Source organism: Hippocampus comes, unplaced genomic scaffold (genome assembly GCF_001891065.2).
Source record: "Hippocampus comes isolate QL1 unplaced genomic scaffold, H_comes_QL1_v1.1 scaffold92, whole genome shotgun sequence".
Classification (NCBI taxonomy): Eukaryota; Metazoa; Chordata; class Actinopteri; order Syngnathiformes; family Syngnathidae; genus Hippocampus; species Hippocampus comes.
In genome coordinates this window covers 2,635,225-2,694,755 of record NW_017805379.1, presented here as the reverse complement: position 1 = coordinate 2,694,755, position 59,531 = coordinate 2,635,225, and the positions used below count along the sequence as shown (strand labels likewise).

The window sequence follows — 59,531 nt, the reverse complement described above, 5'->3', positions numbered from 1 at the left end:
TATATATATATATAAAAAGGCAAAATGTTTTTTACCAGGTTCCATCGTGGACGCCTTAATTCTCGAGGCTCCGTTCACAAATATCGGCGAGGTTGTTGTCGACTTTCCTCTGGCTAAGGTGAGACCAATTTGTGATAGTTTACAGCCTGTTTGCGTGTGCGTTCACACCAACAGTAATCGTGTCAAAATATGTCGTGCAGCTCTACACGTTCCTTCCGGGCTTTGAACTCTTCCTGTGGAACACTTTGGAGAAGAACAAGCTAATTTTTGCTAACGAAGACAAGTGAGTTGATGAATTCATTGACTGAATCGAAGTTTTGTTTATTGACACCCCAGTTGGAGTTTCACGTAAAACAAAACACAGAACAAATTATAAACATTGTACATTTAAATACAAGAAATGGTTTGTTTTATGTCCGTTGCTAGCTTAATGCTAGCACCCACTGAAAAAAAAATGTCTATCTGTTCAGTTTAAAGGTGCTGACCTGTCCGTTGCTCATTCTGCACGCGGAGGACGACGACATGGTTCCGTATAGCATGGGTCAAAAGGTAGAGCGCAGACCATTTTTTCATTCAAGCGGATATGATCAGCCCCCCTCCCTCTAATCCTTTGGATTTCCCTTCCAGCTGTACCAGATTTCATTGCGCACGCACAGGGAGCGCAGCAAAGAAGTTCCGTTGAAAATGATCTCCTACCCGGCGACTCGCGGATTCTCCCACAATGACATCTATTTGGATCCCGACCTGGCCACGTCGGTGGGGTGAGAACGAGACTTTTCGATGCAAGTGTCCCGGTATGAAAGGCGATGAAGGCAATATTCCTTTTGCTTCTCGTCACAGCGATTTTCTGCAGAAGCTACGAGGGTAGCGTGACCGTCCCACATCAGCACATGAAGGCTCATGGAAGGCACAGCTGCACTCTCCTCATTTTTTTCTGTACAGCAGTACAGTTTTGTTTTTTTTACTGTTATGCAATTGTGCTCAAAAGGTTACACACCCTGGCAGGATTTTTTTTAGATTCTGACCAAAACATTTATTTTATTTTTAATGAGATTTAAATTGCGCTTGAGAATGACACAATCAGATGATTATTATTATTACTTTTTTTTTTTTTAATAACTTGAATAAGTCTGCCCCAAATACTGTTCGACAGTATCTCTTGCCTTGAAGATATGCAGGTGCTACGTTCTTGGCCTGGAATGTTGAAATGTCATTTTTCAAAAGTCAAGGCAGGGCTGCGCAAATGTGCAATCGTAGCAAACAAACTGCTTTACTACAACAGATGAATGTGAGGTGAAGAAAAAAAAAAAAAGCCGGTAGTCGTTTTCAAACACCTGAGATTTTAATGTGAACACTGGTAGGAAAACACTGAAGGTAAAGAAGGAAATTGTGTGGTGAAGTTAGTAACTCAGGTTCTGTTTTTAGCCTAGCACCTCCCCCCTTGCGTGAGTGAATACATTTTGTAAATGCCTTGTGAAAAATGCTGTAACAGACACAAGAACAAGTAAATAAAGTTTGTTTTTTCGAAGGTAAAGCGACGTGAAGTTGTGACTGATTTTTTTGGGGGGGAGCGCGGTTGGAGCTGTTAGATAAGCGAACTAAACCGAGGCCGCCATTACATTTTCTTAAGCTCACGGGCAGTCTTCTCGAAGGCCTCTCGGGGCTCGCTGGGCGGGGGGATCTTGAGGTCGGTGGGCTCCACGCCCCACACCTCCGTGGCGTACTCGGCGATGGTTCGGTCGCTGGAGAACTTTCCCGTCGCAGCGATGTTCTTCACCACCATCTTGGTCCACTCTTTTGGATTCTGGAAATAAAACAGCAGTCAGGTATACAAAGCTTGCAACCCAAGCCCATTTGAGAGATCCAATGACTATGTAGACGACTGCATAGCCTTCTCCAGAGCCAGCATTTGTGTGCGTTAGTTTTGAGTGCTTAGCCTTTGAAAGCTGACAAAATTAATTTGAACAGTTCCAAATGATTCAATCATGCGGTCCACATTACCTGATAGAGTTTGCTGACTCTCTCTTGACATTTCAAGTACGCTTCAAAGTCGGCAAATACTTTGAATCTGGAAAGCAACGCGAGGATATTTGAATTGCAAAAAGATAAGGCGGGGTTTTTTTTTTTTTTTTTTTTTCTCTTCAAGGTGTCAATTTTTGTTTGCAACCTACCGGTCGTATTTGAAGAGCATTTCGGTCAAATCCTTGAATAAATCTGGATTTTTGGGGCTGAAGAAGCCACTCGTGATCTGGTCCATGACTTGTTTCAGCTCCGGGATCTTGTTGTAGTAAGACATGGCGTCATATCTGAAAAAAAAAACGTCAAATATCAAATCAAGTCAGAAATGAAGAATCTTTTTTGTGTGTGTGTGTGTGTGTGGGGGGGGGGGGGTCTACCCGTTTTTGTCCATCTCGGCCACGTCTTGCACTCTCATGCCGAATATGAAGAGGTTGTCCACGCCGGCCTCCTCGGCCATCTCCACGTTGGCGCCGTCCATGGTGCCGATGGTGAGCGCACCGTTCAGCATGAATTTCATGTTGCCTGTGCCCGACGCCTCGGTGCCCGCCGTCGAGATTTGCTCCGACAGGTCTGTGGCCGGGATCACTGACCGACAAAACACACGCAAAAGGGAAGAACTATATCAGGGAGCCATCAAATAACTTTTAGTCAGCGACATGTTGGGGGGAGGCAAAATATTAGGAACAGCTCCTAGTATATGACAAATACGAATTAAAAGAAAAGAAAAGAGAAACCTTTCTCGGCCAGGGAGACTCTGTAGTTCTCCAAGAAGATGACTTTGAGCTTGCTTCCCACCACGGGGTCGTTGTTGACCACAGCGGCCACGGACGTGATCAGCTTGATGATCTTCTTGGCCATGTGGTACCCCGGGGCGGCCTGCAGGGGGCGACAGCGGCTCACATAATTCTGCGTGTGCGCGCGTGCGTGTGCGTGTGCGTGTGCGTGTGATGTTTGCAGTGTGAACCTTTCCCCCGATGATCACGGTTCGAGGTACGAAAGGCGCAGAAGGGTTCTTTTTGATGCCTGCGGGACAACAGACAAATTATTATGAGTGTGACCTTTATGCAGCAAAATGAGTAAAAGTCTAGGTTGGTTGATCGTTTAGTTGATAATCCATCCATCCATTTTCCGAAAGGCTTATCTTCACAAGGGTTGCAGGGGGTGCTGGAGCCCATCCTAAGCCTTATCCAAGGCCAACATTAGTCTAATCTAGCTTCTTTTTTTTTTGAAAGGATTGCTTTGTCTGGCTTAGTTTTTTTTTTCTTTTTTTTGGGGGGGGGAGCGTAGGTTAGGTGATGATTTATGTTCATTTTTGACACGTTCAAATACGTAACTATGAGGATGGCTGTACAGCTTTATCCAAAGCTGTGATTTATCTAGGTTCATTTTTTTTACGTGCTTCAAACGACAGAGAGAGTCATGTTTTTTTTTTTTTTTTAATGACTGATTCAAAAGACTATGAGGACAAACACAAAGTGTTATCCAGAATCCGTTATCCACGGTCAAATTTTTCAGAGATTTCAAAGTCTATGCCGATGATCTTTTTCTAAAGCGGGTATTCATCTTACATCTTCCTTTTGTCTTTTATGGATTATTCAGTGTTGGAAATGACAATGCAGATGAACGTGTAGCTTTAGCCGCAGCCTGAGCATTGGGACAAGTCGTGTTTGCATGTCATCATAAAAAAAATTGCTGACAACAGCAGTACAAGTCAATGCCTGCAAAGAAATTAAGTCAAATATGAATTGAGCCACCGCCACTCATGTTCATTAATTATATGTTACATAATAATGTCAACAAAGCGAAAGTGTGTTTGTGTGTGTGTGTGTGTGTGTGCGTGGGTATGTGTGGGTGTGTGTGTGGTCGTAGTGTCACCCACAAGCCAGTGGAAAAATCTCAGTGCACATCGACAAGCATGTGTTTGTTTGGACTTGCAGCTGCTTGGGGTGGTGTTTTTTTTTTTTTTTTTTTTTGGGGGGGGGGGGGGGGGGGGGCAGCAACAACAACAACAAGGTGTCTGTGAGTCGCATACTCACGGTTGTACATGGTGACGATGTGCAGGCAGTTGAGCAGCTGCCGCTTGTACTCGTGGATCCTCTTCACGTGCACGTCGAACATGGACGCCGCGTTGATCCTCACCCGGTACTCCTTCTCCAGGTACTGCGCAAACTTCACCTTGTTGTCCTGAGTCACGCACGCAAGGACATGGACACGAATACACACACACACACACACACACACACACACACACACACACACACACACACACACACACACACACACACACACTTGATTTAAGTGCACATTGGGCTTGTCGCGACAACGCACATTAATTACTAAAGACTGCAATTCAAAAGCAGCCAACTTTGTGCGGCAGGAGTTGCGCAATTTGCGTCTGAGCTTGCAGAACATACACACACCAAATGGCCATAACATTAGGTACACGACAACGCGAGCCGTTGCGCGTGTGCGGGGAAGACGCGTGCGCCGACTCTGGTCAGCGTGTTGAAGGTGGGGGGATCGGGGGGAGTACATTAAAAAGTTGGCAAGGACCTCACTTACTCAGGCTATTCGATATTGCTCAAACTTTTTAAAGCCATGCGCAGATTACAATTGATGAGAACGAGCGGCGATGCGCTACATTAAATTAGCGAACGACGGTCGCCTTGCCATCGGCGTGTAGTTATAAAAGCACCTGTTTCACTTTGGAGACATCCCGGATGAAAGCGGCATTGTCCACAAAGTCGTTTAGCTGCTGCAGTTGGCTGAGGTCCTTAACGTAGTCCTCACCGATCACCTGAACGGGGAAGATGGATATTATTTATGGAAAATAAATAAATAAACCCCCCCTTTTTTTTTTTAAATAATAAAAACCTCGGCAATGAGTTCGGCCAGGCCAGGGTTGCACAGCAGCAGCCAGCGTCTGGGAGTGATGCCGTTGGTCTTGTTCTGGAACTTCTTTGGCTCCAGTTCGCTGAAGTCGCGGAATCTATAACATTGTGCAGCAGCATAGTCAGAATCTAATCACGATACAGAGTCTGCCTAGCAACGAGTGGCCGTAACAGGAGATGTGCAAATGTTGCGAGAGAGCGTGAGGACACACTCGTGTGGCGTTTGGCCAATTTTGCTGCATTCGCCACGTTTTATGGAAGCGTCAATGGCTGCGTGAATTGCACTCAGACAAATTTTTAAATCTGACATTATCAAAGAAAATTGCAATCAAGCATTCGGGGGGGCCTCACTCACACTTGGGTCTTGATGATGTCGGAGTGTATGCGAGCGACCCCGTTGACGGCGTGCGAGCCCACGATGCACAGGTGCGCCATGTTCACCCGCTTGCCTCCGTCCTCCTCGATCAGCGACATCTTCCTCAGCTTGTCCACGTTGTTGGGGAAGAGCGACGCGATCCTCTGCATGCGGGAGTAAAAAAAAAAAAAAAAACCCAAATAGTTTGGCCTGGTGTCAAAATTTCACTTCCTTTTCACGCAACCCAACGGCCGTGACTTGATGACATTTTTTGGGAAGCTGTTCAAGCAAGTTTTTATTTATTTATTTTTTTTTTAAGTGAGACTAACTGACCGAATCAAACAGCCTGGACACTTCTTGGAACTTTTTTTTTTTTTCTAGCAAGACAAATCTTCATTTTTGGCTTTTATTTTGAAATTTAGAAAACAATTTGTAGTAGAGATGAGCTGAACAGTCAAAAGCTGGCCCAGTTCGAATCAGTCGAAAATACAAAAATAAACAATTCCTCTGAAGAAAGGCTGGAAAGGTTGCGTAGTTTTGCATCGTGTTTTTGTTCACGTTTGTACTCTTCTGTTCTATTTTTTTGTCGGGTGTGTGTGTGGCGCTCACATCCAGGTGGATCTGGTTGATCTGGTAGATGATCTGCAGATGTCGCGGCAGGAGAGTTTCCATCAGCTCCACGGGCCAGCGCTCCAGAGCCTCGGGGAGAACCGTGTGGTTGGTGTAGGCGAAGGTGCGCTTGGTCAGGTCCCAGGCCTATTGGGGACGGAGTTGACGTTTTCTCAGTTGAGGAACACCGAACCACCGCGCGAACGTCCAGCGAGACTCACCACGTCCCAGTCAAGCTTCTCGACATCCACGAAGATCCTCATCAACTCGGGGATAGCCATGGCCGGGTGGGTGTCGTTCAGCTGGATGGCAACCTGCAATCACAACATTCACTTTCCATCCAAAAAGTTTCAAACATACTGGAAGCAACAGTTCAGTCATTTTCCATTATTTGAATTAGTCCAACATTTTTTTTTCCTGATGCGTTATTTAATTATTTTGTATTTTTTCCCTAATATTTTTGTTTGCCTCATATTTGTGTTTGTTTGTAATATCGTATGTTTTCTCATAATTTTGTACTTCTTTTTCCTATTATTTTTAAAAATTTCTTTTTTGTAAATGTTTAGTCATTTCTTAATTTTTATTTTTTCCGATATTTATTTTATTTTACTATTAGCTGTATTTAAGGTGGGCGACAAAGTTGATCAATAATTGTTTGATTTATTTTATATTTATATTTCAGATTTATGTTTTTCTATTTTCCATTTTTTATATATTTGTCAATTTTTTCTGATATTGTTGTATTTGCTGATAATTTAGTATTTTCCCAAATATTATTGTATTTTTTCGAATGTATTTATTTTTCCATATGATAGTTTTGTATTTTTCATACAATATTTTCCCCTCCAATTTTTTTCCGAATATTTTTCAGTCCTGTCTACTATTTTTGGGGGGCATTTTTTTCCTCTTAATTTTATTTATTTTATTTTTTATTTTTTGCATGGCCTAAAAGATTTGGGAAAGACTGTCCTCTCCTTTCATTTCTACTTGAAACTTGGGGACTTGATCCAAACGCTAAACAGTAAAGGTGCTTCCTGTTTGGGGGCTCACTTTATCGGGGAAGCTGTCGAAGGACGTGCGTCCGGGCGTCCCCTTCTTGGTGGTCTTGAAGCGGCGGATGATGTCCTGCAGGGTGGCGGCCACCACAAAGTACTCCTGCTTCAGACGCAGCTCTTTGCCCTCGAAAAACTAACCCCCCCGCCCACACACACACACACACACACACACACACACACACACACACACACACACACACACACACACACACACACACACACGCAGAAAGGACGTTTCATTTCACGCTTCTTAAAGACACAGTGGCACCTTCATGCTTACGTTGTCATTGGGGTAGAGCACTCGGGAAATGTTCTCCGCCAGATTGCGGTCCAAGACGGCCTGGATGTAATCTCCCACATTAACTGTGTAGACACACATGAAAACGGTTTGATGCAACGTGTTCTCTTTCTCCACAAAGAGACAGGAAACGGTCTTGCTGAAGTAACAGGACGCTCACAGTCTCTCAGGTTGAAGTCGTTGGGTGCGCGAGCGGACCACAAACGCATCGTGTTGACCGTGTTGTTCATGTAGCCTGGGATGGGCGTGTCATACGGCATCGCCAGCACCACCTAAAGGGGTCAACCGTGTGCATAAGATGAAGTTGCAGGGCCCCCAAGTTGCCATTAAAAACCAGAGTCATACCAAACAACACCCTCATGCAAGCTGTAGTCATGTGTCATAAAACATACATGCCACAAATCAAAAGACTCCTGAACACATTTTTTGTTTTGTAATTTGGTTCACCTGAATGTTTACACTGTGCAATACCTTCGCAACCTGCAATGCTTTTATCAATGAGTAAATAGGCGACACGGATACCTGCGTGTCGACCCACTTGGTGCCATCCTTGGTCTCTTCCACGCGTCCGTAGAAGTGAACGGGCAGCATGTACTCGGGGCGGGCCTTCTCCCAGGGGTTGCCGTGACGCAGCCAATCGTCTGCCTCCTCCACCTGCATGAGCGATGAAGAGGATGATGTCAGATGCTGATATTATGCCACTAAGAAAATATATTGTGAATTTTTCTCCCGTTTTTTTTTTTGCATTTATTTGTACAAATGTTTTCATTTATTTTCTTCAAACGTGTTTACTGTGTCGTCTAATTTGTTTCACGAAATGTTAATGTATTATTTAATAATTTTTTGGGGTGTAGCAAATGTGCATTATTTTCTTAATATCTGTCTGGTTATCTTTGATTCTTTCTTCTCATATTTCTTTTCAAATAATTTCGGGTATTTCCCCCAGCTTTTGCAAATATGTTTGTATTTTTCTGCAAATATTTAGAGTTAAATCATTTTGCTAATCTGGACAAAAGTGCATGTTTGCACTGGAGGCTTGAAGTGCAAATAAGCAGGAATCCAAAAGGGCAAAAAAAAAAAAAAAAAAAAAAAGATTTTCTGTCTGCGTTGCTTCGAGCAGCCACGTTAGCGGTAATGATTAGCTTGTGCTGCATAGCGACCTACTCCACTTTGGCCCCATGCCTGATTTCGTAATAATAATAAGAAAAATAAAAGAAACTGATTAGAGCTGCACTATGAACCGGTGCTTTTGTTTTACAGACCTGCCAGCCGTCCCTAATTTTCTGGTTAAAGATTCCGTATTCGTAGCGGATGCCGTAACCATACGCCGCCAGTCCCAGAGTGGCCATGGAGTCCAGGAAGCAAGCTGTTGGCAAACAAATGACATTAGTGAAGCCGGTTGCTTCGTTTGGAATAAGTGTTGTTAAAAAAACAAAATACGACAACAACAAAGCCAAAGAAAAGTTCACAAGTACGCCTTTTTTTTTTTTTTTTATGCTTTCACGCCCACTGAACTGAGCTCTTGATTATGTATGATGTATCAAAATTGATATCGCCATGTATCACATCTATCGTGATATTGTATCGACATTGTCACATGATCACGATCATCAACATGAATATCAATGTAACATATCGACGGTGAAATGTATCACATTGCCATTGTAATTTACCGTACCGATCGGAATGTATCGCATCGCTATCAGAATGTATTGAATCAATATCAAGAGAACTCCTATGGACATAGACACGTATCATGTTAACACAGTTTATCATATCAATATTGTGATGTAGCAAATTAATATACAACACATCATATTAACATTACAATCGATCATATTTCCATTGTAACATATCGCACCGATATCACCACATATCATGTCACTCTGACAATGTATTGCATCAATATCAGAATGTGTTGTACCGATATTGCAATGTTTCTACCAAATATCAAAATGTATCACATCAATAGCTGGAAGTAGCACATCGATATTGCATTATTATTGTTTCGCACTGATTGTATTGATATTATCAGGTCATATTGATGTCATCACGTATCATATCGATATCTTGATTTAGCATATTAATATTGCAAGGCATCATTTCAATACAACAACAGTATTCTAAAACCTTTGCAAAGTATATCACAAAGTATCGTATCAATAACGCAATGTAATGTGCCAATACTGTGATGCATTGTACCGATGCTGCAATGCATTGTCATGATACCACCATTTTTGGACCGGCCCTCTTATCTTGGGTTTGCGCTCTTAAGTCAAAGCTGGAAAAAAAATTGAACGGCTCTTATCTTGCGGCGCAGCAATACAAGCGTCTATTGCAACACATCTGGCTTGTGTTCACACGTTCCTTGCACTCGGTAAGCTTCCCGAGACCGGGCATCCAGTCAAATATTTCTTATCGTTTGTCTTTCCGGAAACACCTTCAAGTTTCTTCTACCTGCAAGTCTGCCCAGGCCTCCGTTGCCCAGACCCGCATCCTCCTCGACCTCCTCCAGCTCCTCCATGTCCAGGCCAAGCTATGCGGCACACACAAGCACAACATGCTAACAAACACATGCTGCGCTAGTATGCAAATGAGGCAGTCCGACCTGGTAGATGGCTTCATCGCAGGCGTTTTGCAGACCCAGGTTGATCATGGTGTTCTGCAATGTGCGGCCCATGTAGAACTCCAGGGACAGGTAGTACACTCTCTGCACGCAGTCACACGAAACGGAAAGAATTGAGGTACGGCGAAAGGCACACCACAATGTGCAAGCGTGTACATGTCAATAAAAGCACAACTCAGGATATCAGCTGGGGTGAGGGGAAAAATATTGATAATGTGATGTTTAGCATGCATAGATTAATTTATTTTGTAGGTATTTTATTTATTCATTCATCTTGAAATGATTCAGCTCATTTTAAATGCACAGATTTTTTTTTTCCTCAGGATGTTAGATCCATTTTTTTCACTCTCACCAATACCCATACCTCTAGTACTTTTTAATATATAAAATTTTATTTCACAGCATGACAAAACTTTTGTGAACTACACATAACACATCAAAATATCTCGAAATTAGCAGGTTTTGAGTTAAGAGATAAGTGATTAATTTTCAAAAGAAAAAAAAACCAGCAGCACTAACAATAAAACTTTGATGTCAAGTAGGGGGCCACAAAATATCATCTAGTGGACCACAAACGGCCCCCGGGGCTTTAAATTTGAGACCCTTGATAAATGATAAATAATATAATTTTAAAATGAGAATAATTTTCCATGAACATATGCAGGTGACCCCAACGAAGTGTCCAGAGAGTGAGTGATGTAGTTAATTAGTTAGTTAGTTAGTTAGTCGATCGTGCTTCATTGCTCATACCTTGGGGTCGGCCTCATAGTAGAACTGCTGCGTCCGGATCCAGCGGCCCACCAGGTGGTCGCGGACAGTGTGCGCCAGGGCGAAGTAGTAGTCCCGCGGCGTCGCTATGTTGCGGTCTTTGACCAGCGTGAAGTGCAGGTGGCGGTTAAAGCCCTTCTTTAGCTCGGCGACGTTTTCCACGCCCACGATGCCGCGAATGCTGATCTGCTTGCGCTTTTCCTGGTCGCTCAGCGGGGTGGCCATGATTTTGCCGGGTTGTCTGTCCGCCTGGAGTACGTGTCAAGTCCGGGTTGTTGCTGTCCTGTCGCTCGGCGGGTGCTCCGGCAGCGAGTGGCGTTTCTGGAGTTGAGGAAGTCAACTCTCCCTGGTAGGCGGGGTCAGGGAGGGCGTGTCTCTTTAAGGAAGTACAAAGCATCGCCTCTTCCACCTTGGCTCTTCCTCGACTTTAAGCCAATCAGCTTTCAGAAAATCACGTAAAGACTTTTGCACGATATCACTGAAATATGAATAGGTGGAAATTATGAACGTAATAGAAAGTATTAGTAATGTTTTCAATGTGACGTTTCTAACATCTTTTGCCTTTTTAACTTTTCATCCGATCTGCTGTGCACATTTGACCAATCAACTATTATCAAATATACTTTGAAACAATGAATTGTTGATTTTTTTTCTTTAAAATATGACATTTGTTAAATTATTAGTCACATTATCACGGTCTAATGTGACGTTTCTCTGATTTATTTATTTTTTGTCCCAATCAGATCTCAGTCAGCACACATTTTGGCCAATTTTTTTCACGTTTACTTTCAGCCAATCAGCGTTCAGCAAGTGAACTCTTGGCCAATCAGCTTTCTTGAAAATATCAGCTTAATTCAAGATAACTGTCAGCCAATCAACCTTCAGCCTATCAACCTTTATCAATTTTTGCGGATCAAATTTTAATAAATATAAACAGTTGACCATAATATAAATATGAATAAATATATAAAAATATCCAACAGTTTATTAGATTAGTACTCACAGGATCAATTTTTAAAGTCAGCTTTCAGTATGTCAACTTTCAGCCAAGTGACTCGCTGCAACCCTTTCCTGTCTGTTTTTTTGGTGTGCAAATTAAACAAAGTAAACATAAAAGACACTGAAAGAAATTATGAATGAATTTAATGAAAAATGCAATAGTCAGGACAGCATTATCTACACGATCACATCACAAAGTGTCCTTTCATCTTTAGTCTCGCTTGCCTCGCACCCAATTAAGTCAAAATCCACTTTTTGACTTAATTGGGTGCTTTCAGCAAGTCAACTTTTAGCCAATCAGAATGGAGGACTATACTGCATTACAATAAATCAGATCAGTAACTGTTTTTCACTGTTGAATTGCTATTAAAATATTAATATTTAGTAAGACAGTTCTTAGTTTTCTCACCCATTTATTGAATATTCACATTTACAGGAAAACACAGGTTCATAGGCTCAAATAGTCATAATAATAATGTGGCAGTCATCTAGTATTACAGCAGATATGAACCATCTCATGGCATTAAAATAGACCAGAAATACCTTCACATGATTACATGATTATGTACATTTAAATAGACTGTATGTATATACTGTATATGAGCTAGTGTCGCCCAGCGACTGCGCAATATTAACCCATAAAAAGCTGCGATAGGCAAATTAAGCATCTGCTAGTCTATTGGACTTGCTCACTCACACTTTCACACATCTATTAGTCTTCAAATGTTTCATTAAAAACGCACTTAAAGTCATTGTGGTGGTCTGAGAAGAGAGATGCTGTTGTCATGGCAACAAGCGGTCAACACCTGATGACAAGTAGCAACAGATGACGTAACAGGGTGGCCCAGTGGACTCTGTCCTGCCCTGCAGTGTGTGGCTGGCTAGGTATTGAAAAACACTATACAGCAAGATAGAGCACCTTATGCACGGATGTTGCTAGCGCGGATTACTCTAACCGGACACAACATTAGGTACACCCGTGAATGACAGCCAGTATAAGAGTTGTGTTGAAAGCCCCTTTCATACTGCCAGTAAAAGCCAACATTTTTTTCTGGTCCCCCCCCCCTTCCATCCGCACCCTCTTGTGCTGCTCTGGTGTGGCACCGGAATGAGGTATAAAGGAGACCATCCCCTTCATTAATTTCTGTGTAAAAGGCACAGGCAAAGAAATGCTGGGACAGGGGTGTGAAGTTACAGAATATCGTCATTGTTTTTGTGTGACACCCGAGACTCACTTCTCCCACCCTGTTGCGTCGAAAGCAATTGTCCCTTCCCATCCACCAGGTGCCGGCTGGTGGTTGCGAGATGCCGTGACTTTTACGTTAAGGCTCCGTTGCTACATGAAAGAGGCAGGGGTACCTAATATTGTGACCTGGTGAGCTCATGTAGATTCCTTGAGATGTTTAGTTCGGTTGGTGCTTCCCGGGAAGAAAAAAAAAATCCGATATTGCCCCCTTTTAAACTCCACACATACTAGATTATCAAGCAAATCAAAAGACTCTGATCAATATAGCGAAATGTCCAATATAAAACATGATAATGCCTACACTGTTTTTGCAATAGAGAATACAAAAATGCATTTTCTTTCCTTTTCAAACACAAAAAGCCACGAGAAGCGCACAAACAAAAGCTTCTTTTTTGAGAGTCAGATCCCACTCTTTCTCGCTGTGCTTTTAAAATGAATGCAGGGCCTGGAGGAGTGGGGCTGTAATTTTTTTGGGGGTTGACGTTTTTAGCACATGTGGGCGGCGGGATCAACCTCCCCCGGCGTGTAGAAATCCGGGATGGGCAAGCCGGTGTGCAGCGTCACCTGTTGAAATAAAGACGTCGAGTGAGGATAAACCAAGCCTGCGGAGGGCGCTGTTGCTCTACTTCAATGACACAAGAAGAACTTCAAACACAGCTCCGAGTTTTTTGGGGAGTCTTTTTTTTTTTTAATCCTTTGAAGAGACAGCCCGAAGGAAAGACTTTGAAAGGAGCGGTAAGAAAAACACTAAAGTACGCTGAATCACTGATAAATAATATGGTAAATATTTAAACTGGGAAGCTTTGATCAAAAAAAGACCGTCTGTGTTTGCAGGGATATGAATATTATTAAATTATATGAACTGTGTAGTGTTTTAATGCATTTTTATGTGTGCACATAATTATTGAATAATATAACACGAGATTTCTTTGAATAATTTTATTTCGGAGTAGCTAAGACAAAGGACGGCGCGAGTGATGCGTCGTACCTGTACATTCCGGTTGAGGCTGATGGCGGGGTAGAAGGCGCCCTCCAGGCCCTCGAAGGCCACGGGCCCCTGCTGCTCGTCGTTGATGAGGAAGATGAGGATCCTGCGCGTGAAGTCCAGCAGCACGCCGATGGTGGAGCCTTTGCTGATGCCGCCGTCCGTCCTAAACTCACAACAACAACAAAATCCTACGTCAACTCCATTTTACAATTCCTTACAGCCCCCAATTACGGTAGAATGGTTGGTCGCTGGTTGCTAGGCAGAATAAGTACCGAGGACCCTTTGATGTACAAGATTGTGCAAGTAAGCCCCCCCCCCCAAAAAAATGCAGGAAACATCTACTTGAACAAGTGAACTTTATTTGGGTCCCAGTAATAAGAGGGTGTATATGCTTGTGCAACCGCAATATTCCCATTGATTATTTTGACTTCCCTTCTTGAAACAATTGTTTAAAATCAGTTGAGTTCTCCAGGCCAGAGGCCACATAGATGATGCAAAAAGCTCTGAAATGAATTATCTTGAGCTAATTTTTTTTTAATCACAATCCTTGATTCGCACAAAATTAACAGACAAACGTTTCGATTACCTGTTTGTGTGTGAGTTGTTGTGCATGAACCAGGAGCGGTTGTTGTCCACATACATGGCCCAGGCCTTGTCGTCTTTGCCCAGCATGACATCTTTCAGGACGTCGGCGCGCGCGACCCCGAAGGCGGGGTCCGGGTGGTTGTCGTAACGGTCCAGCGTCATCTCCCAGTAATGGACGCCGCGCGAGAAGGCCGCGCCCCCCAGGGCCACGCGGTCGTCGTAGCTGTTGCACGTCACCGTCAGGTTGTCGTTGGACAAGATGATGTCCGGGTGTGCCGACGCCGCATCAAAAGTGAACCAGGCCACTGCACCAAAACACCATACAGAGAATTAGATTGGCGGAAGGATTTTTAAAGTGTGGGATTAGAATCACTCATGGCACGCGGCTCCCTCTTGTGGTAGGCAAAACAATCACTGTTTAAGCACAGTTCAGTTGTATTTAACTTTGTCACAATGCATGTGTGTGTGTATATATGGATGTGTGTGTGTGTGTGTGTGTGTTCTGAAAATGTGCAGCAAGTCATTGAAGTCAGCAATGAGAGAAAGCGAGAGAGCACGAGAGCGAGCTTACCTGACTGCATATCACCCGGGGGGAGTCCAGCTGTAAGAGGGGAGAAGTGATAGCGAAAAATGGGAGAGGAAGCAGCTTTAGCCAATCCAAAACCAAAAGAAAGCATGAACACTTCATGTTTTTCTTTCTTTTCCTCAAGCCGATGAAAGCAAGCTCGTGAAGCCGGCACAGTATGATCATTACGATGAGAACTATTATCGTCACTGTGGTCATTGTCACATTGGAAGCCAATTTTATAAAAATTTCATAGGATAGAAAAACACCTTTTTATGACTTTCATGTGACCGAGACAAACGATAAGAATTTGTCACAGATTTGAGGACCTGGATAAGTATAAAATAAAAAATGGAATGAAAATATTGGTTGAATAAAATTACTATTTTGTCGGAGTTTCAACATCACTTCTTTTTCAGACTGATACCAGTTACGGGTATTCTCTTGAGAACTCACCGATACCAAGTACCGATACCACTAGTGCTTTTGATATGTGAAATTTCATTTACCACAGTGACAAGATATTGTGACTCAAGATGTGTCAAACAGCCACAGTGTGGTGCCAACTACTGGCAAAAAGACTTATTGCATGTCAAAGTCTCCTTTTTTAAAATCTTTTGCCTTAAGTGCTGATACCAATACCTGGTATCGGTATTTGCCTATCCTAATAATTTGTCATATTGTTAACAACCCCGCAAATATTTTATGACATTCAAACACGATTTCATTACGTTCATTTGTACAAAACCAATCAATTTTCTCAGTGTTAACAAAAAAAAATATAATAATTTTTGGTTGGTGTACCATGAGACGTGTGCATGACCAGCGTCTTGCTGTACTGTCCCACCCCGCTGGCGTTGAAGGCCTTCACCCTGGATTTGTACGTGCTGTTGTAGTGCAGGCCGTCCACCGTGCAGATGGTCTCCGTCCCCACGTACACTTCCTGCGGGAGCGCACACAGCACACCGTTTTTGTTTTTTTTTTTGGGCGACAGCTCTGACAGGTCGGAACAACGGCACGTGGGCGGGTCGGCCCACGCCGGGAATATTAATAAAGACGGGCATCGGTGAGTCAGTGCATGCCACAGATATGTGCGGCACACGATGAGTGTGATATTCAATCAATGTACAAAATGATCCTAAAATATATTTTGGATGATACTGAAATTGTTCTGACATTGGCAAACGAGATTGAGTCCGACAAAAGACGAAGCCCCTGCGTAGGTGCCACTTGTTTGGCTAGCGAAAGGCTTGATGGTGTTTATTTGCTTTCTAATGAAGTGAGCGAACGTACCCTGAAGTGGCCGCCATCACCGTCGTCCAGCTCCAGGATGTACCCGTCCACGGCGATGGTGGAAAGCGGCGGTTGTTTCCATGACAACGTGGCACTGTTGTTCTCCGTGCAGCATTCTTCCAGCTGGAGCATGGGAGCCGACGGCACTGGGGAGGACGAGGCCACACAAGTCAATACGCGGGAGCAACGGATGCTCACATTATTAGGTACAGCAAAAGTATTTGTGAAAAAGAGAAATCTGCAAAACTTTAATATTAAGTCTATAAATGTCAAAATAATGCACCAACATTAAAAAAACAACACTAAATGCAAATAGCAATAATGATGACAAATTTTTGTAGGAACACTAAACGTGAATTTTTATTCTCGAAACCGCTGAACTGTAAACATTTCAACATTAAAGACAGAAAAATATTTTTTTTAAAAATGAAAATATCAGATAAAAAACGTCTTTGAAAATCTAAAACAATTTTACCAAAAAAAAAAAAAAAAAAAAAAATCAATAAAATAAAACACGCACACGAATATATTAATTACAGTAGTACCGATAACCATGTAAAATGTTATGGCTACCGGTGGAAGATGAGCAAAAATAAACAAAGAAAAATAAATAAGGCATCAAGCGCAGTGGAGGGCGTACCTTTCATCTGCACAAAGTCCAACTGATGGATGGTCTGCAGCAGCGGCGCGCTGTCCAGCGTCAGGTCGAAGTCGCTGGTCATCCTGGGTGTCAGCGTCCCTTTGCCCCACTGGCTCTCCGTCATCAGGACCCTCCGGATCAACGCATCCGAGATCTGTCAGACAAAAGGACTCGGTCAGGGAGCGATCGCCGACGAGAAGGATAAAGCCGGTCTCACCTGGAGGAAGCCGCTGGGGTCGTTTTCTTTGATCACCTCCAGGCAGTACTCCATCAGGCCCGTCGTCTGGCGCAGCTTCACCGTGCAGTGCGAGATCTGATCACGCACCACCTGGAAAAGCAGAGAAGTACTCGGTCAAGCTGAACTAATCAGTTGAAGCTTTTTGTATGTTTTTGTACGTGTAAATTCCTCTCTGTTGTAAAGTTAAACAAATACTAAAGAAGTAACCATTGTAAAACAAGAAAATCCTCTGACACTAATGCATATCTTTGTTGTTGTCAATCTTAAGGAACCAAATAAGAAGATTGATAAGATTAATCAGTTATGTGAATTTTTTTCTGCCAAATATCAGAATTGGCATCGGCCTCAAAAAACCTATAATGGTCAGGGCCGAGTTATTACTCAATGTGCTACTCTTCCTTGTTGAATATCACAAGTTTTTTTTCTTTTCGGTGGTGAGGCTGGAACAGATTAATGGCATTCCCATTAATGTCAATGGGAAAAGATGATTTGAGACACGAATGGTTTGAGATAAAATAACATGGTTAAGGAGCGAATCTGTATGGCGAGCATGAATACGTCGACATAACTGTTGAAAAGCTTCACAGGACTGCCGTCAACGTGATGAACCATGACTGGTCCTGTCCTCGACGAAGGACGTGCGACATTTTCACACCAAAGGATGAGTGAACAGTTGTCTAGTTACATCAGAGAAGATGTAGCTACTAGCAACATCCGTTCATGTCAGCATTAACACGCACACGAATATATTAATTACAGTAGTACCGATAACCATGTAAAATGTTATGGCTACCGGTGGAAGATGAGCAAAAATAAACAAAGAAAAATAAATAAGGCATCAAGCGCAGTGGAGGGCGTACCTTTCATCTGCACAAAGTCCAACTGATGGATGGTCTGCAGCAGCGGCGCGCTGTCCAGCGTCAGGTCGAAGTCGCTGGTCATCCTGGGTGTCAGCGTCCCTTTGCCCCACTGGCTCTCCGTCATCAGGACCCTCCGGATCAACGCATCCGAGATCTGTCAGACAAAAGGACTCGGTCAGGGAGCGATCGCCGACGAGAAGGATAAAGCCGGTCTCACCTGGAGGAAGCCGCTGGGGTCGTTTTCTTTGATCACCTCCAGGCAGTACTCCATCAGGCCCGTCGTCTGGCGCAGCTTCACCGTGCAGTGCGAGATCTGATCACGCACCACCTGGAAAAGCAGAGAAGTACTCGGTCAAGCTGAACTAATCAGTTGAAGCTTTTTGTATGTTTTTGTACGTGTAAATTCCTCTCTGTTGTAAAGTTAAACAAATACTAAAGAAGTAACCATTGTAAAACAAGAAAATCCTCTGACACTAATGCATATCTTTGTTGTTGTCAATCTTAAGGAACCAAATAAGAAGATTGATAAGATTAATCAGTTATGTGAATTTTTTTCTGCCAAATATCAGAATTGGCATCGGCCTCAAAAAACCTATAATGGTCAGGGCCGAGTTATTACTCAATGTGCTACTCTTCCTTGTTGAATATCACAAGTTTTTTTTCTTTTCGGTGGTGAGGCTGGAACAGATTAATGGCATTCCCATTAATGTCAATGGGAAAAGATGATTTGAGACACGAATGGTTTGAGATAAAATAACATGGTTAAGGAGCGAATCTGTATGGCGAGCATGAATACGTCGACATAACTGTTGAAAAGCTTCACAGGACTGCCGTCAACGTGATGAACCATGACTGGTCCTGTCCTCGACGAAGGACGTGCGACATTTTCACACCAAAGGATGAGTGAACAGTTGTCTAGTTACATCAGAGAAGATGTAGCTACTAGCAACATCCGTTCATGTCAGCATTTTTTTTTTTTTTTGCCACACTACCATTTCTGAGCACATCAACATTGACGTTGTCCATAGGTCCTCTTTTGGAAAAGAGACTCAAGTAAAACACACATACAGACTGCGAGTGGAGATGGACGAGGGGTTGCTAGGTAACAGTAACCTGGTCGCGGCTATGGGGGAGCAGAGAAAATCCTCCAGAGAAAACATGGAGGATGACAACCACAAGTACTGTAGTATAGTGCGACGCGTAACGTTTGACATTCCTGCGGTCGTCAATTCATTCATCACCTGTTGCTAGGCAGAATATGGGGGGCAGGAAAAGAAGGGCATACTCTGCCGCATCACATCATAGATGCACGACCTCATTTGCTCCTCAACTGCTCATTTCAAAGGTGCCCTCCGTGCCTACTTTGTTTTTGCTACACGGCCGCTCAATTTAGGGAATGAATACGTCAATCTATCCATCTATTTATGTAGCTAGCTAGCTGTCTATCTAGCTATCTAGCTGTCTGTCTGTCTGTCTATCTATCTATCTCTTTCTCTTTCTCTCTCTCTCTATCTATCTTCTATCTCTCTAGCTTGCCGTTCAGCGATGAGGTCACGCGAGGTCACCATGGAGGTGACACAATTTTCCTCCAGGGGGACCAGGCCGTCGCCCTGTCGTGGCCACCGCAGGGTGCGCTGTCGTTGATGAAGAGACACGCTGACCCCTAGACGGCCACATATTTGGAAGTAATCAATCAGCGGAAAGCTGTTTTGCATATCAAATCAAGGAGACCCAATTGGAGCAAAACCTATGTACATATGTACAATATTTTGTATATTGATGAGACGAAAAAAACTGTTATTTCTGAAATAGACTCTTGGTACAGGGGCATCCTAATTATTTCCAAATCAAATTATCTTCCAAACCCGATAAAACATAAAAGATTATCAGGAAAAAAAACATTAAAGGGTACCCATCAAATGTATTTAGAGCATGACAAACTAGCATTAGACGCTACCAAAAGCCGAAACAAGGCAAACATGAGGTTGTGGCCCCAATATAAGAATCCAAATAAAAGCCAAGGAACAAGCAAAACAGACGTCAGAATCCTTTGATGGACTCATTCCCATCTTGACTGCCCCACAAATCCTGCCTAGCAACGAGTGACCATGCAAACAGCAATCACATGGAGAATTTGCCGCTGGTTCGCTTGACAACATTCCTCCTTTGTCTCTTGCTGTGTGAAAAGCACTCCGCGGAGCTACACCAGGCCAAGTAGAGGGACGAGGCGTTGAATCACCGTGACAACTGCGACACGGCCGCAGAGGACGGCAGCTTGTTGTTGCGGTAAAAATCGGAGTCGCCCGCGTCTCGTGAAAACTAAGTGCTCTCTTCTGGCTGAATGATAACATCAATAACACGCTCAATTATTTAGTTTCTCTCTTCATGGGGAAATGATCCCATTCTCACGGTGTCCTTAATCATCCGGGAGCCTCGGAGGAGACGGTGCAGTCAGTTCATTCCAGGCCACTGAGTGTGCTGGTAAATATGCGGCTTTGAAGGAAAGCAAAGTGTGCCTTCTGTTGCCTCTTTCACACAGACAACAATGTGTAAAAAAGAGACTGTCTAATTAATGTAGAGATATTGCAAAATTAAAAAAAAAAAAAGATATACATACATATTAGGGTTGTGTGCGAAAGGGTGATGACCCGAATTGAGATGCGAATTTAAAAATGAGAGTTTTGGATGTGTGGGAGGACGAATCGTAGCGGCGAGGGATCCTGAAGGTTAAAGTAAGTTATTTTCAACTAAAAGGGAAAACCTTTGCGCAGGTTGTGGTGTTAGCATGTATATATACGTCTTCCAATAAGTGTAGGTTAAAATTTAAACGAAACATGCTTTGGAAAGATAGGAAAGAAGGCCTTATGTTGGGTTTCATGCCGTGTCCGAGGTTTAGCGTAATTCCTCAGCAATGTGGCTAATCTGGACACTGGCAGATGGGCCAACCCACTCCCAAACAGACGCGCAGGCACACACACACACACAAAACGCAGAGGGAAATGTGCATCCACACACACACACACACGCACACATACACACACACACAGTGTGGCTGGTATCTAAGTTTGTGGTCGCGGAAGAGGCTTTTGTGTCGCGTTGATTTTATTGCGCTGGCTCACAACACCTCCACGTGCCAAACATTGATTCTCACCAGCGTCCAAGCGTGAAATTGAAAACACTAACTCACACCTCCCTTCACCGCCTCACTCCAAACACGTCCCACATCTTGCTCGGCAGGTTACGAGCGACGCAGAGACAAAATGTTTGTGGGTTTATCGTCATCACAATCTACATGCTACAATCATGCGGGTTTTCGTTTCCACTCATCAGTGGAACCTCCTGAAATGGTGATTTTTAAAAAAAAGTTTTGAGTGCGCGCTTTACCTTGAGCTTGTGTTCGTGCTCCTTATTGACGCAAGCGAGCAGCTGAGCCTTGCGGCGGTTGAGCGCGTCGATGAGGGCGTCGCACTGTGCCACCAGACACGCTTCAAATTCCACACTGTTCTCCTGCGGGGACCAACGCAAACAGTGCGTTAGTGGCATGAAAAGAAACACTTGATAACTCTCGATTGGCATTATGTGTAATTTCACTATCGAACAATAGATGGTGCCACACTTGTTCGGTTAGTTTGAGACATTGGTCAAATAAAATGTTATGTCCCTATCCATGTCGTGTCTGTCGAACTAGCTAGCTAGCACTAAGCTAACCTGGAAGGATTTCTCTCTCAGCGTTGAAATTTGGAAACTCCATGCTCGGACGGCGTCAGAGGTCAACAGCAAAGTAACGACAAAGGCCTTGATTCACTGCCTTAGATTGACTTTATTGAGTGATAGTTTAACAGGTTGATATAATGCTCGTTAGCAGGCGAAACATTCCTCTACACGCGGAAACATTTTCGCTGTGTCGCTCTCGAAGTCAACACGTCGCGCGTTTATTCAAATGTTCCTTTGACAAAATCAAAGACAAACGACAACATCCTATGACAATATACTGGTACAAACAATTTTAGCAACTTTTTAGTGCTTTATAGTATTGTCCAATCAAGAGCTGCTCCATATATTTTGGAAGAGCCTTGTGTTGTTATCCATCAGACAAACGTGCAGAGGGATTATCAAAACGCCGTTAATCCCACTTGTCCGTCACTGCAGTGTGACATTTTGTGTGTACCTGGATGTGCTGCACGGTGTTCCTGAGCTGCACAAGGAACTCTTTGGCCTCGCTGGCTCGGTCCGACAGTCCGTTTAGAGCCTGAGACAGTTGACCCTGGAACATTAGTGGGAAGCAGTCGCGAATTAGCTGCTAATTAGCACCTAAAGACAAACTTTAGTCCAATGATGTTGTGTGTGTGTGTGTGTGTGTGTGTGTGTGTGTGTGTGTGTAGTCTAAGGAATTTGTATTTAAATAAATGAATAGATAAATAAATAACAATGATATTAAATTTGCCAGGTTGTCTTTCAACTAACATTTGAAAAAATAATCCGATTTCCTTTCAGCGAAAAGAACAAAAAAAGTGACAAATTGAAAAATGTCATTTGATTAAACCAGCCTGCCTTTCAGCTAAAAAAAAAAAACAAAAAACTAGACAACCTCCAAGATAAAAAATAAAAAATAAAAATGAAAATAATCACGAGAAATAAAGTCTGAGTAAACCAGGCTACTTTCCAACAAAAATAATACAAATGATCACAAATAATGGCATTGAATGTACCAGGTGGCTTTTTTACTAAAATAATAATAATTAAATTTTTTTTTCCAAAAAATGCTACTTTCAACAAACTACGCTGTCTCTTAACTATATAAAACTATTTTTAAAATAAACTTTGACAAATAAATCACGCTTCCTTTCCACTGAAATCCTAAAAATAATCATAATTATTCTTCTTTACAATGAAGCAAGATGTAACTCAACATTGCTTCTGTTAAGGCAAAGGACATGAACAGATCATGTGACAGGAAATCCCCCACAAAACTTCCTGTTTGGACACCTTTGGACATTGTTGGGGGTCAGGGATGTGCAGCGGAGGTCACGTGACCCTGCGAGAACCACTCGCACTGCAGCCAGCAGCCACATTCTATCGTGGTTTTCTCATATTGTTGGAATGCGGACAAACACTAGCCGATACAGTTCCGAAAAAAAAAAAAAAAAGTTTGACGTTTTGACGTGCCTGCGAGGGGATTGAGGGTAACCTTTAACCCCCACGTTTGGGACCATGAAACAGCTGAATAAACAGCTGAACAAAGACCAGACGTGGAAAAAGCAAGTTATACGACCACCTCGCGTGTTAAACGTCACATTTGGAAGTCTCTTTGTGTTTCGTGGAGGACCACAACTCATTTGAATGGACTTGAGTCCTTGTCAGCATTTAGTTGCTTAGCATCCTTTTAGCAAGGTATGCTAACAATCACAGCTGCATCTGCGCTAATGATGGATTAAAATACAGATGTGCATGGACGTACAAGTGACCGCACGGTGTTTGGTCTTGAATCGCTAGCCAAAATTTAGCAAGCTGGGTGTGCATTTCTCGATTAAAAGTTCATTCGATACCCATGTTGATATGTGTTGAAGTGGAACGATTCAATTCGATGTGCTCCCGTCTTTTTAATCAAAAACGATCAAATCGGTTTTCGCGACACCCCTATTAGCTACGGAGGCGGCAAACATCACAACAAGCAGCAGTTTGGCAGAGAGCGAAAAAATAAAAATTCCTTTCTTGCCGCTGCCATTTTAGTTTACTGTCAAACTAAACAGTAGAGCCCAATTGATGAATCACCGATATTACCGATTGCCCATGCAGGCAAACAGTATGACAATACTCAGGGGCATATATTGTTAGTTTATCCTCTGCAAAATACAATTCATTTTGCTGCAGCTTAATGAGTTGTTTGTCTTTTTTTGTATATGCAGCAATCCCACGATTTGAAGAGTTAGCTTAGCAAAGCACGTTGTCGCCTACTTTCAATGCAAAGTCATTACATCCGCACGTGCGCACACACACACACTCGTACGCGCGCGCACACACACACACGTGATTAATGTCATATTTTTAGTTGACACGGTCCACTTTTCACCATTCAACTTGGCAGCATATGGCGACTTTTTAGGAAAACATTCAAGCAGGCTGTTGAACAAGATGAGACATTCATAATTCATCACTTGCATCATCACGAATGCACAAGCTGTCAGATCCCTTTCAAAAGCATCACCATAATCATGATCTTTTTGTGTTTAAAATGTTTATATCCGTGTGATTTTTTTGAATGTTTTTTTTTTATCCAATACCTGTTTTTTTTGTGGAGTGTTTTGCATTTTTGTGGAATATGTTTGCTATATTTTGTCAAATAGTTCTGTTTAAGTTTTTTGCTGTTGTTTTTTTGGGGGGAGCGTGGTGAGTTTCTGATTATCGATTGATTTTTGTATTTTTCATCCAACCCTTTTGTTGACGATGGTGTCCAATTTGCATATTTTTTGGTGTGCATGCGGAGTGCCGTGTGCTGTTTGGAGAACACAAGCTGCCTCCCTGCCCACCACAAGGCCAAAAATAGCATCTGGCACGCTCCACTCCAAATATGCGTGAGTGTGCGTGCAGTATCCCGGGTCACAACATGAGGTGCACCTTCACTGACAGCACCGACAGCCGGATGCAAAATTCCATCGCGTTTCAAATATTTGGCTGATAACCTGCATGATGCATGAGAGGTTCCAAATATTTGGCTGATAACTTGCATGATGCATGAGAGGTTCCAAATATTTGAACGACAGCCTGACTGGTTGTCATGGTAATGAAATTCATCATTAGCATGTTTTGAGGGTGGGTGGCGTCAGTGGGGGAGGTCCTGCTTCATGCAAACAAGACACTACTAATTTGTGGGGCGAATCCCAAGTATGGTTTTTGCTACCATGACGACCAGTGGGGGACACTTTTCGCTGAGTATTTGTGGATTTTTATCTCTTTTTTTGTGTATTTTCAGTATTTTCATTCAGTATGCCAGCCAATCGCAGGGCACATATAGACAAACAACCATTGACGCTCACAATCACATCTCAGGACAATTTTGAGTGTTCCATTAACCTCCCGTGCATGTTTTCGGAACATCGGGGAAAATCGGAGTACCCGGAGAAAACTCACGGGGCAGGAAGGCCGGAGCCGGAATCGAACCCGGTACCTCTGCACTGTGAAGTCGACGTGCTAACCACTCGACTACCAGGCCGCTTGTTGTTAATTGTATTTGTGTATGTTCCTGTTTTGTTGTTTTCCCGCATTTCTATGTATTTGTTGCATTTTGACTCTGACTGTGTGTGTGTGTGCGTGTGTGTGTGTGTGTGTGTGTGTGTGTGTGTGTGTGTGTGTGTGTGTTAGTCATGTTTGTCAGCGAGGGCGTGCAGTCGCGGCGCACGGCTCCCACCTTGTGCAGCTTCCACATGGCTCCCAGCGCCTTGACCTCGTGCGTGCCGTGCTTGCCCTCCTCCAGGCACTGGTAGCACACGGGCGTCTTGCACTGCACGCAGTACATGCTTAGATTCTCCAGCTCGTGCTCCGTGCACGTAGAGGTCTTGCGGGGCGCTGCGCGTCGCCCGGGCCCTACCCGGCCCTGGGCGGGCGGCACCAGTCGGTGCTTGGCAAGCGGGCCGCGGGGCGGGTGGCAGCGCATCCGGCACGGCTCGCAGTACAGTACGTCGCACTGCTCGCACATGACGGCGGCCTCGCGGGGGCTCCTCTCGCACAGCTGACACTTGAGCGCGGCCGCCCGGCCCTGGCGGTAGCGCTCCACGACGCCCTCCAGCACCCGGTTGCGGGGGAAACCGCGCAGACCCCGCTCGTCCAGCAGCAGGCTGCGGTGGCACTGCGGGCACGTGATGCACGCGTTGCGGGGGATGGGCGCCAGCAGGCAGCCGGCTTGTTGCTGCGCGGGGGGCTGCTGCGGGTGCGGCGAAGGCGCCGGCCCAGGGGGGAACACCCGCACCCCGTTGGGGGACTTTTGGCACGGAGTGGTGGGCAGGCTGACGAAGCCCCCGTACGAGCCGTAGCCGCTGTCCGCCTCGCTGTACAAGCTCATCTTGTCCAGGTCCAGGTAGTCGTAGTCGGAGCCGGAGGCTCGGCTGCTCTGCGGGGACTCGGCTTCGGGCGTCTGGACCAGGATGTTCCGGGCGCACGCCAGGCAAATGTTGTGCGAGCAGGGCAGGATGATGGGCTCGCGGAAGAAGGAGCCGCACACGGGGCACTTGAGCTCTTCCTCCATCTCGTCCATGGCTACGCCAGCGGGGAACGCGACCGAAATAGCAGAGACAACCGGTGACCGCTCGTCACTCCGCGAGTCAAGTGAGATTGTCCGCCAGGCGGCGGCGGGCGAGGATCCGAGTGGGGGAGGGAACCGAAGCCTGTGCGCCAATAGACGAGCGGCACCAGGTGGGCTCGGCTTCCTATTGGACCGCTGATGGATTCAGCGTAAATCATTGGAGGGCTGCAATGTCTCTCTTTCGCGAATGCAACTCGCTGGAAGTACTGTATATGAAATGGCCCCTTTATTGATAAAAACATTGATAAAAAAATTTAAACTTCAACACAAATGTCACAAAGATACTCTCGTACATCTAGATGCTAAATCGTCAATTGGATACCACTTGAAATGATGATCATTTTATTGATCTCATTTTACAATCTAATGATACATACAAATAAAAATACATATTCATAAACAAGTATTAATTTCGAAATTTAAAATAATATTGTTTCCTCTTTTTTTTCTTTATATATTTATTTAAAGTGTTCTTTTTAGTCCACATATGTATTAAATGTTATCTTTATGTTTTATTTACATTAGAGAAAACATTTCAACAAAGCACGCCTCTTTTTAAATTTGCTTTTACCTCAATACATTTAAGCCTATATATATATATATATATATATATATATAAACTATTTACATTCATAACTCTATTGTTTTTTTATTTACTTGTTTTTTAAAACTGGTGTTTTTAACCCAGAAATATATGTTCAATATCTTTAAATAATTTGCTTGTCATAAAAACATTTCTATATTTTTTTATTTTATTTTTACTTCTATCACTAAAATTTTATTGGCAAGCAGGAGAAGATTTGCCATTTTAAGTGCTTGATCAATTTAACGGTAATTTTTTTTTTTTTAACTATGTAGTAATCCGTAAACTAATGCAAGTATCATGAACATTGCTTTCAAAGAAACTTTGAGACTCAAACTTCTGCGCGTCTTTCCACAAACAACAAATGGCACTTTGATCCGTGAAACAATATTTCCCCGGAGCTTCATGTTGATTCGCACCAAATGTTGCTTAAGAAGGACCGCCAGTGATTTTTGGAACATTGCTCTCGCTGACGCCTGCTGCATGATGACATTGTTCTCTGAGTAATCTGAGTTAAAACAGTGCCTTGTGTTGCTTTCCGAAAGACTTTAACCCCGTTTTCGTTCCTTTTTTTTTTTCCCCTCAAAGCCATACTCAACATAGTTCATCAGCAAATGCACAGAATAAGAGCACTTGTACCCTAATTGGTGGGGGGGAAAGCAGGTGCATAGCATCCTAGCTATAAATAAACCCTTGGATGACATCTTTTGTACCCCCTGTCAGCACTGCTCCACTTGGAACACCGCTTGATGGTATCCACCCACCCAATAGTGAGGAAATGAGGGGCGGGCCCGGGAAGTGAGGAAACGCGGAAGTGAGAGATCGACTAGGCGAGTGATCAAACCCGTTGTAGGGCAGGCAAGTGAGGAGACCAAAAAACTGGGGTCAGCCAGTGTTGTGAGAAAACGGGGGAAGTGAGCAGTCGACGCAGGCCGTGAGCCAATGAGTGAGTAAATGTGGTCGGCCTTGGGAAGTGAAAAATTGAGCGAGGAAAGGAGAAAGCAAGTGCTCATCTCGGAAACTGATGAAACGCGCGGTAGGTTGGGAAGCGAGGAAACAAGGAGGCGAGTGATCGACGAGGAAAATGATGAAAAGTGCGTGGGCCGAGCAAGTGAGGAAACAACGATGCAAGCGCTCAACAAGGAAAGTGATGAATCGTGGCGTCGGCCCGGAAGTGAGTCAGTGGGGAAGCAGGTGGCAGGCCAGGAAACTGCGTCACACAAGGAAAAAGAGTATTACGAGGAACTGAGTGAGTCTAAGCGAGGCAAGTGATGAAACGCCAGTCGGCATGGAAAGGGAGGAAATGAGGAAGCAAGTTTGGTAGGCCTGGGAAATGATAAAACGAAGAAGCAAGTCATCAACCAGGCCAGTGAGGAAATGCGGAACAGGCCTGAAAAGCGAGGGAACAAGGAAACCAGACACTCAACCACTATCTCGAAATCGGAGTTGATTCTCAAGTTTTTTTTTGTGTCCGCCTTGAAGCCTCCTTGTGCGAAATGAGGACATTTTTTTTCCCCTTTTTCTGATAATTTGGCTCCTCATTTCCTGTTGATCCAACTGACCGGGGTGGCTGTTGCCATGGTGACCACTCTGCCAGCACAGACGAGTACACACGCAAATGCTGCACTCTTCCCACTCTCTTCAAATCTCCACGCTCCGCGTTTATGCATGCGACAGCCAAAGGATGCCGGTCATTTAGAGGCTTCACCAACGCTATGTGGGCGTCGAGAGGCGCGAAGAAGTGCACCGCGCCAAAGCGTTCCGCATCTCTTGAGATTTTCCGCTTGCTTCACGCGGTGCATACGTGTATTGAATGTAACGCATTTTCTCAAAAAGACAACCGGACGTCATTCCATTAAGATGAATAAATGTCCCTTTAAATTAGATCCCTGTGTTCTGGAGGTGGGGTTAAGTCACATATGTTCAAGTCAAAGTTCGTCCACTAAATTTCAGACAAGTCATTATTTGGGATCAGCAAATCAAAAAGTCAAGTCATACTATCTCGTTCAGTCACGACATATCAATAGTGCAAATTAGTCACTCAATATGGATACATGTGTTCCTTAAGTTAAAAAAATAAATAAATAAATCAGACATCAATAAGTCCTCCTTGCCAGTAGTTGGCGCTACACTGTGGCAATCTGACACATCTGTGAATCATTGTGTGTGTCAGAAAGAAAGAAACATCTTTGTCATAATTGCGTGTGATTGTGACAACTGAAATCTGAAGCCTCAAAAGTACGAGTGGTATCAATACTTAGTATCGGTGAGTACTCTAGAGCAAACATGCAACTACGGTCGAGGGTCCAAATAAGCCCAAAGGTTTGGCACTGTGAGCAAACGACCAGCACACAATAGAGAAGTTCATTGATCATTGAAAAAAACAAATAAAACCCATGCAGGTGTTCTGTTGTTATACTCAGCTATGCAACGTTCAGTTCAAAATCTGTGTGGTGACTAGCTTAACGCTTAGCACTGTTGTTTGTGCATGATCGGTGACCCACAGTTCAAAATTCAGTTGTCATCTCGAATGTAATTCTGCTAAGTTCAACTCCTGCCCGAATCCAACAAAATCATTTTTTGTCTGAAAGCAAGGATGTGAAAGCGTAAATGAAAATGTTTCATCGGTGGCTGCTCAGAGAAACTAGCCACGTGTTTGAGTCATAGGGCAGTACGGTGCTGGCGACTCACTTTGTTTCATCTAAGATCGACGAGTGGTATCAATACTTAGTATCGGTGAGTACTCTAGAGCAAACATGCAACTACGGTCGAGGGTCCAAATAAGCCCAAAGGTTTGGCACTGTGAGCAAACGACCAGCACACAATAGAGAAGTTCATTGATCATTGAAAAAAACAAATAAAACCCATGCAGGTGTTCTGTTGTTATACTCAGCTATGCAACGTTCAGTTCAAAATCTGTGTGGTGACTAGCTTAACGCTTAGCACTGTTGTTTGTGTATGATCGGTGACCCACAGTTCAAAATTCAGTTGTCATCTCGAATGTAATTCTGCTAAGTTCAGCTCCTGCCCGAATCCAACAAAATCATTTTTTGTCTGAAAGCAAGGATGTGAAAGCGTTTCATACATTACGCTTTTCTGTCTGGTTTTTTTTTGGTATGTTTTTGTAGCCACATGGGACTCCATTTTTAGGCCTGTACTACTCATATCAAGCCAAAAACAGAAAACCGTCTTGCGTAAGGCGATTTGTAACAATGGCCGATGTCGAAGAGGGTCCAAATCAGTCATGACGCACACTGAAAAGCTGCCATTTGAGAGGCCGTCGGAAGCCGTGGGAGGCATTCAATACTGTGGGAGGAGCTGGGTGGCACGGAGCAATCTCGGACCCACACCCACGCAGACGCCAGCCTCAGAACATGATGTATTTGTGTCGTGGGTGTTTTTCCTCCAACTGAACGAAGTTATATCGTTAAAATGACATTAAAGCTTTGAAGGGGACATACAGCTCTAGATTATGGGAAACAGAGTTCACTGTTTTATTCAGGGCTGCCCAGCCATCAAGGGAAATTAAACAAATTAAAGTGATTTGTTCATCTGCCTACTTCTGAAATTGTGCCTGAAGTATGTGTCGCTCCAATAGAAGACGATTCGATACGTAGCTTGATACATGGGGTGCAATACGATTAGAGGACTGTGCATTTGAAAGCGAAACGTTTTGATGCATTCACATCTCTTACAGTAAATCAAAAACGATTTTCCGATTCAAATCGTTTTCCGTTACTCCTTACGTTTGGGGCTTTTTCACAAAAGCATGCCACAAACATGTCATGAAGACGCCTGGGCACTGTGAAATGATATTGAACTACAAATAAATGTGCCTCAGCAAGCTACAGTTGGTATTGATTCCACAAGAAAAAAAAAACACGAGTAGGTGAAATTGTGAAAAGGAGTGCACAAATATGACAGGATTACATTTTTGGACCGCGCTCGTATTAGGATTTTGCCTGTGAGGTCTCCACTAAGGCTTGACTATGTGCTTTGTGGTGTCCGTAGCTGGGTTTTGCTTGTCTCCGCCTCTTCCATGATTCCCCAGGGTGCTGTGATTGCTGCTGCTTCGGCTTGGGGGTGGGTAGTCAATAAGTAGAGCTATCAGTGGGTACCTAGTAAACCTCGGTCCTCCCGTGGATGCCTGCAAGGGGGTTGGAGGAGGATCACTTGTCAGTTCAGGGAAGATAATAAGACCCCCCAATGGCGTGATGAATGTAGAGCAACTTCATATCGAAATAAGACATTTAGATTGCTCCCCAACAGCGACACGGTTGCAAAATGGTTTGAACAAGGCCAGAGTGTGTTCATTTCTTTGCAACCCACACACAACCTCCCCAGGAGGACCCCCACCTGCCTAATGGAGTCAGCTCTTATTACTTGCAGGCTGCATGGAAGCGCCGCTTTTGTTTGGTCCCGTGAAAGCAGTACAGGTGTAGGAAAATGGAGCACAATGAAAGATTCTCTTACAGGCGGCACTGTGACCGAGTATTCCCTCCTCGGGGAAAGGAAGAATAATTTTACCATGTCCCCACCCCACCCTAGTTCACTCAAACTACTCTATGTGGTTGGAAGATGGCACACACGTGCACTCTGGTTGTCTTATTGAGAAGAGGTGGGAGGAATCTTGTGATGTATGTACTTTATTTACTGCACCTTTGTTGACCTTGAGTGTTTTGAAAGTCGCTTATAAATGAAATTTATTATTATTATTATTATTATGATAACATCTTATTTTTCGACCAAGTATTGTATGGTTGTAACAGTTCTCTCGCTTGTAAAATAGGGACATAGAGTAAATAAAATATTATGGTCAAATTTCGAATGGGGTTGGATTTACTTCAGGGGTGCTTCAGCAGGGCTGAAAATGGGCTGTTGCCTTGTTTCACAGCAGTGCCAAATCAGTTTCGATAATTAAAAAAAACAACATTAGTCTATTAATTGCAGCGCAGATTCCCCGCGGAGGTTGGAGTGCACGAGACATGGAGAGCGACTCTGCACGTGTAAGGCCTGCTCACGTTCCTCTTTTGCGATCCCGGCTGCTGCCCACACACTGTGTGCTTTTCTCTCGGCCTGCAGATTAATTGTTCCTGCTGTTTCGTGTCAAAAACGGTGCCAGATCCATATCCCCGCATCACAACGGAATTCTTGTCGCTGTTTCGCTGTGAAATTGATGAACCCAGCATCCAAAGGGAAGAAGGAATGCACTTCATCTTGTTCTCCCTTACACGGTAGGGCTGCAGGATTACAAGACAAAATGATACTCATGATTATTTTGATCAATCGTATAATTATGATCATTCATCCTGACACATCGGTGTCAGATGTGCACATTAAAAAAAATGTTTTGAATGTTTTTGTAGCAAATGCTTTTTTTTAAACATCCCTCCAATCTTTTATCATTCGCTTTTTATTCAAAACACATAACAAGTCTCTATTGGAAGTTTCACCCCCTACAACATTAAAGCATTTAGTTATATGTAAAACTCAAAAATATGTAAAGCATTTATATATACATTTCAATTAGTTTCCATGACTTTTTTTCCAGGTGACAAAGGGAAATGTGTGACGCATGAGCTCAACAAATGAGCATAAACATTACAAACAAGTTGACTTCATATTTTTATTTTGATCTTCACCTCCAAAAAGTGACCTTATCCCCCATGAAGCGAAAAACGGGGGTCCACTGTAATACGTGGATTGAACAGGTGACTGGGTGGCGGCGAGCTAGCTAGCGAGATGAAACGGAAGAGCTAGCTCAACAAATCATCATAAACATTACCAAAAAAAAAAAAAGACCCTATCCCCCAATAAGCGAAGAATGGGGGTCCACCGTAATACATGGAATGAACAGGTGACTGCTAACTAGCTACCGGGATTGATTGCAAAAAAGCTAGCTAAGCTCATGCTCAAACACCCTCCAAAATCCTTCACAGGAATTTAGTTTGAATTGGTAATAAACTAGCTGAGTAGCTGGCTTCAAAAAAAAAAAAAGGAGTTACAATGCTGCCAAACAACATACTTTTGTCACACTCTTTATTGGCATAAATGAATTCACAAGTGTAATAGACAACATACTTTTGCTAATTTTTTTTTTTTACAATGGATAAACTGTCAATAAAATTTGAGCAAGAAAAAGTTCAAAGGATCACCGTGAACCCTCAACTTCTGGAGCTTCATAGTTCCAAGTTGTTCATTTGAATTTCTCTTGCCATTTTACATCATTAAAGTCAAGAGTGGGTTCTAATAACCCTTTATATGGATAGTATGAGATATAAGCATGAACAGAAAGCAGCGCTTCAAACGTTGCCATGATGAAGTCACTTCAGCTTGACGAACATCAGATTCAAGTCGCCGAACACTCTCACATGGGTGATCCGGTCCAGGTCGACACGGTATTCGTACTCCAGGAGACGGACGCAGTCGACGGACACGGTGAACGCATTGGCGCCACAGTGGATTTTCATCTGAATGACAACAAGACAGCAGTAAGGCATCTGAGCGACTTTCAACAGGGAAACGTATGATTTGACAGTTTTTCGAGTGACCAATGAAGCCAACATGTTGAGAACTTGGGAGGAACGTAAGGAGCACATACCAACATTTCAACCCCGAACATATGAGGCCTGTAAAATGCTAACCCGAGAAATATTTTTTGCAATAGATGTGTGTGTAGAGTAACAGTGAATTCATGTAACCTCAAAGTAGAAGCCAGGTGCAAAGGGGAACTTGTCCAGCTTGCGCTCCTCCACACCCCAGGAACCAGACAGAAAGGAGTTGCGTCCAAACACCACCTCATTTGAGGTGGCATTCATGCGAGGGTTCAGGCTCAGTGCCACGTCGCTGCTGCTGCTACTGCCCATCAAGAGGTCGACGTTAAAACTGAAAGACAAAAGCACCAAAATGTGTCATGGTGGCAGGCTTATTTGTGAGGGATGTGGGTGGCTTAGTATTGCACCTCTTTGGATATGGCTTGACTCGCCCCCTGATGGCGATGCTACGGCCCACATGGAGACCTCCAACCAGCTCCCCCATTTGAGCATCCTGTAACAAATCATTTGGTTGGAAAATTGCACGTGAATGGTGTTTGTAAAATGTGATTACTGTATTGTAGTATTTGTGTATTGGATGTGGGCCTTTAAGGGGTGTGGCCTAGCAAATGATGTCAGCAGCTGCTCCTGGAGTGGGGTTGAACTTTGTGAGCATTTGTCTGTGGGTTGTGGCTCACTCCATCAGCTTTCATCACGACTCTGCGCCAGCATTTGATTTTATACTTGGTGTTCTCAGCGTAATGGTTTCTGGCCAAGGTTGTCCTGACGTTTTTCTTTAGCGAAAGAAAACAACAGTTAGCATCGTCATGGCCTCGCACTCCTTTCAGTCGTGTCCGGGAGATGACCACTCACTGCTATTTTTCCAGCAAGGGTCAGTCCCAGTTGTTCAGTGACGGTCAAATTCTGAAATTAACAGCATTTGACTTCATTAGCTTAGCATCAGTTAGCACTAAGTATGTCGATTTTGAGTCATTCCGGTCATGGTCAACCGAAAAAGTTGGAATGTTGGCAACTGCTGGTAAAATTTAGGCTTACCTTGGTGTTGTTGTCATTTGAAGCATAGCCCTCATTGATGACCAATGTTTCAGACCGTTTTTTATTTCTGTCATAGACTATGCTGAACAGGCTGAATGTTGACACCAGGATCAAGATCCCCACCAGGAAAGCCAACTGCCAGGTCTTCGCTTTTGCCTGAGAAGGCAAAAAGTGGGATCATTATTGTCCACGTCATGCTTTTTGTTCCAAGTAAATTGCATTCAAATCAAATATAAACACGGTCATGCTCGGCCAATGAGTATTAGTGTGGTACTTGGAAACCCTCTACTGGCATACGAAGGAATCGCTGATTAAATGTTCAAACTGTAATCTTGATCTCGGAATACGCGCTGTGGTTTTAAATGAAAATGTGACTAGTCACGATTAAGTAGGTAATTTACTAGCGAATATTGGTGAGTGAATAACAACGATCAATCATTTTTTTCCAAGAAGAAACAGGCGTAACTTGACCAATAGTTGACCAAAGTTCTTCTCGTTTTAAAATGATATGTAATCAAATGTTAATTGCATCTAGTCAGGGAGGTCTTGTTCAATCAACAGTTCAGTTAATTCCAGATTATTTTTAAGTAGATTTTGAAAGCAGTACAGAGAATGGATATGGATGGATGGATGTTAAAAGGGCTTATAAAACAAAAGACCGGAACTCACGCAACATTTCTGTTTCTGCATCTTACTACGCCCAGGAAACAGTTCCCAAGTGATATTGGAGTCTTGCGCAGCCATCCTCTCCGGTGGACGTGATTCTGAAGCTCGACTTGCACGCTGACTCCCCCCCCTCGACCAAGGGCGAGTTTCTGTCGTTTAACGTTTGTTTTGTGACACACTTCACCTTGCTCTTCGTCCTTCGTGAAATACTTAACGATGCTTTAATCACGAAAAGTACCAAGGCATGACGTTTTGAAGTATGAAACGAGTGTAACATAATTAGACTGAATGAAAGCATGCGAGGTGCAGACGCAGTGGCTTTCGCTGAAGCGACGTTGTGGTGTCATGGACGTCACAAAGCACAACCAGAAGGTTTTGATAGGGTCAAATTGTAATAAACGCTTATATGTGCAAGGTTGAAACGGATTTCACCGACGAATGTTTGGGTGGTCAGGACAACAACTAAAGAGCAATTAAGAGGAGATATTACATTGATTTCCTTTTCTGATTGATATTAAAAAATTATCTATTTATATATTGCACCGACGAATGTTTGGGTGGTCAGGACAACAACTACAGAGCAATTAAGAGGAGATATTACATTAATTTCCTTTTCTGATTGATATTAAAAAAATGATCTATTTATATATTAATACATAACAAGAAGGCGGCCTGGTGGTCCAATGATTAGCGTGTCGACCTCAAGGTGCAGAGGTCGTGGGTTCAATTCCAGCTTGGGTGGTCCCTGTGTGGAGTTTGCATGTTCTCCCTGGGCCTGCGCAAATCCGTCGGCAGCCAATCGCAGGGCACACATAACTGAAAAACCATTCACTCACAATCTCACCAAGGGACAATTTAGACTAGAGTCCCATTAACCTGTGATGCATGTTTTTGGAATGTGGAAGAAAAGCGGAGTATCTAAAGAAAACCTATGCAGGCACGAGGCGAATATGCAAACTCCACAAAGGAAGGCCGGAGCCGCAATCTAACCCTTGACCTCTGCACCGATGTGCTCACCAATCGTCCACCGTTCCTCTGGGGTCCAACCAAAGAAACCGAAAACCTATCTTACTCACGTTAGCCGTGGATAAAAATACAGCGTTTTGCAAAGTTATTATATTTGGCAAGATGCCAAAATCTGGGGATCGGGATTTACATTTGACTGTATGCACATTAAGATGCTTTTTAAAATCAAATGATAATGGCAGCTTTAATAAGGTACAGTACTAAGGTGTACTGTATCGTAATGATGCGTTCATGTACTTCGGGAAAAAGGACCGATATGAGGTTTGTGTACTCCAAACTAAAATAATTCTATGATAGCGCTGACTAATTGACATCCAAACTAAAATAAAACAATCCTTCGTCTTTATTATGTGCACGGTTGAGCTACGGGTCTATGACCAGCGTCTTTTATCGTTCGTAGTGTCCGCTGTTATCTCGACTTGGAACTTTTAAAATTGAAAACCAACGACTCCGAAATGACGAACGCGGTACGAGCGCCAATAATGGCGAATTAAAGCCTGTCAACGTTCATGATTGTCTATTTCAAGGTTTTCATCGTGTCATTTTCGAGTTAAATGAACCAAAGTCTGACCCGAACGTGAACAAATCGAAGTGGGCGGATTTGCACTCAAACGCATTATTACAGGAGTCAGTTTCTGGTTAGCTTAGCGGTCGAGAGCGCCACCATGTTTCCTTCGTGTCCGGGTCCAAAACACCTCTCACCGATATGCTATCTCCTGCTAACCGTGTGCCTCGCGTCCTTGCCGGTTACCGAGGCCAAGCGGGACACCCTCCGGGAAGTCACCGACGGCAACTGGGAGGACATCCTGACCGGAGAGTGGATGATTGAATTGTCAGTAGCTTAGCCAAGTCAGTCAGCTAGCTATTTGGAGGGTGGGACACCGGAGGGCATTTTGCCGTCTAACTTTTTGCAATTCAACATTTTTGCAACTGTTCATTTAAAATACTGTTAGCAATCCGAAAGCAATGCTATGGTACAATGTTTGGAAGTTGTCTTGCTCGCCTACGTTAGCTTCGCCAACCAGCCGGCTAATCATACGCTCAAGCTAGCAGTATGATCCTTGTTTTAACATTCAAGTTTCGAATTCCGGCCTTGCAGGCTATACAAGCGTTTTTGCACATCTCTTTGACTGATAAACAGTAGACGAAGCAGTTGTTAAATGTTAAGTCATTCACTGTCACATGACTTCCATTTTCCAGCTGTTTTACAGCAACCTAAAACATGTTTTCTGTGATAATACTGTACAAGCAAAAAACTTAACGAAAGAGTCAATGTTTTTCTCTAACCAGAAAAAAAAGTTTTCCACCTCCTTTTGTGACCCCCAAAAATGGAGAGAAAAATAGGATTGTGAGGATAAAGAGCTGTTCAGTTAATGGATGGATGGATGGATGAATGAAAAAAAAAAATCCAAAATGAAATGTTAATTTCGTCTTGCTTAGTTAACTTGTAAGTTGTCTTGTTAAGCTATGTTAGTTGTGCTATAGGCTAACAATATGTACAAGGTAGCAGTCTATTTATTTTTTTACTTGTAGTCTAATGGTTAGTACGTCGGCCTGAGGTTCGGGTCTCAACAAGTTAAAAGTATTTTTCCCACCCGGCAGTTATGCGCCATGGTGTCCAGCCTGCCAGCAGCTCCAACCCGTGTGGAAGGAGTTTGCTGATTGGGGGGAGGACATGGGGGTCAACATAGCCAAGGTGGACGTCACAGAGCAACCAGGTAGAGCCCCACAAAAAGCACTTTATGGTTTTATTACTGAGTCTAAACTTGCTGTCCTTCTCACTTGAAAGGTCTTAGTGGCAGATTCATCATTACGTCACTTCCGACCATTTACCAGTAAGTTCTCCTGCGGTCACAATATACTGTAGTAGAAAGCAATTTTCAAAATACTAAGCCGGTAATTTAGGGTTTGAGGGGTGGAGTGTTTATTTTGGTCGGCTGGTAGTTTTTAAAAAATTTTTTATATGTGTGTGTATATTTATTAATGTAGTGTCTCGATAAGTTGAGTGCCTAAGAAGTCCACATTTACATATCATTAGTTTATGACACAAGAAAATTTCAACCAGTAAAGCCACACGTTTGTTTTTACATTATTCTTGTAATATGATTGATGAATTACTGACTCATGTTTACCTCACGCTTGTTTGGTTGGTCACAGTGTTAATAAGTTTAGTGACTGATTGAAGTTGAGATAAATTAGTTTTCCTTTATACTAGCAAACGCCTAACCATTTTGTAGTTTTCCATTAAAAAGACACATTTTCGCAACTTATCCACTTCGAGTGTTTTTTAAATTTACTACCATTCTGAACTATGAATAATAATAAAGCATTAAACAAATATTATTATGTTGTATATCATTAGCATTTATTTATATTTTGGTGTTACTTTTGTTGCGCCTTCCAGTTGCAAAGATGGCGTCTTCCGCAAGTACCAGGGCGCCCGCACCAAGGACGACTTCCTCAGCTTTGTGGACGAAAAGAAGTGGAGTGTGGTGGAGCCGGTCTCCTCCTGGTTCGCACCCTCGTCTTTTCTGTGAGTCCGCATCGTTTTTCTGTCTTGTCGAACCACGTTTGGGTGTTCTGACTGAAGAGGTTCCGCTAGAGTTTGGTTGTCTTAAGAATATTATCAAATGTCTGTCCTGTTGGCTCTGCTGTTGCCTTGTTTGTATAGTTTTTGTGTGTGTGTTTGTGTTCATGTCCCAATTAATGTCTTTTGTTTGTGTCATCTTTTGTAGAATGAATTCCATGTCTGCTCTCTTCAAGCTCTCCATGTTCATCCGAGTAAGTTTTCTCCACGTTTTAAGATCTAGACAGGCGCTTTGAGAGTACAATAAGACTCGAGGAGAAAAGTTGCTTAGATTATGTGGGACATCGTAATTGATAGGGGAAGCGGTAAAAAAAGCAACATTTCAGGTAGTCTCGACTGAACCTTGGAACTGGGTAAAATTATTTTAATAAAATCACTTGTTCAGAGCAAAGTGGCATATTTTATGTGTTTGGGTTTTTGACACTTTTTTTGGGTGATATTTTCTTTGGGGGCTGAATTTTCAAGGAGTTGTGGTCAAGTTCTCACCTGGAGGAGCTGAGTTATAAGCGTTTGTGTTTTAGGGTGATTCATCAAACGTCATCGCTTTGCTCGGTGTCGAAAACTCAAATCCTTTGACGTCCCTACTGAATCGCATATTGCCACAGTTTTTTGTAGGTTTTTTTGTCTGAGACAAAATTTCATATCGGTAAGTGAAACTGACTTTGGGGGGCTGAATTTATTTTTTTAAATAATCTATTGAACGTTACTGAGCTAAACAGCTGATATGAACCAAAATAGCCGACTTCCTGTATCTTATTGGCCGTGGTTTCTTGTGACTTTTTGTGGCTCTATTCTTGATAGACAGGCCTCCCAAATTCAACGTTTTTAAGTGAAACTGGCTTGAGTCCTTTTTTTTTTTTTTGTGGATCTGCTATAGACACGCCAAGCAAATTCTATGTTACTGATCATCATACCCGACCGTGCTACTGTTGATTTTCTCCCAGCGTTGTCATAACTACATGACGGAGCAACTGGGTATTCCTGTGTGGGGCTCATACGTCATCTTCGGCCTGGCCACGCTCTTCTCCGGCCTCGCTCTGGGACTGGTGAGCAAAAACGGAACTTTTTCCTCTCTCGATTCATTTGTAAAGTAGCATACACAATATTTGCTATTGTTGTTTTTCAGCTGCTGGTGTTCATCGCCGACTTTGTTTTCCCATCGCGACGATTCTCGCCAGACTACTATCAGAGTAAGTTTTCATGTTTTCAAACACATTGCAGGACAGAATAATGATTAGATCTTTGAAGTTGTTTCAAAACGGCACCAAATTTGACTCTTGCCGCCGGCGGAGGCAGCAAATTGTTTTGCCGATAGCCAAAAATTGAAAAGCATGGCGACTCGGTTGGCCGTCAAAGTCCAGCGTCAACGCCTCACTCTTGTCGCTGACGCACAGAGAAACAAACGGGGGACCAGGCCTGGCTCCTCCAACAGCAGCAGGAGGAGGAGGAGGAGCACGAGGCCGACGGCGAGGAGGACGACGACGAAGAGGAGGAAGAGGAGGAGGAAGACGACGAGGCGTGGAGGACGCGGCGGCCCCGCAGGGCCTCCCCCGAAGGCCGCCCCGAGTCCAAAGAACAGGCCGTGAGGAAGCGGGCAGTGCCCAGCCGCAAAGAGGAAGAAGATGAGGAAGAGGAGGAGGAAGACGACGAGGCGTGGAGGACGCGGCGGCCCCGCAGGGCCTCCCCCGAAGGCCGCCCCGAGTCCAAAGAACAGGCCGTGAGGAAGCGGGCAGTGCCCAGCCGCAAAGAGGAAGAAGATGAGGAAGAGGAGGAGGAAGACGACGAGGCGTGGAGGACGCGGCGGCCCCGCAGGGCCTCCCCCGAAGGCCGCCCCGAGTCCAAAGAACAGGCCGTGAGGAAGCGGGCAGTGCCCAGCCGCAAAGAGGAAGAAGATGAGGAAGAGGAGGAGGAAGACGACGAGGCGTGGAGGACGCGGCGGCCCCGCAGGGCCTCCCCCGAAGGCCGCCCCGAGTCCAAAGAACAGGCCGTGAGGAAGCGGGCAGTGCCCAGCCGCAAAGAGGAAGAAGATGAGGAAGAGGAGGAGGAAGACGACGAGGCGTGGAGGACGCGGCGGCCCCGCAGGGCCTCCCCCGAAGGCCGCCCCGAGTCCAAAGAACAGGCCGTGAGGAAGCGGGCAGTGCCCAGCCGCAAAGAGGAAGAAGATGAGGAAGAGGAGGAGGAAGACGACGAGGCGTGGAGGACGCGGCGGCCCCGCAGGGCCTCCCCCGAAGGCCGCCCCGAGTCCAAAGAACAGGCCGTGAGGAAGCGGGCAGTGCCCAGCCGCAAAGAGGAAGAAGATGAGGAAGAGGAGGAGGAAGACACCTAGAGGGGCGGAGTGGAGCGTCACGTCATCCCTTGTCGAGTGGGAGGAACCTCACACTTCGAACGACGTTTACAAAGCGCCTCTCTTCCTCCTCCTCCTCCTCCTCCTCTTCCTCGGGCGCCTTGGCGGCTCCACCTGAGAACAAAACTTGAGCGTTGGGAGGCTTTTGGAGCCGTTGGGAGTTTGCGGTGTTCTGTTTTCAGCTATGCATCCTTTCTTTTTTTATTATTGTTATTTTTTTGGTTAAATAAAGGTTTCATTTTATGTATATAGACGTTATGGCCCTGTAACAGTATTTGATGGCCCATGAGTGCAGTGTTAGCCAAGGTTAGAAATGCAACATTCTGCGATTTAATTTGATTTTTGTAAGTAGCAAACTTTCCATGCAGAGAGTACCAGGAATTAAATTGGGAATTCATGAGAAATTCGCAAAATGAATTTCTCTTAATACGGACCTCAAAGGGAAGAGCTTTATCATGCTATTTCAATCTTTGCGCAGTTAACTATCAGCATACATACAGTATGATCATATATGACCTCTGGTATAACGGTGAACAAATTTCTTCTGATAATATGAGTTACCTTGGTGGTTATTAACTTAAACCCTACCTCTCCACATGTGTGTGTGAAAGGAACCACTGCTCCCCAACTCAGATGCAAAAAAAAATGAAAATGTTTCATCGGTGGCTGCTCAGAGAAAATAGCCACGTGTTGAGTCGTAGGGCAGTACGGGGCTGGCGACTCACTTTGTTTCATCTAAGATCACGAACCCAGTCGCTTTCTTGGAGTGGGCCGAGCTTGTTGCTTAAAGAGGAGGAGTGAGCCAGAATGCTCAGGGATGGCTGAATGGAGGGAAACACCACTTTGGGGGTGTTTGTGATGCATTTTAATATGGCTAAAAGCTAAAAAAAAAATTGGTTTAGCTTTAGCTATGTTAGCATTAAGAGCATTGTTAGCGGTAGCTTATTTTTAATTAAAAAAACAAAAACTTGTTGCTGCTGTGATAGAGAGCCTTCTCTGGTCATTCCCTGTAGCACTTTCGTCTGTGTTAGCATTGAGCACCATTAGCAAAAGCATTGTCACTCACACAAGTGTAAAAACACTTGAGTTTTGTTAAATAACACCAAAAATTAAGACTTCGTTGCCTCTAAAGAAGCCCTGACAGAGCCTACTCTGGTTATAGGCGTTATGTTTTTGGCTACATGAGCACTAGGCATTGTTCGTCACACAACTGTAAAAATAAGTCGTGCAATTTAATTCAAAATTAAAATAAAGTAAAACTATTGGCCTGACAAGAAGACACCCTGACAACGTTGCATTACTCAATTAACATCATAACATCACTTGTAATAAAGTACACCAAAAATAAAGCAAAATTGAGCTGAGCCCTTCCTGTCTCGCAGCAAAAGCAAAATTCTATTTCCTGTTCTGTGGTTACCATTTCACTTACACCACTTTAGAGGTTGCAGTCTATTTCTGTTTTGTTTTTGTCTGTTTTTTTGTTGTGTAGAATCACTGACTCAGGACAAATGGCCTTTGTCCTCTGTATTCGATTAAAGGTTTTGTTTTATATGCTGTGGTCTCCATTTTAAATACTTGTGAGTTCAGACATGTTTATCCCAGAGCCAACACAACTGATGACATTTTCATGTTGACACTTCAATAAACACCTTCAATAGGCTCGCATGAAAATTGCAGTAAAACGTTTTTTCACCCTCAAGTTCTGGTATTAAAAAAACAAACAAAAAAAAAACCGCATCGAGTCACCACAAAATTCCAAGTAGTTATTAGGCAGTGAGTAAGTCAATACGATCTCACTTGGGAGGAACCTCACACTTCGAACGACGTTTACAAAGCGCCTCTCTTCCTCCTCCTCCTCCTCCTCCTCTTCCTCGGGCGCCTTGGCGGCTCCACCTGAGAACAAAACTTGAGCGTTGGGAGGCTTTTGGAGCCGTTGGGAGTTTGCGGTGTTCTGTTTTCAGCTATGCATCCTTTCTTTTTTTGTTATTGTTATTTTTTTGGTTAAATAAAGGTTTCATTTTATGTATATAGACGTTATGGCCCTGTAACAGTATTTGATGGCCCATGAGTGCAGTGTTAGCCAAGGTTAGAAATGCAACATTCTGCGATTTAATTTGATTTTTGTAAGTAGCAAACTTTCCATGCAGAGAGTACCAGGAATTAAATTGGGAATTCATGAGAAATTCGCAAAATGAATTTCTCTTAATACGGACCTCAAAGGGAAGAGCTTTATCATGCTATTTCAATCTTTGCGCAGTTAACTATCAGCATACATACAGTATGATCATATATGACCTCTGGTATAACGGTGATCAAATTTCTTCTGATAATATGAGTTACCTTGGTGGTTATTAACTTAAACCCTACCTCTCCACATGTGGCTGCCGTGTGTGAAAGGAACCACTGCTCCCCAACTCAGATGCAAAAAAAAATGAAAATGTTTCATCGGTGGCTGCTCAGAGAAACTAGCCACGTGTTTGAGTCATAGGGCAGTACGGTGCTGGCGACTCACTTTGTTTCATCTAAGATCGCGAACCCAGTCGCTTTCTTGGAGTGGGCCGAGCTTGTTGCTTAAAGAGGAGGAGTGAGCCAGAATGCTCAGGGATGGCTGAATGGAGGGAAACACCACTTTGGGGGTGTTTGTGATGCATTTTAATATGGCTAAAAGCTAAAAAAAAAAATATTGGTTTAGCATGATATGGCCGCTTTAAGAGTCCCTGTAAAGTCAGAATAAATGTGTCACATCACAGATGTGTTGTGTAAACCTGACAAATTTGAATCAATAGTATATCAGACTTCAAATTTGAGTACTGGTAGATGAGGTAAAAAGCACTCCGCCACTTTGAAGATGTAACAGAGGGTTCTTTAGTCATCGGCTGATCTGCTTTTAGCTATGTTAGCATTAAGAGCATTGTTAGCGGTAGCTTATTTTTAATTAAAAAAACAAAAACTTGTTGCTGCTGTGATAGAGAGCCTTCTCTGGTCATTCCCTGTAGCACTTTCGTCTGTGTTAGCATTGAGCACCATTAGCAAAAGCATTGTCACTCACACAAGTGTAAAAACACTTGAGTTTTGTTAAATAACACCAAAAATTAAGACTTCGTTGCCTCTAAAGAAGCCCTGACAGAGCCTACTCTGGTTATAGGCGTTATGTTTTTGGCTACATGAGCACTAGGCATTGTTCGTCACACAACTGTAAAAATAAGTCGTGCAATTTAATTCAAAATTAAAATAAAGTAAAACTATTGGCCTGACAAGAAGACACCCTGACAACGTTGCATTACTCAATTAACATCATAACATCACTTGTAATAAAGTACACCAAAAATAAAGCAAAATTGAGCTGAGCCCTTCCTGTCTCGCAGCAAAAGCAAAATTCTATTTCCTGTTCTGTGGTTACCATTTCACTTACACCACTTTAGAGGTTGCAGTCTATTTCTGTTTTGTTTTTGTCTGTTTTTTTGTTGTGTAGAATCACTGACTCAGGACAAATGGCCTTTGTCCTCTGTATTCGATTAAAGGTTTTATTTTATATGCTGTGGTCTCCATTTTAAATACTTGTGAGTTCAGACATGTTTATCCCAGAGCCAACACAACTGATGACATTTTCATGTTGACACTTCAATAAACACCTTCAATAGGCTCGCATGAAAATTGCAGTAAAACGTTTTTTCACCCTCAAGTTCTGGTATTAAAAAAACAAACAAAAAAAAAACCGCATCGAGTCACCACAAAATTCCAAGTAGTTATTAGGCAGTGAGTAAGTCAATACGATCTCACTCATTCACAACATTGGAGTGATGGTCATTTTTTTTTTCATTTTTACAAATTGAAACAAACCATTTGTATAGATCAACGGTTCTCAAAATGGATGGGTGGATATATTTACACTGGAGAGACGATTTTGTGTGTTTACAACCAGCACACTTAATAATATATTTCATACCAGTAGATGTCACTCTATGAGCACTTTAAAGGCAACAACATGAAGCGATTCATTGTTGGAAAAATGGACTGAAGTCAAAATTTGGACCTGACCAACCGGACACTTCATTAGGTACACCTGCACAACTCGATGTATTTATTTTTTTTACAGGGTACATATTTTGTGTTATCTTGTTTTAATTAGATGTTACACCCGATAAAGTATATCGGCCGCTTCCTTTCTCATTTACTTACATCAAACATGTATTTCGTAATCAACAATTTCATGATGAAATCAAGTTGAATTTGCATGAAATCCGATCGAATTCACATTTCATGGGTTCATTCAAGTTGAAATAACAGAAGGCAATCGCGTGTCTTTGCTAAGCTATCACAAGCGCGGACAAGCAACTCTCCCGTTTGCTTGTGTCACAGTGCCGGTTCGCACATCCACTTTCAGTTCTGATAGCGTGGGTTCAAATCCGGGCTCTGGAACTTCCTTTGCGGATTTTGCAAGGTCTACCTTGTACCTGTGTGAGTTTTCACCGAGTACTCTGGTTTCCTCGCACATTCCCAAAACATGCATTTGAAGACTAAATTCTCGACAAAGTGAATTTTAGCTGGGGTCAGTTTTATTAGACCAAAAATTGTATAAATCAGCTGACCTACCCTCGCTAAATTAAATGTATTCAAACCAAGTCGGACCCAATTCTACTGATTGAGTGAATTTAACCATAGTAAAATTTCGTTTACCCAACCCAATTCCAATAAGATAGACCAAAAGAAATGCTTAATGGTGAAAGAAAACGTGGAATTTTTTTCCCATGATTTTTTTTTGTCAAATTTCAATGAAAGCTGGTTTTTCAGTTTTGTAATGTGAGATTTATTTTATTCCATTATTTCCTTTCTATTAACGACAGATTAATTCCACAAGTACACCCTGTGCTTTTACTTTGGTTTTATCATGATGTCACCACCAAAGACCACAATTGGTCGCCAAAGATTATCTGTGTGATGATAACTGTAGAACAGGAAATGGAATTTATCAGGACGTAAAGAAGGTTAAGGCGGGGCAAACCCACAATCCAAAATGTGCGGTTTGACTGTTTTTTTCTTTTAATGCAAGTTTGTGTTAATGGTTCCGAGAAACACAAAGTTAGCCAGCCGAGCGACTGTTTCCGCGGAGACGGCGAGGTTTGTTGTGGCGCTCGGCACCCAATCTGAAACTCACATCTGGTTCTGGGTCAGTCAGAAACCCCTCAACACACATTCATACACACCCTGAGTTGAAACATTTTCTACTTGGCTGGGAACGGGTGTGCATTCAGACATCGGAATTCATTTAAGATCAGGACACCAGGGAAAGGGAGGGGGTTTGTTTTGTGTTCTCGACTAGCTAGAAATTCTCACAAAAACCAAACAAACACATCAAGTTCAACTCAACCAAGACTTTTAAGGATGATTTTTGGGGTGGGGGGCACTGTAGTACACGTCGTTGCATGTTATTGACAGGACTTTATGGTATGTCATCTTGTGAGTGAATTCGTTATTCAACTATTGTGTTAAAAATGTGAGTGGGTGAGACATTTAAGATGACATAAAATGACAGAAATGAAAGCTTTTTTATTGTAGGGCTAGGTGAAAGCTTTTATCGTAACTCAACTAAAGGACAATATTTCTCCAAGTTTAAACGAACCAAAAAAATTTGGCAGCACGTGCTAGTGGCTTGTTAGCATGCTACTACTTGGTTTCAGGAGCACTGAGGGAATCGACCATATTTGATGTTTGGGATTGGAGGAACGCTTTATTGTCACTCAAAAAGACACTTCAAATGCAAAAAAAAAAAAATAATAATAATTATAATAATCCAAGTTTTAAGTTAGCATGTTGTAGCAAAATGGAACAAAATTAGTTTTCAGGGACACGAGAAAAAAAAAATGTAATGAAAGTGAGGGTAAGAAATCAATTGTTTGCTCGTGGGCTACTTCCTGTTCGTGGGGGAGGGGGGCCACGGGAAGATTCCTAAAATGACTCAGGTAACCTTTTGGCATGAACTTACAAAGTAAATATTGCTGAGCAAACATATGACGTTATATATTCAGAGTTAGGGCTGACAAAGCACTTTAGCAAACAAGAAAAGGTGTTCAAGTATTGCTGGAGAATCCCGACAGCCCTATTAGGGATGTAAAGCACGTCATTCGGTTGACGTCAGAGTGTCTGGACTTCAACATGCCTCCTGTGGAAAATTAATTTCCCTACAAGTATCGGGGACGACCTCCCCTGGGGCTTTTGGAAGCACCACTGGTCACAGTCATGGCGAATGCATGGCAGGTCTTTGCGAAATAAAATAATTTGCATCTTTTTTTTTTTGCTCGTGGGCACGATGAAAGATGACGGGAATCAACCGTACTCAGCTTGATTTTCGGACCTTCAGAATTATCCAAAATGACTCGCATGTGTATCGATTTGCTACTGAGCAGGCAACTTCCTGTTTTACAGAGAATGACGTAAGATGATGAGAGTGTACTTTTTTTTTTTTGTTTTTGCCCTGAAACGTCAAATGGCAAAATTTCTCTGGTAAAAATTGAAGAAAAACAAAATAGACTTCACACATGATAATAGCCGGTATTCCAAATTTTGTTCAAAACGGAGTTCAGACTGGGGAGTTCCACTTTAAAATCTCCCCCACTATTATTATTAGCCTCAGTTGTAAACCGACGCAGTGAGAAAATAATTTTTTTCCCAAGGAGGCATTTGAATGGAGCCAAGTCGCATTGTTTGGATTTCACGCTTGACATGCCGACACATTCCCAAATGTTAGCTTGGGTTCATCCCGCTGAATGGTGGGGCAGGCCCCAACTTGTGTTTGCGAGCTCACCTGTGGTCACATTTCACCGCCTTTTTGCCTGGTGCATGCGAGCACACACACACACACACACACACACACACACACGCACACACACACACACACACACACACACACACACACACACACACACACACACACCTATGCGCACACATGAGAGTGCAACTGAACCAAAATATCAAGACTTCCTGTGTCTTCAGGCATGGATGGCTTTGGAAGACTTTTTTGTGGGTCTACCCATGATCAGTGGGCATACCAAATTTCATGTTGCTGAGGGAATTGACGTTGCTGATTTTATTTGTTGAATGCTGGAGAGGCCTCCTGAGTTAAAATGGCCACTTCAAACCAAAATCTTTTTGGGCATGTCGCCTTCAGACTTTTTACTAGTCTATTCATGATAGACACACCTACCAAATTTCATGTTGCCAAGTGAAAGTGGCTTTGAGGGAAGATTTTTTGGGGGGGATTTTAGAAGTGCCGACCAAGCCTGAATGGCAAATTCCTGTTGTGTTTTCAGGCATGGCTCCGTGAGATTTTTGGTGCGTTTACTCATTATAGAAATGACTGCCAAATTTCACGATGCTGAGTGAAACTGACTGACGACAATACTCACTCTCTTTGGAATCAAATTTTATCCATGAGGAACCTGTCAAAGATTGTTTTATGTTTCTTCTGATACACGACCCCCAGATTAAAAAGCATGTTCCTGTTCATGTCTTTGGTTGTAAACCTCAAACACATTTTACACTCCCACAAAAAATTATGCTGCTCCACAATTGGCGTATGTGACACAGATGGCTCAGACTGCAACTACATTCTGTGCGTGGTCTGACATGACAATTGCAGTCTCAATGTGCCCGAAACACCTTTTTCGTGTTTATTGGCTGCTGAAAATGTAAACAATATCACTTATTATACACAAACGTTCGGTCTCTTAGTTTACACTAAAATAAAGGCAATTGAACCATGAAATACAACGAAGGATAGTTTATCTACTTCAATTAGAGTTGCTAACTTAGTAAACACTTTGACTCTTAAATCATTTCACTTATGATAACTTCACAAAATTCTACCAAATGAGTGTAACATAAGCAGAAGTCAGTGAGTCATAAGTCAGAGACAACAGTAATGCTAGCCAGTAAGGACTCAAATAAGCTAGCTAGCTAGCAAGCGTTGTCGTACCTTTCTTAATTTCTCTGAAGCTTGCAGCATGTGTTTGGACTTTGTCTAGCATGAAATAACAGCATTTGTGGTTTGCATAAGCACACGTGAAGACGCAGTTGCTGGTGAGCCTGGAATTATATGAACTGCAGTTCCTGCTCATAGGAGGAAGAAGGCGGATTCAGCAGTGGTGGACCACGTGAAACCTCCATCGCTGGAACTCAAAGAAGAAAAAAACGTCCATTCTTGAAGGGGGAAAAAAAACCCGCTTACGTCAACATCCGAAAAACACGAGCCTGAAAAACCATAATTCTTTTCAGATGTATCAGTGACGCCCCGGAATGCGCTAATCTGTTGTGTTCGGTGGAAACAGACAACCAGGCTCGGAGACACTTAATCCTTTTCCAAACGTCCCCCCAGTGCAAGTTTTGAGTTACAACAAAAGCTTGTTTGATTGCTGGAACATTTTTTTAAAAAGATGTACGATTAAGAGTGCACAGAGTTCACAGGCCGGTGAAATATCAGGTCCTAATAGCGTCAACGTAATCACTCATTTTTTTTATTGATCTGAATGACACCAAAATGGTGATATAGTTTTGTTTGGCTGTTATGGTTCGCCGTGAGAATGTTGACATTCTACAAAAAGTAGTTGAAACAAAGATATGTGGAACAAGATTGTTCTATCTTTCCATTTGGGTTGTCACTCTTGCTGATGTTTTTGCATTTTGCCAAGGTTGCTTTCTTCGGGCTTGTACATCATGTAAAGTTGTGGTATGCCAAAAGGTCATGGTTGGGTGCGTACTTTTGATTTTAGGGGGACAGTTCGGTTCACACTGGGTACAGTAAAGGAAAAAAAAATATCCTGCAAAAATGTTTTTCCGATGTGTCAACAGGAGCATATTTAATGACGTTTGAAAACTGTCATTGTGTGACCGAGTGAGAATCAAAACTTATCGTAAATGGTACCGTGACACGTCTCGTAAAGATGTCGTCTATGATGTTTGATGTGGCTTGTTGTGTCATCTTGAAGCAGCCTTCTCTTCAAAGAACACCTCATTGGCAAAGATGACATCACAACATTTCAGACTTGGTGAGAGTTGTTGTTTGAAAGTCGCCGATATTACGCAATTCTGCAACACCGGTAAGTCACCGGACTGCAATCAACTGGTTGTCCTAAAAATACATCCGGGACGTTTTTCTTTTTGTGTGTGGAGTTTGTTCGTGTTCTCCAAGATGGCCAGCAAAGGGAAAGGAAAAGGAAAAGGGAAAGGCAAAGGCAAAGGCAAAGGCAAGATGGCAGAAGTTAATGAAAACACGCCACTGACTGAATTGTCGGAGGAGCAGCTGATGGAGCGTGTCACTAAGATTACCGCGGAGCTGACCCGCATCCAAGACGAGAAGAAGAATTTCCATCTCATGCGCGACCAGGTCAAGGCCTTCTGGGAGATCTCCAAGCAGAAGCTCCAAGACGTGAAGGACAAGCTACGCGAGGGCAGCATTGTGCGTGACGAGGCCAAGATGCGCCACCGGATGAAGGTGGCCAAGTACCAGCAGAAAGTGCGGCACCTGGAGTCGGAGTGCCACACCAACGTTTCACAATTGAAGCTCGACGGGGCCGGCTTCTCCACCATCAACGACAACAAGCGCTTCGAGATGGAGCAAGGGGCGCTGAATGAGATCCGCAGCCTGCAGGTGGACCTGAGTGAAAAAGAGCTCTACAGCCAAAACCACATCGAACAGCTTAAGTTCGATCATGCGTCCAAACTGGTGGACATCATCGTCCCACATGACTGGAGGAAGGTGGAGCTGGAGGCCAAGCACAACGCCATGATTCTCCCGATGTTCGAGGAGTCCGAGAAAAGGCTCGAAGCCGAGATCTACATCCTGGACACCCAAATGCAAATCCGTCTGGAGTCTTTGAAGAAGGAGCACGACGGCGCCTTCCGCCACGCGCTCAAGCGAAGCTGGGAGTTCTACCAAGCGCACATGGAGGAGATTTCCCTCCTGGAGAAGCAGCTCACCACGCTGATGTGCCAGGGCGTGGTGCGGCAGCTGTCCTCCATCCAGAAGCAGCCGTCGTGCCCGCAGGAGAACCTCCAGCAGGACAAGAAGAAACTGCAGGAGCTCCAGAAGCAGCTGGAGAAGCACAACGAGGACAAGGCCCAGCGCGAGGCCAGCGATGGTCGCCTCCGGGTCCTGGAGGAGGAGCTGGAGGAGCTCTCGATCAAGCACAGCTCCCTTATGCAGGAGTTGGAGCGCAAGGAGCTGGAGCATGAAAATCTACTCAGGAGCCACGCGGCAGGTCTTCTGGACGCCCAGCACCGCAACGGGTTGCGGACAAGGCAGTTGAAGCTGAAGCTCCAAGCCGCTACCGAAACTCTGGAAAAGCTTGAAAAGAGTCTTAGCGCAGAACGCTGACTTGGAAGGCCGCGTTTACCGGTCGGTAGGTGGGTCCGGCCGTCCGTGCGGACCCGGACTTGGAAAAGTGCTCAATTTACTATTCAAGCTCGGTTTTCAAGCTTTGTTTTGAGTGACAGAAAGGACGATTTGCAGACAGAAGCGATGGAACACGGGAGGTGTGTCATCTGGGAGCATCGTTCTCCTCTACGTCATTCTGGATTGCGCATCAACGACTAATTCCCGCCTGGTTAGGTTTGCCTGGAGGAAGCTACAACACCTTTGTAAATGTGCGATGTATTGAAGTACAAATACAGTGGTACCTCTATTTACGAACGTCTCTTCATACGAAATTTTCAAGTTACGAAATGCCTCAACGGGAAAATATTGCCACTTTCAAGATACGAAAGGTAAAAATACGATATGGGCAGCTACTCGTATCTCCGGGTTGCCTGAACGCAACATACTTAGAGCTGCTCTGCCATTGGCTATTACCGAGCATCATCCTGGCATCCCATTGGCTAGGATGGACCTCTACAGTTTGCGTCTATGCGTGTAGACTGATAAATAGGACCCTCGGACCATGAGACCTTCTGATAGTTTTAGGTAAATGTGAATCACTTTCGAAGAGTCGTTATAAGCCGACAAAAGCAAACGTCCTTGGATCAGTTCTTTACAATAGGCCAGGCAAAAACCACATCTGAGAGAGAACATGAACTCAAGAGGGCAAAAAACAATGAGGACGCGGTTTAAAGTTAAATGACCATCATGTTTATTCTTTATTCTTTGTTTTTTACATGATGCCCAACTCTCATTTATTGTGCAGTAATCTAATTGTAACATGTATTTGTTACATATTTTGATGCATTTTTATCTTTTATAAAACATTTATGTCTCAATTTTGGGGGACTTGGAACGGATTAGGGCATTTACATGGAAAACGCGTCTCGACTTACGAAATCTTCTCGTGAAGAAATTTCTTCCAGAACACATTCATTTCGTCAGTAGAGGTACCACTGTACTTTGTGTCTGCACTTGATTCAAGTACTGTATTTAGTTTTGTGTCGATGTTTACTCCTGACAATTTAAAAACTGATGTCTCACTTTCTGCCCATTCAACTCAACTCAACTCAGCACTTCCACAATTCGATAATCATATAGGACATAACATGTCATACTGTACAAGTACATCAATGGTGTGGGCAAGGCGCTGCCAGATCTACTAGGACCAAATTAGGGTTCACTGTCATTCCCAAGGATACTTTGACTGCAGACAATCAGAGCCAGGATTCAAACCGGCAATCCTTTTTGAGACCTGGACCATATCCTCTTCCAACTAAGCCACAGTGGCCCTCGATTATATTTTTTTACCAGCCAGTCTGGCACCAAAACAGGAGGCTGTTTAAAATCCTTCATGGCTTGCCCACAAGATAAGTTTCCAACCTTTCTCCTGAAAACACATCGCTCCTGATACGCGGGTCACAATGGCCGAAGACAGCCCAAGCTAATCTACTTCCTGCTCGTTGTCAGAATCGCTGGCATGGTGGCGGTGATAAAACGGAGCAAACTGCCGGTACAACAAGGACAATATGCCTTGGGCTTGGGAACTGGTGCACTGTTTACATGAACAACAAGTAATAGTCTCAAACAAAACAAAAGCACTTTAGCTGTTTTTGCAAGTATCCTGTTGAAAATGTATTTTGGAGGGTCCCCAACTCAACCCTTCAAAAACTATTGCCGCCCCATAGAAGAAAAAAAAAAAACACCAGGCACCAGTTGTACCCGGACCGCACTCCTTGCACGCCACCATTTTTGATGTGTATTTTATAGGACTGGATGATTCATCGGCATGTACGGGAGTATCCGTGTTGGATGTTGGCCTTTATGGGGCGGGGTCAAATGAGTGACGTCGGGAGCTGGAGTTGTTTTCCTCGAGTGTGTTCTCATGTTGTACTTTTGTTTCTTTGACATTCAATAAACAAGAAACAGCACATTGGCGAATGTGGCTCTCCTTGCCCACATACGATGGCATGACCGTTTTTTTTTTTTTTAATTTAATTTAATTTTTTTGCAGGCCAATGGCTGAACGTCCATGTTCTGGATTTCTGACACATTACAACAGACCCGGCCTTGGAATGTTACGTAGAATGAACAGCAGGGTCCCTAAATGCAACCAGATGTTGAAACCCTCGTACGCTGGCTGGGCCGGGAACCGGACCGATCCAACATGCGTCACCACGGACGAACCCCAAGCTTAGGCCTTAGCTAAACAGCCCTTCTTCCTGTGCCTCACTGAGGTAACTGTTCCTATTCTGAGAGGCTCTTTATTTAGATGTTGCCATTTCATTTGGAGGCGATTAATGCCGCGAGTAAACCAAAACGCAATTTTAAAGACACCCGCTCTTTGTGTGTGCATGCGTGTGTGTGCATGTGTATGCGCGTGTCGATGTATTTAGGTACGTGGGGTGCGGTACGATTCAAAGATGGTATAATTCATCCATCTGTTATCCCAACCGCTTATCCTCACTCGGGTAGCGGCCGTAATAGAGCTAAGCGGAGCAACGTTGCACTCTCATCTTTTAAATCCGAACCGCTTTTCGGATTGAAATCAGTTTTCATAACACAACTGCATCATAGCAGTCTGCGCCAGTGCGGCTGTGAGGAACATCGAAATGGCGTTGCAGCGATCTGAGTAGATGCTTGACCTACTGGCATTTCCAAGCACCACACATTAGACATGGTAGAGGTTGACTTTTGTTTTTGTTTTTTTGTTGTTTCCTTTTTTCACATCTTCATAGCTATTACAAACCTCACACCAGTTTCCACCCTTCTAAACACTTCATAAATGTATTCGAAAAGTTGCAGGAATAACAAATAAGATACTGCATCGTAATAAAGGGGGCAGGATCTTTTCATGGGGATGAGGAACACAACCCATGCTTGATTAGCCACTAGTAACCCGAGTAGACATTTGATTAGCCACTAAAATTGTTTGTACTATTTCATCTCGGTCAAGAGCTTTGCAAGGTCGTTTGTATTACTGGGCACCAAGTATTGTTGTTTTTATGACAATATTTTTCTGTCCCCCGTACTGTAAACATAGATGACTATTTTAAGGAAGACCAACATAAATCTGGGGGAAAAAAAATTGAAATCTGACACAAACCCGCAAAATATCAACATACATCCCACTCCGCAATGTACAAGGTCACAAATTCAACCCCGCAATAGAGTGACGCGGCAATCACCGAACCGCGAAATAAAGGACCATCATATATATTATATGTATCACGCTATCATTTTTGATTCTTGTTGAATTATGTCGGCCAGTTGTGGAGTCACCTCCCGTCATGGTTGCCTAGCAACATAAAGGCCCGTAAAGTGTTCCTACCAGAGAGTTTAATCTCCTGCACTGCCGACTGGAAGGTAATTGACAACATGTTCTCCTGATAATAGTTTGTGGTTATATGTAAATTGCCTTACTAATGAGACTAGTAAAGCTGTATTGACACTGCAGTTCACGTCTTACTCCAAAAGGATAGATTGCCACTTAAGAGCACCCCCGCCCCCCGAAAAAAAAATAGGGTCACTTCAACCACACGTCGTAAACCCAGTCTAATATGCACAGTACTTGTACGTCTGTCAATCAAATCTTCCTCAGTTCATCTCAAAATCAGGTTGATCAATCAAGAAAAAGGTCGGCATATCTCTTTCAAGGTGGCATTTGGGGGAATTTGAGAAGCCCTTGTGGGGGCTTAGGAGGCCCGGGGTGAGAGGAGGGTGAGACGCCAAAAGAACAAAGGCAGCGAGCGCACATTAAAGGCGGTAGTAAAGGCGGCAGACTGTGGAGCGTTGATGTTTAACCGTGCCGGAACTGCAGATGAAGTTGATTTTGGGAGGGTAATGACAGGTGAAATGACTCCCACGCCGAGACGATAAAAAAGGTATCACGTTCAATTGACAACGTGAGCGCAATATTCCCGATCGGCGCCACGCCGCAGAAACAATAGAAAACTAAGTGAGATGCATGCCAGGCCTGTAGGTGGCGATGTCACATTGTAAGCGGCATACACTCATAGTGACAATCGGGCCAAATTTGGCCATTTTCACTCCCAGAAAAAGTCATTTCTGAAAAGATGATGGTTCTGAATGATTATCTTGCGGTGAACAATGTGTTAAGAGTGATTTTTTTCCCCCCCCTCCCCAATCTGCTTAGAAAACAGTCGGTCAGACAATTATACATGTTGAACTGTTCCAGATTTCAAGCAGGGCATTCGCAGACAATCGGTAAAATGTGACAATTTTCCGTCCATTTCAATCACATTTACTAATGTCCCAGTTATGTGTATGATAATTGGATTATCCTGTGGTGTGAGGTGTATGTTTAGAGTAAATTTTGAAAAGATGACCCGAGCTATTATCGTGTGGTGTGGGATGAGATTTTTCCAAAGGTGATCCTGAGGGATTATCCAGTAGTGTGGATTTGGTTCAGGGTGATTTTTTTTTTTTTGCACACCTCCAATCTGCTTTGTAAACATTCAGCCTGACAGTCATGAATATTAAAGGTGTTCAATGTTTAAAAGAAGCATTTTTCACCCCCTTGTGTTCAAAGTCAGCAAAGGCCCAAATACTGGACACCTCCTGAGTGATTATCCTTTGGTGTGGGATTTATCCTGCCCTGACTATTGTAAATGTTAAACCATTTGGATATTTAAAGATGTACACACATACCAACAATCGGGGCCATCTGGCATCTCTTTCCTGGTCCACAAAATAGAAGCACGTGAGAGAATCGAAGGTCGTTGCACACCTGTGAGGGTTTCGGCTGGCATAGTTTGACAGGGATTTCAGGATTTTTGGACTTTGGACAACAGGGACGAAACCCAAACATGTTTCCGTTCAAGCCAAATATTTGTTCTCCTTTTTCTCTTCTCACTATCACCTCTCACTGTAAACTGTTTATATGTGCACTTTTGGCACTGTTTTGTCCTGACCGAAGCGTTCAGGTGACAGGATGGCTCAAGGATGTAAGTCTCGAGTTATTATTCCCCATGTTGGTGACAAAGATTCACGTTTTCTCCATAGTTACTTTTCTCCTGACTATTGACAGGGATTTCAGGATTTTTGGACTTTGGACAACAGGGACGAAACCCAAACATGTTTCCGTTCAAGCCAAATATTTGTTCTCCTTTTTCTCTTCTCACTATCACCTCTCACTGTAAACCGTTTATATGTGCACTTTTGGCACTGTTTTGTCCTGACCGAAGCGTTCAGGTGACAGGATGGCTCAAGGATGTAAATCTCATTTGTTATTATTCCCCATGTTGGTGACAAAAATTCACGTTTTCTCCATAGTTACTTTTATCCTGACTGAAGACAAAAGGAAACAAAGTTTTTTTTTTGTTTTTTGTTTTTTTTTTTTAAATCCTTAACAGCTTATTGACAGTTTAATGTGTTGGGATTCCGGGCCCCGGCCTTCCTGAATGGAGTTTGCATATTGTCTCTGTGCCTGCGTGGGTTTTCTCCGGGTACTCTGGTTTCCACCCACATTCCAAAAACATGCACGTCATATACTGTGTATACTTACACAGTAAATTTGATGATGGTTTAAATCAATGCAAGTAGTATAAATAACACTCGAGTAAGAGTAAACTACAAATAGCAGAAAATGACGTGTTGGTTCCGGTGAAACCGAAGCAAAGCTGCTTGTAATGGAAGACAACACCGCAGTCGGTCACATATTCAGGAATGTTATGACTGCAGTTAAGGGGGATGGAGCTTTAAGGGCAGGGAGGGTGACAGAGGGTGCATGCGTGAGATTGCAGAGTGCACCGATGCCCAGGGTTGTCTACCGCTGACGAAGCTTCTGTGAGAGAAGCGAAACGTCCTTTTTTGTTTTTTGTTTTTTGTTTTTTGTTTTTTACCCACAGGTACAGATGACGACTGACAGAACCCTTTCTACAATAGCAGAAAATGACGTGTTGGTTCCGGTGAAACTGAAGCAAGGCTGCTTGTAATGGAAGTCAACCCCTGCCTTGGCCACCGGGCAGAGGGGGGGGTGCAGAGTAATGTCGTCATGCAGACACAAATGAAGAATAGTTACACAACAGCTGTGATTCAGTACGTTGCCGTAAGATTTGTCATTTTTCACAGAGGATAAAGAATATATGCTTGTAGGTATATGAATACGCTTTTATAAAAACATACAGAATATAATGTTGGTCAAACCTCATGAAATACTTGACAATTGTGCTTCATTGAACTTGTTTGTAATCTAAAACTGGAGCCCTCGTCCCAATGGGCGGGGGGGGGGGGGGGGTCATGGGTTTTGCAAAATGGCGTGATGAAATATTTCAACAAAATGTAAAGAATTAAAGAGTTTATGCTTCGTGATTTCAGGTTTCAATTCAATTCATCGTGCTGCTCCTTCTGGTGTACCTGCCTTGGCCACCGGGCAGAGGGGGGGGTGCAGAGTAATGTCGTCATGCAGACACAAATGAAGAATAGTTACACAACAGCTGTGATTCAGTACGTTGCCGTAAGATTTGTCATTTTTCACAGAGGATAAAGAATATATGCTTGTAGGTATATGAATACACTTTTATAAAAACATACAGAATATAATTTTGGTCACACCTCATGAAATACTTGGCTATTGTGCTTCATTGAACTTGTTTGTAATCTAAAACTGGAGCTCGGGTTCAGCAAGAGTAAAGGGATTAACTGCATATATTTTAAAGCACTGATGTCCCACCATCCCCCCAAAAATTGTTTATGAACTACAATGTCATAAAAAAAGGAACCCATTAGCTCATTACTATGTTCAATTTGCTCTCATGCTCGAGAGACACAAAGGGCGCATGCATTTTGCATGTTTTCTTAAAAGCGGTGTCAATACTTGCAATGCATTATTTAGCAGTTACAACCATTTTCAAGTTCGGCAAAATGTTTGAACACACACGCGCACACACAGACACAGAATGTCTCATTTTCCCTAGATCATTGCACATGGTGAGCTAATGACAAAAGCTGCTGACTGGCTTTAAATGACTCTTTTAAAGCCAGCACCAGCGAGTCATTGGGCGCAGTCGGGGGGGACGGTCGGCATGGGGGGTGTACGACACTGCGGGAGTCCTCAGGAGAGCGCCGGCATGCGCTCAAATCGACACAGGCAAATCCCATGACTGCACCGGGTTGATGATGATAATTATGTAGAACCTGCATTTCCGCTCCTCTCTTTGAATTGCAAATGACGACGTGTGCAGTACGTGTCGTGTTTATCCTCCAATATATTCACCGGCATGTTTATTTTTATTTTTTGTGTTTTTCCATTTTTATGCACACGCATCAATAAAATGACTATTTGACGATTATTGACTTATGATGAAATTAAATGAAATATTTTCATGATTTATTTGATTATTCTTCTTTTCTTGCCCCAGTGATATGTTGTTATTGTATTCTGAATGAAATGAAATACAAGCACCATAGCATATGTAGCATAATCTTTAATAGAATGTGCCCCATTGATGCATTATTTGTTGGATTTTACATATAAATGAAATCAAAATGTATTATGTAAAATATATAATTTTTATGATATTTGACAATAACATTGTCAATGTATGTATGTATATATGTGTGTATATATACATATAGCATATACTGTATAAACATGTAAATATGTGTAGATTATTTTAATTAAAACTGCTTTATTTGTATGATTGTGGATTTTGCCATTGATGCACTATTTTAATTTACTGCAAACATACTCAAAAAAATAATTTTTATTAGGAGAATTTGCATTCATCGTTGTCATTATTATTATTTTATTATTTTACTTGTATTAGGACAGAATTTTCCAGCAATTCATCATTCAATTTTCAAACCAATTTTAGCTGTATTTTTATCGGCTTAAATGAAATTAAATGTTATTTTAGTTATTTTATTTTCCCTTTTATAGGCTTTGCCATTGATAAATCATTTTATTTGATTTTAAAGAAAAATCAATGCTAATAAAGTACATATTTAATTAAATACAACTCATGATTTATTAG

General features: G+C 43.1%; 6 protein-coding genes and 1 long non-coding RNA gene across 10 annotated transcripts in view; 3 read left to right on the top strand and 4 right to left on the bottom strand.

Annotated features, from left to right (window-relative positions):
* Positions 1-1,312, top strand: part of LOC109517345 (monoacylglycerol lipase ABHD12) — a 3,508-nt gene extending 2,196 nt beyond the window's left edge. The window contains exons 9-13 of the mRNA XM_019872472.1: positions 39-118; positions 201-283; positions 471-549; positions 628-761; positions 841-1,312. Of these exons, the coding sequence (XP_019728031.1) occupies positions 39-118; positions 201-283; positions 471-549; positions 628-761; positions 841-868 (404 nt within the window). The 3' untranslated portion in view covers positions 869-1,312. The remainder of the gene's footprint in view (positions 1-38; positions 119-200; positions 284-470; positions 550-627; positions 762-840) is intronic.
* Positions 1,313-1,526: 214 nt separating this feature from the next.
* Positions 1,527-10,956, bottom strand: pygl (phosphorylase, glycogen, liver). The gene is made up of 20 exons (XM_019872468.1): positions 10,604-10,956; positions 9,836-9,937; positions 9,685-9,763; positions 8,490-8,593; positions 7,750-7,881; positions 7,388-7,499; positions 7,210-7,292; positions 6,925-7,062; positions 6,096-6,188; positions 5,875-6,021; positions 5,266-5,429; positions 4,894-5,008; positions 4,715-4,816; positions 4,056-4,203; positions 2,984-3,042; positions 2,754-2,895; positions 2,397-2,604; positions 2,172-2,306; positions 2,002-2,068; positions 1,527-1,804 (listed from the first exon to the last, which is right to left on the bottom strand). Exons 1-20 carry the CDS (start codon positions 10,844-10,846, stop codon positions 1,616-1,618), a joined length of 2,562 nt encoding a protein of 853 aa, XP_019728027.1. The 5' UTR covers positions 10,847-10,956; the 3' UTR covers positions 1,527-1,615.
* Positions 10,957-13,038: 2,082 nt separating this feature from the next.
* Positions 13,039-26,430, bottom strand: trim9 (tripartite motif containing 9). Of its 2 annotated transcripts, XM_019872469.1 has the most exons (11): positions 25,441-26,428; positions 22,204-22,299; positions 21,420-21,542; positions 18,253-18,363; positions 18,036-18,189; positions 16,298-16,443; positions 15,809-15,947; positions 15,011-15,040; positions 14,441-14,744; positions 13,855-14,017; positions 13,039-13,430 (listed from the first exon to the last, which is right to left on the bottom strand). In XM_019872469.1, the coding sequence occupies exons 1-11, from the start codon at positions 26,281-26,283 to the stop codon at positions 13,353-13,355; spliced, it is 2,187 nt and encodes a 728-aa protein (XP_019728028.1). In that variant the 5' UTR covers positions 26,284-26,428; the 3' UTR covers positions 13,039-13,352. The 2 variants fall into 2 exon arrangements, with proteins under 2 accessions (XP_019728028.1, XP_019728029.1); XM_019872470.1 differs by lacking the exon at positions 15,011-15,040 and having other exon boundaries at positions 25,441-26,430.
* Positions 26,431-32,936: 6,506 nt separating this feature from the next.
* Positions 32,937-34,241, bottom strand: LOC109517219 (galectin-8-like). Its single transcript, XM_019872245.1, has 4 exons — positions 34,146-34,241; positions 33,876-33,961; positions 33,616-33,799; positions 32,937-33,384 (listed from the first exon to the last, which is right to left on the bottom strand). The coding sequence occupies exons 1-4, from the start codon at positions 34,158-34,160 to the stop codon at positions 33,238-33,240; spliced, it is 432 nt and encodes a 143-aa protein (XP_019727804.1). The 5' UTR covers positions 34,161-34,241; the 3' UTR covers positions 32,937-33,237.
* Positions 34,242-34,571: 330 nt separating this feature from the next.
* Positions 34,572-35,281, bottom strand: LOC109517220 (uncharacterized). Its single transcript, XR_002168504.1, has 2 exons — positions 35,173-35,281; positions 34,572-34,659 (listed from the first exon to the last, which is right to left on the bottom strand). It is a non-coding gene; the product is annotated as an uncharacterized LOC109517220 (long non-coding RNA).
* Positions 35,282-36,625: 1,344 nt separating this feature from the next.
* Positions 36,626-41,377, top strand: tmx1 (thioredoxin-related transmembrane protein 1). 3 transcript variants are annotated; one of them, XM_019872581.1, is made up of 9 exons: positions 36,626-37,027; positions 37,798-37,913; positions 37,985-38,030; positions 38,600-38,728; positions 38,931-38,976; positions 39,727-39,828; positions 39,909-39,972; positions 40,177-40,265; positions 40,398-41,377. In XM_019872581.1, exons 1-9 carry the CDS (start codon positions 36,861-36,863, stop codon positions 41,106-41,108), a joined length of 1,470 nt encoding a protein of 489 aa, XP_019728140.1. In that variant the 5' UTR covers positions 36,626-36,860; the 3' UTR covers positions 41,109-41,377. The 3 variants fall into 3 exon arrangements, with proteins under 3 accessions (XP_019728140.1, XP_019728141.1, XP_019728139.1); XM_019872582.1 differs by having other exon boundaries at positions 36,629-37,027; positions 40,177-40,274; positions 40,410-41,377; XM_019872580.1 differs by having other exon boundaries at positions 36,631-37,027; positions 40,177-41,377.
* Positions 41,378-50,016: 8,639 nt separating this feature from the next.
* LOC109517223 (growth arrest-specific protein 8-like) lies at positions 50,017-51,717 on the top strand. Its single transcript, XM_019872249.1, has one exon. It carries the CDS (start codon positions 50,143-50,145, stop codon positions 51,493-51,495), a length of 1,353 nt encoding a protein of 450 aa, XP_019727808.1. The 5' UTR covers positions 50,017-50,142; the 3' UTR covers positions 51,496-51,717.
* Positions 51,718-59,531: the final 7,814 nt, after the last annotated feature.

Excerpts from the sequence above, each read along its gene's own strand:
- trim9 (XM_019872469.1), bottom strand. The coding sequence starts at position 26,283 with ATGGACGAGATGGAGGAAGAGCTCAAGTGCCCCGTGTGCGGCTCCTTC. Across the intron at positions 22,300-25,440 it reads CCATGTGGAAGCTGCACAAG|GGTCAACTGTCTCAGGCTCT; the intron begins GTGGGAGCCGTG and ends CTAATGTTCCAG. Across the intron at positions 15,948-16,297 it reads GTGATGGCGGCCACTTCAGG|GAAGTGTACGTGGGGACGGA; the intron begins GTACGTTCGCTC and ends GCGCTCCCGCAG.
- tmx1 (XM_019872580.1), top strand. The coding sequence starts at position 36,861 with ATGTTTCCTTCGTGTCCGGGTCCAAAACACCTCTCACCGATATGCTAT. Across the intron at positions 38,729-38,930 it reads TTCGCACCCTCGTCTTTTCT|AATGAATTCCATGTCTGCTC; the intron begins GTGAGTCCGCAT and ends CATCTTTTGTAG. Across the intron at positions 38,977-39,726 it reads AGCTCTCCATGTTCATCCGA|CGTTGTCATAACTACATGAC; the intron begins GTAAGTTTTCTC and ends ATTTTCTCCCAG.
- LOC109517223 (XM_019872249.1), top strand. The coding sequence starts at position 50,143 with ATGACATCACAACATTTCAGACTTGGTGAGAGTTGTTGTTTGAAAGTC.
- pygl (XM_019872468.1), bottom strand. The coding sequence starts at position 10,846 with ATGGCCACCCCGCTGAGCGACCAGGAAAAGCGCAAGCAGATCAGCATT. Across the intron at positions 8,594-9,684 it reads AGGCCTGGGCAGACTTGCAG|CTTGCTTCCTGGACTCCATG; the intron begins GTAGAAGAAACT and ends GTTTGCCAACAG. Across the intron at positions 5,430-5,874 it reads TCAACCAGATCCACCTGGAT|AGGATCGCGTCGCTCTTCCC; the intron begins GTGAGCGCCACA and ends TCCCGCATGCAG.
- LOC109517219 (XM_019872245.1), bottom strand. Across the intron at positions 33,800-33,875 it reads GTCAAGCCATATCCAAAGAG|TTTTAACGTCGACCTCTTGA; the intron begins GTGCAATACTAA and ends TTTGTCTTTCAG. Across the intron at positions 33,385-33,615 it reads CACCTGGCTTCTACTTTGAG|ATGAAAATCCACTGTGGCGC; the intron begins GTTACATGAATT and ends GTTGTCATTCAG.